At 52.5% G+C, this 69,116-nt stretch overlaps 3 protein-coding genes across 3 annotated transcripts in view; 1 reads left to right on the plus strand and 2 right to left on the minus strand.

Annotated features, from left to right (window-relative positions):
• The window catches only part of LOC147598266 (uncharacterized), a 10,120-nt gene extending 5,427 nt beyond the window's left edge, over nt 1–4,693 (minus strand). The window contains exons 1-3 of the mRNA XM_086763928.1: nt 4,542–4,693; nt 2,175–2,297; nt 501–627 (exon numbers count right to left, since the gene is read on the minus strand). Coding sequence (XP_086620054.1) covers nt 501–627; nt 2,175–2,297; nt 4,542–4,596 — 305 coding nt within the window. The 5' untranslated portion in view covers nt 4,597–4,693. The remainder of the gene's footprint in view (nt 1–500; nt 628–2,174; nt 2,298–4,541) is intronic.
• Nucleotides 4,694–13,288: 8,595 nt separating this feature from the next.
• On the minus strand, nt 13,289–24,669 carry LOC147598267 (negative elongation factor B). Its single transcript, XM_086764137.1, has 13 exons — nt 24,567–24,669; nt 24,159–24,322; nt 23,867–23,966; nt 22,888–23,118; nt 21,773–21,958; nt 20,265–20,377; nt 19,492–19,594; nt 18,431–18,526; nt 16,943–17,085; nt 15,955–16,061; nt 14,848–14,989; nt 13,933–14,041; nt 13,289–13,678 (listed from the first exon to the last, which is right to left on the minus strand). Exons 1-13 carry the CDS (start codon nt 24,666–24,668, stop codon nt 13,541–13,543), a joined length of 1,734 nt encoding a protein of 577 aa, XP_086620263.1. The 5' UTR covers nt 24,669; the 3' UTR covers nt 13,289–13,540.
• Nucleotides 24,670–27,508: 2,839 nt separating this feature from the next.
• Nucleotides 27,509–40,230, plus strand: LOC147598268 (ectonucleoside triphosphate diphosphohydrolase 2-like). Its single transcript, XM_086764004.1, is given in 10 exon segments — nt 27,509–27,568; nt 27,570–27,623; nt 29,737–29,854; nt 31,525–31,675; nt 32,393–32,552; nt 33,985–34,209; nt 35,254–35,526; nt 36,371–36,466; nt 37,462–37,596; nt 38,634–40,230. Coding segments are annotated over 10 exon segments (1,503 nt in total). The 3' UTR covers nt 38,865–40,230.
• Nucleotides 40,231–69,116: the final 28,886 nt, after the last annotated feature.

Genomic DNA, 69,116 nt, shown 5'->3' on the forward strand with positions numbered 1-69,116 from the left:
TTGCTCTCCTCGTTATTACTCCTTACTTACCTCTTCAGCCGCTGTTTCCCCGGTGGTAAAGCTCTGGGGGGTACCTGCTGTGCAGGAAAACCCTGACGCCACAACTCCCAGTCTTTCCCACTCCACAGCTCCTCTCCCAGCCCCTCCACCTCTTTCTGCTTAGCAGCGTAGGGTCCTGCTCAACTGGGACCTGGTTGTGACACCAGATCCCCTCGGCCTCTCCCTTCCTTCCCCCATGGAGAGCCCCAGGACACAATGCAACTCTATCAGGATAAAAGCATAGCCTACTCTTGTTTAGACACTTGTATAAATAAAATAAAATTTAAAAAAAAAAAAGCCCTTTTTTCATCATTTAAAATCAAGATTTATCAGTATTGACCTTGTGTTTCTAAGAGCATCTTACACAAAATTCCTGTTATTCCAGCGAAGCAGTAAGCCCTTGGTAATTATTTGGCCATCAGGATTACCCAGAAAGCAAGAACGCAGATTGAACGACCGACCTTTGCCTAACGGAGCTGTGCCAATCCAGTGCAGAAGAGGAGCCCAGGTGAGGGGCAAACACAGCGATGCTCCTGATCATCACCTCCACCGCTCCTCCATAGACGCTGGGACTGCTGGGCTTGCTCTCTGTGAGGGAGCAGGGTTCAGCACACGGGTCAGGGCAATTCCTTGGGGACAGGCGTGACGGCCACGTAACACGCAATGTCCCAGCAGACCTACCGCGAGGAAGCTGCTCTCGGCTAACTCCGGTTACGTTACCTGTTGGTTGACCACCTGAGGTTAGATGTTTCTCAGGAACTTCTGCCCTTTGGTGTATAACCGCAGACAAGAGCGCAGAAGCCCAGAATTCAACAGTTTTCTATGAAGCACAAGTTTAATGCACCTTAGGGGATGCTAATTGGTCAGTGTATCTGCATATTAAATAAACTTAATGACATTATCAACGTGCACCTCAAAGTACCGTGTGGCTTTCCTTCAGCTAACGAATGTTCTTTCATTTACGAGTCCAGAAGTGCTGAGTAACTCTCTAAATTGGGAGGAGATCTCAGGGATGGGAGTGAGCAAGTGAATGAAACAAGCAAGGATGGGAGGTGTTCGAGCAGCCACGAAAATGGGAATACTTGAGGTTCTCCATGAAAGGATAGTGGAGCCGTTGCTATAGCAACAGAGACAGTTGCCAGGCTGCGGGAGATGGGTTTGATGTATGGTACAACTCACACATAGCGGGGATTTTAGTCTAAAGACAACACTGAGATTTTATACATGTGCAATTTTTAATGAGTAATGACAACGTGACTCCTTTGTTGCAGGGTAGAGGAGCTTTTTGCACAAAATTAAAGAGAGAAATTACTGGAGTAAGAGCAACAGGATAACTCATTGCAACTTACTCCCAGTTTTGCATTAGGTGCTCCATCTTAGGAATACAAAATCATTTTTTAAAATCTTGTTGGTGAACATCACAGCTCGATTGACCAGTGCCATTTGTAAAATCCCAGCAGGTTGCAAACTGCCTCTGCCCCGCGTCGGCCCTTTTCCCACCCTCAGTGCTCCAGTAAACATGGCCCAGGTCTGAAAATCCTCTTGAGTTTTAAAAAAGTTACCTGAACTTTAACACACAATATTTTTGTTAAAAATTTCACCAATTCATCCTTAACACTACCTAAGGTAGAAAAACAAACAACCTATAAGTTATGGCCAGAGCCAACAGCTCCTGACACGGCAGCTGGCTTCCAAACAGCTCAGTCACCGGTCACAAGCTGCAAGTTGTGAGAAATGATTCAAGAAAGGAACTGGCAAGGCTGATTTTAGAGTGCCGAAAGCCCAATTTGGGGCAGGGCAGGACCCCATCAGGCTGCGGTGTTTCCCCTCTGTCCCCCAGTTCCACGCTGGTGCATAAACTCAGCCCAAGGGTACAGCTTTGGGGGTGTACTGGAGGGGTTTGGTGTGAAGGGAAGAACCCGCGTGGGTCCTCCGCTTCCACTTCTGCAAATACTCTCCGTATAGAATCGAGCAGCAGTTAGCAAACTCCCTGGGGACTCCTGAGAGCTGGGAGCAAATACTCAGGAGGCTGTTGCACACTCTGATAGCCATCAGCATGAGACAGAAACGCCAATAAAACACGCGTACAAGTCTGTCGCGTAACGTAGGCACCCGAGTGCTGAACCAGACCTTACCTGCAGACCACGGCCTTGATCTCTTTCTTGAGTTGTCCGTTGTTCTGCAAATGGTTTTGATTAAGAGCCAACAATGCTCCATGCACCATCTCTCTCCCTTTCTCCTGAGGTTTTCAGACAACTCTACAAAAAATGACAATTAGGTCAAGTATGGATGAAGGCTGTGTGAAAGAAGTGGCATGGAAAAAAGTTCCCCAAGCCTGAAGTGAGAGGGGAGAAGGACCTGAGGTGACAGGAGAGAGCCTGGACCTCAGGCAGGCTCTGGAGAGCAGAAGGAAATGAAAAGCAGGCTCTGGGGTACAAAGCAGCCTGCCCCAGCTTTGGTGGGGTGGAAACCTCTGCAGAGGACAACTCCTCCAGCTCACGGTTTAAGCAGCAGCAAGGGGAGTGGAGACCTAGCACAACGCACTGACAAAATCTCATTCTGAAGCTGTGGAAGCAGCACGTGCAGGTTTGCAACTCCTCTGTGAAACCAGGGTGGAAAAGAGGCCAAGCTCCTTTGTCCAAGGCTCTGAGTCCGGCTGGTCGGGCTGGGAGGACAACCCCAAACACCTGAGCGGTCACTGAGCTCTTTGTGTCTTGCAGGTGTCACAAAGCTCCTCCACCAGCATTCCCATTCTTTTGGGCTGTGTACCATTGGAGCAAAGGCACCGAGGAACGGGCCTGTCATTCTGCTACTCAGGGCTTTGTTATGTGACAATCTGCGCCTCTTTACTGCTAAAGAGATTTTTAAAATGGAGGTGGTAGGTTCCAGTTATTATTTACATTCATCGCAGCCCCAAGGACACACTGCAACACCAAAGATCGCCTTCCTTCAGGCTTGGAAGCACCCATCTCCCCGTTCTTCCACGTGGGAGGTGGCGTAACTGACTACCAAACCAGAAAATCCACCCTTCCTGAGGCTCACCGTTGACCCAGAACCCACACCATCTCCAGCCTGCGTCTCAGAAAGGCAGCAATAATTGCTTTGTTCCAGTAAATCAAGCTTGACCCAAACCGCGTGCTTGACTTGTTGCAATCAATCATTGGCTTTTTAGAAGGAACTTCTGAGCTTCACTGAGAAGTGATCCACATTCCCCTCGTACGGGGTGCAAACCCTGCAGGGATTCTTCTCGCTAACAAGGACTGGAAGCATCAAACCTCCCCCATGCAGGCCAAACTGAAAAACCAGGCCAAGCAGCTCTTAAAACAGGCCACAGGGTCATGGTCCAACGTCCCGTGGAGTCCAGAAGATGCAGCAATCCCCACAGGTAGCAGTCAGGCCACAAGCATCTGCAAGTGGGAGGTCCTCCACGTAGACACGATAAAAGTGGACCTGAGCTCCTAGGGTCTGGCGTCTTCAGATGCCCCAAGCAGCACGTCATTAGCTCATACACGCTTGTCCTCAGCCTAAGCCCATGAACGCTGTCCTGCCAGGCCAGGCGAAGTGGAAAACAGACTCCCTTCTCTGCCCTTTGGCCGCTCTTCTGCTTGTAAAAAGCCCTCTAATTATGTGATCGTTCATTAGAGATCAAACACAGAGCGTGGTGCTCACGGGCAGTAGGTCATGGGTAGGTAACAAATCCGGCCATGACCTACTGGGCCAGATGTTTTGTTGTTGCGACCCAAGCTTCGTTCACAAGCCACTAACGACTGTGACATCTCGAATGAGGCTTCACGTGCAGTTCAGGGGAATAAACTCCTGCAGACACATCTCTCCCGCGTTCCCCTTTCACATGCAGTGTCTCCTTCCGAAGCTCAGAAGAAGTCAAACAGACCTGGAAGCAGAGGGGAAAGTGGAAATACAACCCCCAAGGGAGCCAGAAGAGAGCAGATCTGAGCCTTCCCAGCAGACAGGAAAATGGATTTTCAGAGTTAAAAAGAAAGAGAGGTACTGCAGAATCCGTCAGCACCTTCCACAGCCTCACACGAGGCAACAGTTCGTAAAAGACAATGAACAGATGCTCTCAGCCACATTTCTTCTGAGCGTTTTTAATTGCTTCTACCTACAAATGTGGTTGAAAAAGTGGTAACGTGAAAAACCTGCACTCTTAATCATCAGGTTGCTTTCTATCAGATTGCTAATGACTCACCGCGAGGATTTTATAAACATTTCACCACTCTTTAATTGTTAACCCCGACCGACCAACGCAGCTTTGGCCCAGCAAAGCGATGCTAGTCTGAGGGGAAAGATTAATGTTAAAACCCACAAATAATAATAATTGTCTGTTGAGTTCTGGACTTTCCTTCCCATGACAACGGCACAAGAGCAGCAGGGTTTTAGTCTGGCTCAAGCGGGGTGGCTGGTTACGGGAGTTGTTTTTCTCACATCCTCGCCGTAGAAGTGACACGGGCAGAGAAGGAGGAGAGGAGGACACCGGTACTCACTTTGGGCTGGCGCCTTGGACGCAGGCGGGTGCAGAAGCTGTGCTCGGACACCCATGCTTTTCCTCTCTCTGGAGCACAGGCTCTGCTGACCCGGAGCAGAGGCAACGCGGCCCCGTCTCAGCGCAGCCGTCTACAAGCCCAGGTGAGGCACCTTTGCCCCTCGTGCAGTTGTTTTGCGAGAAAAGGAAGCCGGTTTCACTGCATCCGGTTGGTCGGCTCTGTCTTTCTCAAACTCCCCTTGCAGGTCCAGCGGGCCAAAATCCACCCTCCCAGATGGTTTAGTTGCTTTCTGTGAAGTTGTCCTTCAGGCTGGACTGACCTCGGTATCTGGAGTCTGGTCGGCCTGGCTGAACGTCCCCCGCTGCCCTGGCCAAGCAAGCACGGGGCGTCAGCTTCCCGCAGGAACTCGGCTGCGGGAAAGCGTTAGGGCACCTGCCCTCACCTAGATGGGAACGATCCCTGCCATTCACAGGGCCCGGTCTGGTGGGATCAGATGGAGAGGAGACCACAGCAGAGAAGAGAACAGAGCTGAAGACGACAGCAATAAGTGCCAGGTGCCCCAGTGCAAGGAGAAGAGAAGAGAGGACCTGGGAAAGAGTGGTGAACGCAGAGGGTGGTCATGAATAGCAAAGTCTGGAGCAACCATAGCGCTGAAACCCTGTCAGCTGTGTCCTCAGCACTGAGAGTGGCCTGAGCTTGGGTGGAGCTGCCCTTAATCCATGTTTTACACCCACCCGAAGCTCCGAGAAGCTGACTTGCCCTTGTTTTTAATGCTGAGCCTGGCTGTGGTGAAGGGAGCGCTGGCAACAGCACGTCTGTGGGTTCAGAGCCATGGGGACAGGGCTTGGGCCAGTCCACCAGCCCTGCTGGGCTCAGCCCTCATTCGCATAGCAGCCTGAAGGGCAAAGAAAGGCGGGACAGCAAGGTGGAGAACGCTCTGTGGTGACAGCGGGGTCTGTCAGAGCTGCAGAGTCAACCGCACAGAAACACTCCGGAAAAGCTGCTCCATGCAGCACCTCTCCAGAGAGACACCTCTGTCAATAACGGCATTTGTACTCCAGGACAGACTTCTCACCGCCGCACAACAGCAAACAGAAAGCAGCACGTGTGTGTCATCCGCCAAAACCACGAGAAAGGCCAGAAACTCTCTACATCGCCCCGCGCTGCTCAGTCTCCTCTCTGCTCCCGGGAGAGGCTCGGGCGCCGGCTGCGGCACAGCTCCTGCCCCACGCAGCTCTGCTGCTGACCACCTCCAGCACCACCTCCCCTTGGCCGAGACAACCCCGGCGTGGAGAGATCTGAAATAGCAGGTAGGGCATCCAGCAGTGCCTTTACACAACCGACAGGCAAAACCTGCGCTCTTCTCCATCCTCAAAGGGCTGAGCCACTCTGAAAAAGGAATAAACAAGGTTTTTCATGTCACTAGACAGAAGTCTTCCAAAGTCAAAGCAAGACATCCATCTCAAGGGGAGCTGGAAGGGGATCCTTGCTTCCAGGGACAGTCACACACCAAGCCTCCCCCCACGCACAACTCATCAGAATTCACCGAAAGGCGACCGTAAAGCCTGAACCATACAGCAGCTCCACCAGAAAAACATCGTGGAGAGGGATAATTCAGTTTTCCGCTGTGCAGCATCTGCTCCAGGCTTTGTCAAACGCTCCTTTCAAACGTCCATCGTCCCTCCAGCCATCTGCCTCACAACCCATTGTTCCCCACCGCTTTTCCAACGGATCCACTGCCCGCAGCTCTAAGGAGAACAGGCTGTTCTGCCAACAAGCAGATGCTTGCGAGCATTCAGACCTTTGGAGACACATGACAATGCCTCCCAGTTGCTGGGTCCTCACGTCCCATTCTCCCTCAAGTCCCAGCCTAGCAGAGCCCATCCTTACAAGGGTCCCAGCTGCGGCTTTTGTGGGACGATTCTGGAAATAGCATCAATGGGTTGGAAACCAGAAGTTGGCAAACTGCTCTCCAGGAGGGTGATTTCATGGTCATTCTTTTCCACCAATGTAGGTTCAATCCAGAGAAGTGCAGGAGTTGCAGGCTGTTAGAATCCAGCCCTCTTTCTTTTACGGGTGGAAATCGGTGCTGTGGAGTTTCTCGCTGCACCCCTAATGATCCCGCTGAGGCCAGAGCACAACTGACGGGTTCTTCAAAAGAAAGACTTCTGAATACCCTGTCGTCACAGTAGCTATGTCCTACCTGCCAAGCTCCCCAGTTTCCTTGTTGTCCTCCCACCGCTTCAAGGCAGAGGAGGTGAGAGAGACAATATTTAAATCTCTGAGACTTCTAAGGGCACTGGGTGGAAAGACATGGTCCCTTGTCAAGAGGCCAAGGTTTAAACGCCAAAATTGAAAGGATCTCGGTGGGAAATCAGATGCCTAAGCAGTAGGGAAGTACTAGAATCCCTTTGTATTTCTAAGGTAAAATGCTCATGTTCTTCTTGAGCACATTCCAGCCAAGCAGGACCTGGGCAGGTGTCACCAAGGCACTGGAACAGCATCACAAGAACTGCACACCTCCTGACTGCACAGTTGTGGCGTGGCTCTGCAGGCAAGGAGCGTGCTGCTACCCCACTGCTCCTCTTCTCCTTCCTCCTGGAAATCCACTGAGCAACACCCCTGGAACTGCAGGAAGAGTTTTCAAGGTCAGGCACATCTCGCAGCGCGTCTGAGCTGATGCACCAGGTCAGCAAGCTAGTGCTGGTCAGTGAAAGGCGATGCATCTGCCAAATGAGAGGACACGTCCTTCCAAAAAAAGAGCAGCAAACCAAAGATGGAAGTGTCACCCCAGCCTCGGGGAGCTCCAGGAAAGCAGGAACAGACTTACTGAAGTGCAGACAAAGCCAGGATGGCCAGGACCCCCAACAGCACAGGACAACCAGGGTGATGGTCATATCATACCCTGGTTTGACCTCCCACTCACACCAGAAGAAGGTGCACATTGGGAACTGGTACCTACCATGTGGTTTTGCACTTCTCCACAGAAGTCTCACCAGGCCAAGAAGACACATCTACCTGCTTCCACCGCACCCTTCCCCTGTAGCCAGCCTCTGAAATCATCACAAGAACGATTTGGTGAGTCTCCAGGCATTCCAGTGGCAAGGAGAAAGATCAGGAAGGATGTTTGCTCTGGGACTGACCGCCTCTGTCCCTTCCCAGGGAAGCCATCAGGACCAGCAGGCATCCTTCCGTTGTTCCGTGGTGAACAGGTACAGCAGAGGAGGCAAGGGACACGTCACATGAAAATATCGTGGATGCTTCTCTGCAGTCCTGTGCTTGCTGACATTATTAAGATCCCTGCAGGAACCCACCTCTGCCACTCCAGAGTCCTGTGGGGAAGGGGAGGAGGGACGGTCACTTGTAAGCCTGATCTCCTGCTCCTTCCTTTGGCCAAAAATCAAGCTTTACTCGAGGCAGCACAGTGGGCAGGGACATGAAATTAGAAAAAGAAGAAGGGATTAATATTTGCTTGTAGCATTTCAGGTTAAAAACACGATGGGCCCTAGCGTTATAGCCAAGTTTAAGGCAGGGGAGATGGCTGTACACCATCATTTCCTCTGTGCAGCGCCATGCCAAGGCTTGCTCAGCCTTGGAAGGTGAAAGCTGGTGACAACTCTCCACCTGCAAAGAACTGGCCGCTCCACGCAGGTGAAGCCACATCGCCCCAGGAGCAGTGAGGGAACAGTGACCGGTTCCTCCATCCCAGCAGAGCAGGCTCCAGCTGGCAGACCTGTGGGCCGGAGGCAGACGCACAGGGACCACAGGTGAAGTTCAGGACAACTCAGGTTTTGCGTTCACCTCTGGAAGAGGACAGGCCAGACATGGAGACAATGCGCCTTCCCAAACCCAGCCACTTCAGCACAGGAATCAAAGGGATCCTGGCAGGACATACCCTGCACGCTTCCTTTGGATTGCAGTTAAATGCACAGAAATTGGGGGGAAAAAAAAAAAAAAATCTCCTCTGGATTTCAGCCTTTTCCTTTCTTAAAGTGCTTGCAAGAGAGTAAAGATAATAAATCCCCAGAGCTGGAATTTCAGCCCAACCCATCTCCTTCCTTCGGGAACTGGCATTCCCGCACACCAGGAAAGTCTCCAGTATCACACTCCCACTGGAGCAGACACCCCAGCCCAGCACGGGGAACTGAAACCGGACTCGTGACCCAACCACGCTCCTCCTTGCAGCAGGAAGCAGTCTAATCAGCACGGCACGTGCACGTTAACGAGTTAATTTATCTCCAAATTACACCTATGGCAGCTTTCCTTTATGCTGCTGTGTAGAGACATGGCCAGGAATCACCTGAGAACCAAGCAGTTCCCAGCACACGGAGCGGGCTCACAATAGCTGAGGGTATCCAGCGGGATTTCCTGTTCCTTCTGCCCAAGGAAGTTTGTTTGGTCTCCTTTTATCGTGGTCCACAAAGAGCTGTCCTTCATCAAATCAGCGTGTCGCGTGGAATCCGGCTGTACTTTGAAACGATGCTAGGCATGCTTTGTGTCATGTAGTTTGACAGTAGATAATAATTCTCAACAGTAATTATTGTTTCCACTAATTTTCTGTGAGACCTGGTTCAGCCAGCGCAGGCCTCGGTAACTTCATTGACTTTTGCAGCGCCAGCGCGCTATCGGCCTTCTAACGCAGCTCAATGCAAACGGTGTTTCACAGCTCACCGTGAAACCTCAGGGAACTGTGAGCCATCCAAAAAGCCCGCAGACGCCTCAGGGCTGCTGGGTTGATCTCAGGAAAAGCACGCAGAGAGGGGCCGATTGCTCAAGCCAGTAAGAACTCATTGTAAAGATTCATTCCCCAGTCAGGCACGGCAGGTTTGGAGAGAATACTCCAGTGTCACAGGTATCTCACCGCCGTTGTAAAGACCACCTGTGACAAAGGGCAAAGAGGGAGCGACTCCGGCCCCTGTGCCGCGCTGGGCCCGGGGGGATCGCCAGCAGCAGCGCGTCCGGGCGGGAGAAGCAGGGTCGGCGGGGGTGCACCACCCTCTAGCGCGCACCCACCGCGGTGCAGGGCTCCGCACCCCGCAGCGCCCGGCTGCTGCCCACACGGTAGAGGCACTACAAAAAGATTATTAAAAAAAACAAGATTTTTTTTTTTCCCACACAGTCCAGCTGTACTTAGAATCAGAGGATGGTTTGGGTGGGAAGGGACCTTTGAAACCCACCCAGCCCAACCCCCCTGCAAGGAGCAGGGACATCTCCAACCGGATCAGGTTGCTCAGAGCCCCGGCCAACCTGGCCTGGAATGTTTCCAGGGATGGGGCATCCACCGCCTCTCTGGGCAACCTGGGACAGTGCTCCACCACCCTCAGTGTGAAAAAATGCTTCCTTCTATCCAGTCCAAATCTCCGTCCCTCTGTTTTAAAACCATCACCCCTCATCCTGTCACACCAGGCCCTGCTGAAGAGTCTCTCCCCACCTTTCCTGCAGCCCCCTTTAGGCACTGGGAGCCGCTCTCAGGTCTCCCTGGAGCCTCCTCTTCTCCAGGCTGAACAGCCCCAGCTCTCTCAGCCTGGCCTCACAGCAGAGCTGCTCCAGCCCTCTCAGCATCTGCGTGGCCTCCTCTGGACCCTCTCCAGCAGCTCCACGTCCTTCTGATGCTGGGAGCTCCAGAGCTGGACGCAGTGCTGCAGGAGGGGTCTCAGCGATCCTCACAGGCACAATCCCCTCCCTCGCCCTGCTGCCCACGCTGCGGGGGATGCAGCCCAGGATGCCGTTGGTTTCTGGGCTGCAAGGGCACATTGCCGGCTCATGTTGAGCTTTTCTCTACTGCACCTGGTAGTCGTGCTGCAGGACAGCACCACCTGACACAACAGCATCTGGAAGAGCGAGCTCCTCCAAACGGGAACCCCAGAGCAGAACCCTGAGACCTGGCCCTGGACCAGGCAGAAAGCGAGCATCCTGCGCGCAGCTGCAGCCAGCTCCTGCCACAGGCTGTGCGGAGGTTACATGTACAGCAGGGGTCTGTGTAATTCCTGGAGTGAAACCATTCTCGTCACCAAGAATGGAAGCACACCAAGATGTTCACTACTAAAACAGTGTTTTCCGAAACGTGTCTCACCTCTTAGCACACCTTTTTGCAGAAGGCAGCTCAGGAGAGCACAGCCACTCCCGCTCTCAGCTGCCCAGATTTCCTCTCCTCGGCAGAAGCACAGGTAACGGCTGGTTTGTGCTCTGAGACTCAATTCCCTCGTGGATCTAAAAACTTGGAAAAAATCACCAGCACGTATCCCAGTAGGGTGGGTACAGGCTGAAACACAAGAGGTTTTTCTACCAACTGGTAAATGACAGTGAGCCTCGATTAAAAGTGAAGAAACCTTTAGTGAAAGAGAGAATCCCCAACACAAACCTAAAATAACCTTTGTGTCCCGGCAGAGCACGGGCCTGAGCAGGTTCATTGCGAAAGGTTCGCCAGCAGCGTGGGATGTTATTTGGTGCAAGTTGCCATGACAGCTTAAACAGTTTAAAAACAAAACTTTGCAAGAAAGACCCAATTGTTATACCCAGTTCCTGTTTCCAAGAAGCCCGATGCCAGAAGTGCCAAGAGGCCGCCAAAGGCGACACCAACCGCAGGCGTTAAGGGACACAGACGCACCGGACTAGAGGACAACGCTCCTGTCTCACACAAACCTAACCCACATTCCCAGTTCTCCCACAACATACACACGAGTCCCTGCATAAAATGAGAAATCAAGCACAGAGGCAGTGCCATGCAGCATCGAGAGCTCAGGAGGAAGAAAACCACACACAGAGGGAGTCAGCAGCTTTGGGGAAGGACTTCTCCCTCTACTTAGCTAGAGTCTGTTTCTCTCTCTTTTTCTTTTTTTTTTTGACACAGCTTCAGTAAATGGAAAAGTTTGATGAGCATGACTTGGCACTGGGAGTCCCAGGAAACAAGGGGTGACGGGAAAAACAAGAAAATTCATATCCAAAAACATGACAGACAAGAAAGTGACAGGGATGGGCAAACTCCCAGAGTTAACTGTGCCTGACAAACCTAATAACCTTCCGAGAAGAGGTGCCTGGCTTGGTGGGTGGGAGGAGCACAGCGCGTAGCTTACCTTGCCTGTAACCAGCTTTTGGCACAACTGCCCGAGGAACCCAGCCAGCCAAATCGTTTCGGTACGGTTCAGGAGGCTGCACGGACACCTGGCAGGACGCCAGGCTCCGAGGGCTGTGACCAACAGCACAAAGTCCAGCCAGCAGCCACCTCAGGGTCATACACGGGGCTCGCGCTGTTTAATGCCTCTACGTACAACCCGAAGACAGAACACACCCTCAGCAAGTCTGCAAACGACACCAAGCTGTGGGCACGGCTGACAGACTGGACGGGGCGCTCTTCAAGGGGACCCCCAGCAGGCTGGCGAAACGGCCTGACAGGAACCTCGGGAAACTCCACAACGTCCTGCTCTCGAGCAACCTCACCTGAGCTGGTCCTGCTCCGAGTCTGGGAGCAGACCCCAGACCCTCAGAAGTTCCTTCCTACCCGAATTATTCTGCGATGTAGGCAGCTTCCCACTTACAAGGGACCGGCAAGATTATTTTCAGGCATACTGCACCTGCTGAAATCAGTGTAAAGCTCACTGCAAACTCACACAACTCGTTCTTCTCCCATGTCCATCTTCCTGCACACTCCACCTGAGGCTCACGCTGAGGCAGCAATAACAGCAGAACAGGAATTAACTGAAGCAGTACAGACGGCAACACAAACGAGCCATGAAGAACAGGCTATTTTCTCAAAGACAGACTTTCACTCCACCTACACTCAAACCCTATTGTCACTGGAGAATATGCTAGTCTTGTTTTTTTTTCCACCGGCTCCAGGATTCATTTCAAGTTACTCCTTTGGAGAAAGGTGGGGAGAAAAGGGGAGAGAATGATTCAATTTCTGGCCTTCTTTCTAAGAGCCTCGCTGAGAAGATGCCTGTTGACTGCTTCTTCATCTAGCAACAGTGGTGGACATCTCTGACTAATGCAGCACATCTCACCACCTATCAAAAGAGCTAGAACCTCAAAAAGGAAATTGTACCAGTGGAGCTTATCTCCTCTGACACTTCCTTCTGTTGTGCGTCTTCTCCAAAGACCCAGAGGAGCAAACTAACGGCCGAAGAAAGGTATGGTTAGCCTTAAGGAGCTGGAATCATAGAACTATTTGGGTTGGAAGTGACCTCTAAAGGCCACCCAGCCCAACCCCCCCACCAGGAGCAGGGACATCTCCAACCAGATCAGGTTGCTCAGAGCCCCGGCCAACCTGGCCTGGAATGTTTCCAGGGATGGGGCATCCACCGCCTCTCTGGGCAACCTGGGACAGTGTTCTAACACCCCCAATGTAAAATATTTCTTCCTTATATCCAATCTAAATCTACTCTGTCTATTTTGAAACCATCACCCCTCGTCCTGTCACACCAGGCCCTGCTGAAGAGTCTCTCCCCACCTTCCCTGCAGCCCCCTTGAGGCACTGGGAGCCGCTCTCAGGTCTCCCCGGAGCCTCCTCTTCTCCAGGCTGAACAGCCCCAGCTCTCTCAGCCTGGCCTCACAGGAGGGGTTCACACTACCTGCTCAATCATAATGGATGATCTTTTAGGTCTCTTCCAATCTTGATAATAATTCTGTAATTCTGTGATTCTGTGAGTTAAACACTCATTGATCAGCTCTTAAAGTACAGTTTAAAAATACAAGATGCCAAGCTTAAAAATACGCATTTTCTTTCTGAAAAAAAAATGTACAGTCAGATGTTAAGTGGACCTACAAGACGACAGCTATCTTTAAGAAAAGTAAACCTTTGCAATGCACTGCATACACATTTTTCTAACCAGCAAGAGCCAGTGAGTTGGGTAAACTGCAGTGCTTCCTGAAAGAGCTTCAGTGGCTTTTTTTTTTGTTTCCACTTCATAGGCAGAGACACTGGAAAGGCAGCACAGCGCCTTCACGCTGCAGAGCACTAGGTTAGTTCTTCTCCTGTCTCACTCGTGCACTAGAGACGCCGCTCAGCGTGAGGCTGGTGTGGGCACAGTGGGCAAGGGCAGTTCCATGGAGGGAGTCTCGGTTACTTCGGCTGGACTTGGCTTGCGAAGCTCCAGTTTCTCAGTGAGTTGGTTATAAAGCTCCTTCACAGCTTCTCCACTCTGCAGAACAAGAATTAGGGAGGGGAAAAACAGAAGAGTCATACTTCATTCTCGCTGCTGCTAGCTAGAACACCAAGCATGCAATTACCCTGTGTGTTTTAACACAAACCACCGCAGAAAGAGGAAGCTACGAGGTAATTAACACACAGCTTTGCACACTTGGAAACAGAGCTCATGTTACATTAAGCAATGTCTGGAAAGGCAGCTGCTTTCATTTGCAATTAATTTTCCCTTTCTCATGCTTGTCTTCTTACCTGCTTGGTGGGTTCCAAAGCCTTCTGGAGAGACTCTAATTTGGCAGGCGCCACTTTGTGATGCAGATGAAGCAGCAGTCTTAGCACATGTCTATGTACGTTCTCCTTTCTGCAATTTTAAAGCAGAGTAACTAACAGAAACAAACACCATCTTGAGAAGAAGAAAGCTACAGCGACAGTACCCGAGTAATTCACACACCCACCGACTGGCAGCTTTGTTACAATTTTCAAAACACTTGAGAATTGTAGCCTGCGTGCTAGAAGTGCTAGCCCTGCCTTACACTTTCAGGCAATCCATGTAATTATTCAACAGGAGTGGACTCACTGCAGCAACCGTGAGGAAGGAGGGGGAGATGCTACGCACAGACCGTAGCGCTCAGCAGCAGCTATGGCTGGACAGGCCATGTGCACAGGCAGGAGGATGTCTGTCCCTCCACGTGCCAGGAGGAAGTGGTAGCAGTGGCAGCACGCGCTGCTGTGCCTCAACAGCAGTTCTAAGTCACTTTTGGGGAAGCCTCCCGGAGGTTAGACTGGTCTGCAGGCCACCACTTGAACCACACTGACTTAGCAGAATTAACAGATACAAACGGATTTTCTGCGTGCAGCTGGTATTGCAGAGAGCTGAAGTTAACTCTTCACATTCACAGCTACTGCAAAGCCTGAAGGCTATTGCCTTTTGCAACTCCAATTTACAAGTAACGAATCACAGTTTAGGTAATAATTTACAATCATCACTTAACAATTTTGCTGATAAAAACTTGATCACAAAATACAAGCCTCTCCTTAAAGGAAAACAGCACCAGGCTAATATTTCCACTATATGTGAAGAGTCTGCTGAACTATTAAACTGTAGTTCGAAGCACTATAACCTCTCTTAGCAATCCCGTAAACTCCCCTAAAGAAAATCAGATTTACCTTGAGCAGGCAGTGAGAAAGAAGCCATCAAAGAGACTGGTGCAGAACTCCTCAAGCGAAAATTCGTCACCCAGCAGCGTGAGGTTACCAGTAAGCAGATGCAGAAAAATATCACTGAAAGCCAAGTCACTGAATGTCTCAACTGTACAACATGAAAAGGAAAGAGACCGAGCCTGATGAGGATGTGACAAAACCTGACTACACAGCAGATGTTCCTGCTGAAAATTTTTCAGTGAGATTTCCCTAGTGGCTTTTAAAACAGGTAGCTCAGGCAGGTGGCTTTGATCTTCCAGACATAAAAGATTAGGAGCAGAGGGGTGAGAAGAATATGTAGAAAGCCCATGTCTCCACCAAGGCTGAGGTCGCATAGCAGCTTGCTCCTGCCAAAATCACAACGTCCTCCCCTGCTATCCTTCACCACCCTCTATTCATGGCCACATCCATGTCCTTGCACTTCTCAGATCCCATAGTGAGCGGATCCAAATCACTTACCAGTGGAAAACTCACCCATGTATGTGAGCTGACAGTCCAGCAAAGGGTTCAAAGAACAGAGCTGGGGTGAGGGAGTGGGAAGTGAAGCCCCCCCACCACTACTGGGACCTGCAGTTCCTAAGAGCTCTCTGCAGTTCTCTGCAGTTCTTCAGAGCTCTCATGCAACTTACCCCAGATAAGTCAGTGAAGAAGGGAACCCCAGGAAGAATTTAAGGCTGTGCTCAGTCCTGTTTTGTTACAGGTTTCTTCACCACGGAAAGCCAAGTCCCAGGGATTTCTGGCCATATGCAATTAGTATGAGCAGCAGCAGAATTAAGCCACCTGCCTTTTATCTTTCAGATTCATTCCAAACGGTTCTCAGCTAATCCCATTGTTAATACAGCCTTTGATCTAATGAACCCCTGACCTTCAGCCACTATCTCTCAACTCTTGGATCATCAGAAAAGTATCCAAACTGCAGACAAAACCAAACGCTTCTGCAGGGTCTTACAACTAAGTCACCAGAAGAGCCAAAGTCTTTGACTCCGAAATCACTTTCACTCCAGATCTACTTGCACCCTGGGTGTCCAGTACAAGGCAAACAGGTACAGAACAGAAGATGAGACAAAAAGTTACCTAGTGCCGGGAGGAGCCGAAGGAAAGCGTTCTTGTTCCTCTGTTTCGTGATGTGAAGGATGTAATACAGCCCAATCTCACAAGCTATTCTGTTGTCCTGCAAGAATCTGTTACAGCAAAAGTAAAGTTTCTTAATTGATAAAGCTAAAACAGGTTTTGTGTTTTATTTTCTTTTAAAGAGGGTTTAAATTACCGTTGGAGAGCAATCAAGCAGTTACAGCAGTGGCTAACCTCAAACCCACTGAAGAGCAGCTACTCAGTGACGGAACAGATGATCACCACTGTGTTTACGGTAGTAAACACGGTCCAGAAAAGCTCACCATTCAGCAAACAGCACGCTGTCTCACAATCAGTTGGATTTGATTGTGAACATTTAGAACAGTATTAACGGTAAAGTGCTGTTCAAAACGGGTTTGAGAAGCCCAAATACTCAGGATACAGTACTCCAGATTCTGGCAAACTGGTAGGAATTGTGCTGGAAATTACCGCAAGATCTGAGTACAACAGAGCACACAGAGTCTTTATTTTTTTTACATCCCTGGAGTGATAGGTTATCAACAGAGAATAAGTGTCTGTGTAACAAAAATACAAGCTTTGCAATTTACAACAGCACTACAGAGCCAAGCATGGGTGCTCATCCAGCCGCACCCAAATATCACTGAAACACTCGTCCTTCGCTGCTCGGGAAGCCACACAAGCAACACGTTTGAAAGCAGTAATACCAAATACTTTCATATCCAATCTGCCAAAAGAATGGCCATTATAAGAAATATTGCTTTTTGTAGACAAATTTTATTCAAGGAATCATGGTGGAAACCTGTTCTGCTAAAGGAAAAGTTCAGGCTTGACTAAGTGGGACTAAATCTTACCCCAGAAAGTCCTCACTTTACACATACAGTATTTTTTCCTGTCAGCGCTGGCTGGCTCCTCGATGTTTTGCTTTGGTAACACAACTGTTCGTACAAAGGCGAGAAGGCAGATTACGTACTTGGTGAAAGCTTCAGGAATGGCGCTGGGGTAGGGAATTGGCCCCTTCTCCTCCGAGGGCAGCTTCTGATCCACATTGAACGTGTGGTCATCCACCACAAAGGACATCAGCATAGGCAAGAACTTTGTGATCAGCTCAGCTTCCTTAGAGGGATGGAGAACAGAGGGGAAAGAACAATGCTTCCGTCAATCAGTTCACGCCACATCACGGTCCTTGAGTACCGGAACAAACAGTGAGGCAATATTATGAGGCCCATCCTATACTTAGGAAAACAAGCTTTCAGACATCCAGTTCCAGTTAAAATTCTTGAATAATTCACTTCCACATGTTCCACTGGTAATTAGGAAAATTGTACTTCACCTCATCTACAGAAATATTCCTGCTCAAACTCTTTCTTTTGAGAACTACGTAGCATTTCTTCTGAGAGACCTTTTCCAACACTGCTGCAAGCACTGCGTGTTAAGGATGGTACTACACTGCTTTTATCAACGCTTACACATAATTCTGCTCATTCCCTAAACTGACAGGGATCAACGCATAGCTAGAATAGCAACAACAAAAAGCACCTCCTTGCACAGGCAGACCAACCTCTGCTGTATCAGATTCACAGGGGGGAGGTCACAGCTCGCGGCAATCACAAATAGAACAGATTTTAAACACAGATTTGGAGATCCCCTTTAGGAAGGAAAAACGTTCACAGTTTCTCTCTAAGGGATTCATGAGAGCACCTCTGCAAGTTAAATCACAGCGCTACTCTTGCAGTTTCTGCCACCCTCACTGTTACAATACCCTTCCTGTGGTACATTTAAACGTGCAGACAGTAACAAGTATTTTGGAGACTTCGAATCTCCCCCTAGGCAGACGTTTGCTACTTTCAGAACAGAAACAGTAAATTTCTTCTGAGAAACAGTCCCGCTGTGCAACACCATGCTTAGCCTTCCTGCCATCAGCTGAACATACCTGCTCCCCAACTACACTAGGGCTGCCTCTAACACAGGACAGAGTATTTTCAAAGCACGGAAAGACTGTAGCTGAGTGTGGCGCTACACAAAATGCTACAACAGATATCTGGAAGGGAAAAACATTTTTCATGTCAATGAAAACTTGCTCAGCTGCTAACAGAGTTTCAGACCAGCCTCTGAAATCCTGCTCTCCTCAAAAAAAAAAAAGTAAATATTTGTAACAAACTTGTCAACTGTTTAGAAGCTCCCAGGAACAAAGAGCAACCAGTGCAGAATTTAATACAGGTACAGCTTTACTATAAAACAGTAAGGGCCAGGCATTCACGTAAATAAAAAAAACAGATAAACTATGCTTACAACATGTCCACCTGAGCTGCTGCTCTGTGACCACTTACATGTTTTTTCTAAAAAAGCTATCATGAGAGGTATGCAGAATGAATGTTAGATCAGGGAGGCAATACAATAATAAATAAGTCTAAATGTGTTTAATTATATGTGTTACACTCTAAACATCAAAATGGCTCACCATTTTTGGTTCCTTGAAGACTTGACTGTCAATCATGTCCCAGGCACCCTGTCCCAAAGACAGCATCCTGAGGAGCAGCAGCAGATCCGGGCTTTCCTCGAATTTTAAGGGGAGGAGAAAAACAGCTATTTTGATCTTCCACAAGTTACACACAGAGATATTGATTTGGAGGTAGTAGTTTACATTCAAAGCCCTCTGGGATTAGCAGCTTTATCAAAGACTGCTAGAAGCATTCAGTTCTGTGATTTAACCGACAACCGATTCCTCAAATGGTAATCCAGTAACAGACACACAAGGGTTTGTGGTTTTTTGTAACATTTTATAATGTGCCAAGAAGTATGCAGCCAATCTGATCACGACATTGCTTTTAAACATGTCGAGCCAAATTAGTACACCAAAACACCATGTGACAGGACAAATCAAGTCATCTCAGCAGAAGTAAGAAAGAGAAAATGTGTTTAAGAATGACAATGTGTTTTTTGTTTATATTGTGCCCTGAAACCAAAACAATTTTCAGTCTTAAACTGCCCTGAGGAAGTCATTCAATCCAACAATAAGATTTAACAAGTCAGGAATAAAACGAGCAAATGCCTCGCACTGTGCAGACACCTGCAAGGCTGCCCTCCTTTAAGCACCTCCCGCAGACAGCACTTGCAGGAACTGTATCACATTGCAGCCAACAGATCGGAACAGCGTAAACTAATCCATCGCACTGACTGCGGCAGGGAAAACAGTCTGCTGCTGTTAGACAAAGCGGTGGCAGGACAAAGCAGGGAGGCACATATTTTATACATGATTCTACATACGCAGAGCTGCTGGGATAGAATGAGCCATGCAAAGAATTCATTGTCACTTTGTAGAGCCCGTCTCCAAACAGTGCTCCTGCAGAGCTCTACGGCATGTGCTGCAAACGGACAGGTAGTATCACGTTTCCCTTATTTCAATTTACACACGCATTTGAGAACTCAATTGTACTTCTTCTACAGTGCCAGTCCTTTGTTGGCGAGCGCTGTTCAATTAGGACTACGGTTCAGATTAGGCATACAAGCTGCAACACTCACCCTGGGTAAGGTGTCCTGCCCAACCAAGTCCTGCAGGTGCCTTATAGTACTCAAGGCCAAGGTGTTAATGGCAAAGGGATCGCATAAGATCATTGATAAGTCCCTGAGAAGAAGTACAAATTAAATACATGTCGTATATAACAAACCAACCTACTGCACAGCTCCATACCCAGCCGTAGGACACCAGTGTTTCACTGCAGTAAGATGTTTGAGCCTATTCTTGGTTGTAATCCTGTCAGCTCCCAGCTGTAACACCGAAGTGCTGTGTGCGTGTACGCTGTATTTTCATAAGCACACACACTCTGCTGCGTTTAACAAGAGAGGCAGACACAGGGCAAGTACTGTGACAATACCGTACTGTGACCATGGAAAACCTGGATTTCTGCCTTTTGTTTCCTACAGGTGTCCAACCTTCTCCTGCCTTGTAGAAACACCATGAATGTTATTTCTTTGACTGGAAACAGCATGTTATCTGAAAACAAGTACTAAAGCTCTTCTGCACGGAAGCCAAGCAGGAGATCTCCCCCAGTCAGTTACCAGGCCACAGGGGAGATCGAGAGTGGTAGCTTAAACAGTACAAGCTACGTCACCAGAACGAGCTTGGCTATGCCCCAGTGCATGAGTGCTCACGAACACACTGGATTTGACCGCACAGAAGGGCTTCTGGCTGTTAGCTGGCTCTAGGGGAGAATTAACACCTACAGCACCTGTCAGATGTTGTGACTGCCAGCAACCCATTTTCAGTTTCTCTATAAACAGCCCAAGTGCCTTACCCCAACACTTGCTCTTGTCCTTTCTTCACTCCATCCAGAAAGCCTTGCAGCTCCCGAGCTCTCTTGTTATCCACAAACTTCTCCCGAATGCAAGCATCAAGGCACCAGGTGAACTGTTACAAAAAGAAAAAAAAAAAAAAAAAGAGGAGAAAGCTTTATGAACCACAGCAACTCGTTAAACCAGCACTAAAATATACATTGTCAGAGAAAACAGGCTCAGAATGACTTCCAAGTATCTGGAATTAAAACACTTTATTAATACACGTAGGTATGGTACCAAGTTGGTCACAAGTACAGAGGAGATCAGAAATACAAACATCCCAGAAGGAGGTCAGAGATACCACTGTATCTTAAGCTGGTGTCACTTTCTCCCCTCCCAAGAAAGGCATTCCTTGAAAAATAAGGAGCAGCAATTAATATACGGCTGCCCAGCACAGCTGATCAATGTGGATTTACACAAGCAGGAGGCTAAGAAAGAAGCAGCATCACTCAGCAAAACCAACACGGGATATTTTAGCCGTCGCAATGCCTCTCCCGCCTTCTAAGCAGGGACATTAACAGTGGAGGTGTTTCTGCTTTACAGCTCTATTACCAAAATGGAAGACGACAGCTACGTGAAACATTTTATTTGACCCAAATCAAAGGCTTTTCTCCCCTTTCAGAAAACAGTATGTATTTTCCCCCAACATTTCAGCTATCAAAAAAGAACAACTTCCTGAGTTTTCTGAAATGCTTTCCTCGTGCCTTACTGTCCTTGCAGCAGTCACAGCTTTTTGCAGGGGCAAAATCAGGCTGGTGAAAATGATCTGTAACTTGAACAAGAACTGCTGTCAGTATACTGATTTTGGAACTCTCGATCAGAAGACACCAAAAAGCGCGCAGTAACATTTACCATCACCCTAGCACATCATCTATCCAAGCAGAATGCACATAAAACTTAGCAACACTACTTCAGAGAAACAGCCTTGTTCTAGATCAGAGCGATGCTAACCATGGGCGAAGGACCAGCAACAAGATCCTGGTGTGACATCCACAACACATCTGTCACCTCCCAATATTTTAATAGCTTAATGTTTTCTTACAACTCAAGATCCAAAGTATTTAATGTTGCGCATGCAGTTTCCCGACAGATGGAGTATATCACAGCAGGCACAACTGGGAGGGACACAAGCTTTGGTTAAGAACCCAGACCTAGCTCATGTTTTTGATCATTTTTTTGCAGCATCTACATAAATCAGATCAGATGTTTTTAACACTGCACAAGTACCATAAATTTGAATGATTTATGGGTTACGAAATGAAAGCAAGCTGCTGGTTAACCAGGATTAAGTTTTCACCTGAAGTTCCAAGGAATATAAGATGACTTTTGGATTCAAGGTCCGAACTCTCTTCACAGAGAGGAGTCATCTTCTCTGGGCTGAAGTCCTGCAGGGCAGCGGGTATGCACAGGAGTGGGCGAAACAGAAAATTCTCCAGTAATACTCCTATCTGTCCCACATGTTTAATACCTTATGACAGGGGTCAACGGTGCAGATTTCACTGATTTCCAGGTCATGCAGCGACATGAGGAGCTCTGCCCGTAGTGTGCAGTAATGAACGTTCCTTGTCCGGAGGAATAAGGTTCTCAGGAACTGCAACACCATATCGTAGAGCTTCACGTTCTTCCCGATCATCTGGGTCAGCTTCTGAACCACCTAAACTCAAAGTGGAAAAGCGTGCACTCGGTACCAGGAGATGTAGATTGTGTATACGGAGACTCACTCCTCCTATGCCACTATTCCCTCCCACATCACGCCTGCCTGTGGGCCCCAGCCCATCTCCTTGGCGTGGCTGTGATGCCAGCTGATCTCTCCTTTGAGCAAATCCAACTCACTGTCTTGGAAAATTACTTACTGGTTTTATTTGCTAGGGTTTCTGTAGCAATCACTGAGCAGAATCAGCTCAGAGAAGGGTCTGACAATCACGACAGCTACAGGTTGGGGAGGGGAGGAGCAGCACCTGCCCTTTGTGTGGCCGAGTGTTGGATCAGCTCAGCCACCTCATGTAATTCCACTCAAAGAGCAACTTCTCTGAATGCCAGCTTAGCTACAACTTCCAATGTCCCTTTCCATTTTTACAAAAAACAAAAACAAAACAAAATAAAACCAAGAAAAGGTTTTACTGGGCTACGTCCTTGTTAAAAAAAAAAAACAAGAAATTTAAGAAATTCAAACTGATTTGATAGAGATGCTTGGCCTTCAGAACAGCTGAGGTGTATTAAAGCCAGACTGAGCAATAAAAGAAAACAATTTTGCCTTGCTGTTGTTTTTTTTTAAAAGCTCACAAACAGCTTAGAACATTAACCACTTAATCTACTAACCACAGCATTGATTAAATAATTAATAAGTATTTAATTATTAGTTACTAACTAATAATTTAATAACTATTACAATAATTCCTGCTGCTTTCATCAAGTTACACAGGAGAAAACGACCCGGTATTTCTTACAAACACTTTGTCTAGCCAAACAACTTCAGCAGCGAAGCTGGGCGGGCGACAGGGACACGCTGTTATTTGATGAGGTCGACTAAAAGCTGACGAACTCCATCCACAAGCATGTTGTAAGCAGTTTCCTTGTCCTTACCTCTCCCTGACGTCTTGTTTTGGGAGATGGACTGAAGAAATTGTGTAAGACAGAAATGTCATTGCTGAACAGGATATTTTCTTTCTCCAGGATGTATTGCTTCAGCAGGGGAGACACCTCATCGCCAAACAGAGCCTGGTTATCCTGCCAGATCTGGCGCTTCACCTCCACTGCACACGCTTTATACAAATCCTTATCGGCCATTACTAACTTCAGCTTCTTCTCGGGGACCTAGGATCAACCGAGCAGTTAGCGAAGCGCAGAGCAGCTTACCTGCTTAGTAATGAGTAACTGACTACAGCAGACACCCAAACCATAATCTCAGGCAGTCTGGTAATTTACACAACAATGCAACTAAACAACGGGAAATGTCACAGACATCTTTCCCCTTCCCTGCTCCTGTAACAGTAAGCTGGTCCGAAGACATTTAACTTCTTCAGCAACCAAATTATGCACCAAGCTTCTCCTTAATTTTTTCAAAGAGGATAAGACTTCCTTTAAACCTCTGATGCTAAGACTTAGGGTGATGTTTCAAAACTCAGCAACTTACAAAAGCTCTAGTAGCAGTTTTGAATCCATTACTTTAAGTACAACATGATTCTTTGAATAAGCGTACTCCCAGAGATTTTTGTTTCACAGATCTGAATCTCACTCCTGACTACTTCCAGTTGCATTCTTCAAATCTTAGTTTTCACTGATCACAGATTTGTAAATCAGCTGTGGAAAAATTCACCTATCAGGGAATAAAATAGGGAAATAGTCTAATTTGATTATGAAAACATAAAATGCTTTTCTGAAATAGCGTACTAAGCTGTTACCAGATACAAGAACGCAGTAAATCTTCAGTCATTTCCCAACACTGAAAAACAAACTTGCGGAAGGGCTGCAGACGGAGCACGCAGCCCAGCCGACAGCGCGGCTAACAGAAGCCGTAGAGGGGAGCCGTAAGAGCACAGACCAACCAGCAGAGCAGTTTTACCTTGGGCAAGTGCTTCATGACACACATTACCACGGGCTGGATGGAAGGCATCTTGACCAGGGAAAAGCTCTTCTCCAGGAGATCCTCCAGCTTCTTGTATCTGAAAACATGTAAGAGCAAGAGACTAAGTACCAAGTTACAGCAAAGGACCACAGGGGCTCACCTCAAAGCCTCTGCAACTTTATCCCCCAGGAACCAAAATCTCCTTTGCAGGACTCACGCGTTCACTATTAACTAATTTTCACACAAATCCCCAGCTCACTCTGAATAAGCAACAAGACTGCCGACAAACCTCTCCTCAACCTTCCCCTCCAAAGCGATGGCTGAGACCCTCTCCAGCAGCTTCTCCCTCAGCTCGTCGAAAACCGACTGGTGGAACTCCAGCCGCGGGGTGCCGTGCAGGTCCAGGAAGGGCAGGGCCGACTGCAGCGAGGGCAGGAGCACTCCATTTTCCGTCTGCTAACACAAACACGGGACAGGGGCGGAGGCGGGGGTCAGCCGGCTCTGGTAGCCAGCAAACGACAGCAGGGACTGCTAAAGACATGCCATTAAAAAGTAAAGAGGAGGGAAAAAGACCACAAGAGAGACCCCACTTCGGGCCTTCTCGTGCTCCCCACGCCAGCCCCGGCCTCTCATGGGCGGCCCCTGCCAGGGGCCCCGGTGCCCCCCGCCCGGGCATCTCCATGGCGACCCACCCCACCTGGAACTGCTCGATGGCCTTCAGCGGCTCCGTGCAGTTGGTCAGCGTCTCCTTCAGGTCCTCGCCGTTGGCCACCCCCAGCTCCTGCAGCCCCGCGTACATGGCGGCCGGGCCCACTCCCGCCACAGCTTCTCCCGCGGCCCGCCCCGCTCTCCGGTCCCCCGGCGCAGCGCGGTCCGGCGCTCTTCCCCGCCCCGCGGAACCCGCTCCGCCGCACAAAGGTTCCGCCGGCTCTGCCGCGGGGAACCCGGTCTCACAGAACGATTAATGTCGGACAAGACCTCCTGGACCAAGTCCAACCATCAACCCAACACCACCATGTCCGCTAAACCATGTCCCGAAGTGCCACATCTACACGTTCTTTGAACACCTCCAGGGATGGTGACTCCACCACTGCCCTGGGCAGCCTGTCCCAGTGCCTGACCACTCCTTCCATAGAGAAATTTTTCCTGATATCCAACTTAAACCTCCCCTGACACAACTCGAGGGCATTTCCTCTCGTCCTATCACAGTCACTTGGGAGGAGAAACCAACACCCACCTCCCTGCACCCTCCTTTCAGGCTCATGTAGAGAGCAATGAGGTCTCCCCTCAGCCTCCTCCTCTCCAGACAGAACAACCCCAGTTCCCTCAGCCGCTCCTCATCAGACTGGTGCTCCAGACCCCTCACCAGCCTCGCTGCCCCTCCCCAGATGCGCTCCAGCAACTCAACATCCTTCTTGTACTGAGGGGCCCAAAACTGCACCCAGTATTTGAGGTGCGGCCTCACCAGCGGCAGTCTCCCCATGTTCCCCGCCAACACCCGCCGTGCCGGGGAGCTCGCTGAGGCTGCCTGCCGCACGCCAGGGAAGGCGGCCAGGTGCCAGGGCCCTGGCACACTGCTTTGGCTAACACCACTATGGAGCGTGGTAGCAAATGTCGGGGTTCCTGCGGGTGCGTGAGGTGTCCCTCTTTGGTGAGGCGGCCACGAATTTTGGCTGATCCCTGTCAGACAGCGATGAAAATAGGAAACGCAACCAAAACGAGCCTCACAAAGGAGAAGTGGCCTTTCCTCGTTCATGATTTGACTTTTGCAGCCCTGTACTTTCAGGATAGCGGCTACAGAGTGGGGAGGTGGAAAAATCCTAATGTGTCCTTTGCAAGATCTGCAGCCAGGCACCAGGGCTGTACAGAGCTGCGTCAGTCCAGCCCATCACAGAAACCCCTTCGGCGTCTGCTCACCAGTTAGTATAAATATTGAGGCAAAACCTCTGCAATTTAGAGCCCCCGAATCCACTTGGGTCTGTTGACAGACCCCCATGAACCCTGACAGCTAGGTGGGTGACAGAATGGAAATGCTCTGCCATTCCCAGCCATGAGCTGCTGCGATGCCCTTAGATCCCCCATTTCCCCTCTCCATCTCCCCGCTGCCAAAGCAACCCCTGTGCCGTTTGAGGCGCACGCTGCTCTGCCGGCGGGTGGGCTCTGCGGGAGCAAAGCAGGACTGGCCTGGCCACGGCAGGACCTGGCAGCTCCTCGGCAGCTGTTGGACACCCTGAGGTGCTGATGGTCTATCGCAATATTTGTATAAACTACCACGACTAGCCCAGGGGCATGAGCAATCGGCCAACCTGGCCTTGAATACTTCCAATGATGGGCCCATCCACAGCTTCTCTGGGCAACCTGTGCCAGTGCCTCACCACCCTCACGGTACAATATTTCTTTCTTATGTCCAATCTAAACCTACCCTCTTTCAGTTTAAAACCATCACCCCTTGTCCTGTCACAGGACATTTGCAGATGCATTCCAGTTGCTGACCAGCAAAATCTGAACTGGAATCTAAAGTCTGCAGGAAGATGAGGCAATTCTGGCACTTTGCTTAAACAACTCTAATACAGAGATGTGCCTCCAAATACCCTTGCAAAACCAAGAAGGTGTCATTCCTTTAGTTCTGCAGACAGAGGCCTGGCTGGTGAAGTCCTCTGGTGGGGACAAGATGACTTTGCCAATTAATGGTCCAGCTCACACAAAAACACTTTGTTAAAGGAATTGCATTTTTATTCCTAGAACCAGTCACTGTGGAACCGTTAGGGACAGCCTGAAAGAAGCACCTCTCCTGAGACTAACACATTTTTCTTCAGAAATTCTCGTTTTGGGGACATCTCTTTGTGGACTCGGGAAGGCAGAAGCAGGCACGTGTTTTGTAAAGTCTGGGGGTTGGTTTTGTTTGAGGGGCAGGCTGTCAGAAAGGGGCGTACAGTCACCTTTGCTGAAGGTGAGCAGCCCCTGCCATCTCCCCACCACAGCAAAGACCAAACCAGCCAGAGTCTCCTGCGGGTGGAAACCCAAACGGGCAGATGTTTTCCTGTCCCGAGTGCCGCCCGAGAGCGAATGAGGAGGCAGGAGCAGTCTGAAGGAACCGGGCAGAGTGTCTGTGCTCTGCCCCAACCTGAGGGACACGTACGTTCAGAGAAGCACCTCAGATCCACCCTGGAGCCCTCAGATATAAAGCAAACCCAGTGACAAGGAGTTTCCCTACTTTCTGTACTTAGCTGCCTAATTTTGGCAGCTAGCCCTGCCAGGCACAGAATACCAAACGGATGAGGTTTGCCTGCTTTCTGCTTGTGACACAGCTGAGTTAACCCCACATTTCTGTTTACCTCAACCCCGTCGCCTGGGGCAGTTTCGAGGTTGCACCGCTGCCTTTGCAAAGCTCGCACTGGAACAGGCACAGAGCCGTTGTTTCATTCATCGTGCGGAGCGATGGAATGGGGAACTGCCTGCCGCGTCACAGCTTGGTCCACGCACTGCTCGTGGTCCCTGTGGCTTGGGGCTGCGCCGAAGTCAGAGTCTGGCCCCAGCCCTGCCTTTCTCCTCTTTTTAAAGGCTGTAAAAATCAACTGCTGTTAGTTTGCTGCTCCTCTGCTTCCTCTTTTGCCTCTTTGCAAAAGGAGAAAGCGCCTCATGTCTTGGCGTGAACTCCTTCCCCCCTGGCTGGTGATCGTAGGGGGTCTGACGGGCATTCATGCTCCTTTGCATCTCCACTAAGGACGTGCCCATCGCCCCTCTCAGGACTAAGGTAAGGGCATCTGCTCGTCCGAGGGGCGGCCAAGCCGGGGGTCAAGGGGGGCAATAAGCAGAGAACCTTCTCCTTGTCTGTGGGGCTGCTTCTTAAGGAGAACCTGCCTGTTCCTTTGTGCAAGCCGGGCGTTTAAACTAAAACCCGGTGTGTTTTGTTGCTTTTTACATTCATTGCACTACTGACTGAGTCAGTAGCCCGAAACAACAAACTGAGGAGGGGACTAGAACAATACTGCGAGGATGGGCTTGAATCCTTCAATATGTGGTAGCTTTTCAAACCAGAAACAAGCCAACCCCTTTGGCTGCTCAGGGAAAAGGAGGCTGGATATCATCCAGCAGAGATGCTCAGTGCAGGCTCCCCAGGAGCTCCCCAGAGCGGCAAGGCACCAGTGGTGTCAGTGGAGAGAAAGAACTGGGTCCCTCTTGGAAGTTGGTAGCAATTTGGCCCTGAACTGCTGCTTCTGTCTTTAAAAAAAAAAGAATTACCTTCCATGCCTGTACCTCTTCTGTCCTCTCTTGATTTTAACCAAAGAGCCAATCTGCTCTACGGAGCAAGGTCAGACCTGCCCAGCGACCGGGGGGTTAATGCCCATCTGCTCTGCCTCTTGATGCTCGAGGCTGAGGTGAGATCAGGGGCACGCTAAGGTTCACTGGAACAAAAGTGGGTTAACCTGCATGTTTAGAGATACTACCGCTCCTCCACACTCCTCTCAGAAACAAAATTTGATTTTACAAGAACCCCTATTGCTCCACGCTCTGCCCTTCCCTGGTGTTGAGCGGTGGCAGAAACGTGTTGACCCCTTCTCCTCCCTTGTGCTCCCAGCAGCACCCTCTCATTTTGTGAAGGAGGAAAAAAAAAAATCCAGGTTTCCCCACCAACACCATTCATTTCTTCCTCAGCCAACATGTCCCTGCGAGAAATATGAGCTGTCACTGGTGTGGGAGGATGCCAGCAGGCTCAGGCAGGCAGCTCCATCCTCCTTCCGCATTTCTGCTCTAGCTCCCGTCCCACCAGCTCCTGGCCCGTCTGGTGCAGCTGGGGAGCTCCCAGCAAGGCAGCAGGCAGCCAGCTTCACTCAGAGGCTGCAGCCAGGCTCTGTCTTGTGCTGAAACCCTTCTGACAGCGTTAACATCACCTCTCAGGAGGTTTCTCCTCCCACTCAGTCACAGCTGCAACTATTTCTGTGCAGGATACAGCTTAGACCATGCACTACCACCTACCTCCCAGCTCTCATGAGGTTCTTTCCCATCTGCGTAGGACACGTCCCACTTTGGGGTCATGTAATATGGGGGAGAGGAGGAGACCTTAGGCTAGCACCAGGGCTATTTTGAGTGTGGGGACATCCAAAAGAGGCGCAGGCTCAGACAGCAGCAAACAGACCATAGTCTGGGCTGCAAAGAGACTGAGAACGCCCTCGGCCTCACAACTAGGCAACAGGAGAACCATCAGTGGACAAGGCATTGAGAAATCTTGCGTTCTCTGCTGCTGTTTCTGCCAAGACATCATCCCAGTCTCCTCAGGGCTGCCGCGTTGGACAGTGTATGGGCCGGTTGGCGCCAGCACTGCAGCTCCCACAGGTCTGGCGTGCAACAAGGCAAACCCAGCCCGCGTCACACCATTTCTGCAGTGGGACATCAAACAGATGCAGTGGTCTCAGGTTCCTCAGAAGCAGGAACAAGCCAGAACTCTCCGATTCTCGCACAAAACCCTTATCTCTTTTAGCAAACCAATCCAGCAGCAGCTTGAGTCCCCGAATCAGCTGAGAGCCTGTATAGTGCCGTCTCCTGCTGCTTTAGAACCTGTTTCTCCTGAGCGCCAGAGGCTTCAGCTCTCAGTGGAAGCCCTCTTCCTGATTTCAGGACCAGCTACAGAGCACGCCACTGTAGGTCTGATATTTCTAGGTGTTTCTCCACTGCTGCTGCTCCTCATGTATATTCAGAAATGCAGATGGTTCCCTGCAAATCTACATCATCCTCTGGCTTGAATGTAAAATCTAACTCCAAAACTGCAGGAGCCACCCAGAATACCTACATAATGCTCGGTAACCGTACGATAACAAAGCAGCACATGCTCAGTGGTGTTTATCTAGAATGTTTCTGGGGTTTTCCAGTATGGCATTGTTCTGGATGCTGGCCCATCCCACACCATCCTCTTCATCTACCAGTGGACTACCACCAATGCAAGCAAGACCGGGGTGATCAGGGAGTGCAGGTCCTGTCCCGAGCAAGGTAAGGTGCCTGGTTCGTGCTCGGTGGTCTGTGGGACTGGTATGGGATGGATGGAAACCTAGAGATCTGTGCATGGACAATGGCTGCAGTTTCCTCAGCGCCTGTATCATCTAGCTGCACACTGAAACAGTGGTGAGCACGAAGCACAGGCTGCTTATTTTCAGCAGGGGTCTCCTCAGCACAGGCAGATTTAGCCTTCAGAGATGGAAGGCAGAGCACTTGGCAGTAGCAGGTGACAGGTTTTTTAGTCCTGCTTTGGGCAGGGAAGCACAGAGGGGCTGGAGCTGGTCCTAACATCCACATGGATCAGTGGCAGAGCCAAGGTTGCTGAGCTTCTCACCCAGGTGAGACAGGGAACAGCAACGGAGACAAATCTGGCTGCAGGGTGGCTCCTGGTATCTTCTGCCCCCTCCACGTACTCTGCTCAGTGAGTCCTGTAGCTCCAGGACAGAGGTGCAAAGATTCCAACTCCCTGTCCAGGGTTTGACAGCACAAGCATGTTTGTCACAGCACAAGCACTTTGGTTTCAGGTGTCACGTTTTGGAGAATATTGGGGTCTTTCTCACTAGTTTGAATCCATCTGGCCCCATCGAAGCCAGCTGAAAGGGTTTCATGCATTAACGCTTGGGGTTTTCCTTCCCTATCTCTCAATCTTGCTCTGATGTTGAAGCCCAGTTATAGCAGGATGCTGGGAAACCCTGAACTCTCAGTAGCAGGGTGCTGTGGGAGGGCAGCTGCACAACAAGCAGGGTTTGTGCCTTTGCATCCCATAAGCAATACAAACCACATAAGAAGATGCAATAAGGGCCCCCTGAAACCTCGTATGCATCCCTTGGCTGCTGCCATGCTCACTGGCTGGGGTAAAAGCAGATGGTAGCTCAGCGCAGCAGCTTCTCAGCAGCAGCAGCAAGAGGTCCAGGCAAGTCTCTCTCCCACACGCGAGCAGTCGTCCTCTGTCTGCACGGCAGCGTGGTCACAGCCTTTGGCCGCAGGGAAGCGGCAGCTCGGCCCTGTACAGGGCCCAGGGGGGCAAAGCACGTGGTGAGAGTGTCACGCAGCCAGGAAGACCAGTGGCCCAGAGGATGAGGAACTGAGGCTTTCTGGGTCGTAGTTCAAAACCAGCATGTGAGACCCCATTGAATCTTGCTGGAAAGATGTGTCAAGGCTTGCAGACAGCTTCCTCCCACACCGCACCAGCTTCCTCTACAGCAGAGGTGTCTTGCTTGCAGGCATGGGGCTCGGAAGCCACCTCCACCAACACAAGAGGAAGTGGCTGGAGAAGAGAGGTGACACATCAGCCTCAGCTCTATCGGCATGCCAGTATGTCCTTCTGCTTACCTTTTACGGCGGCGAAAGTCACATTTCTTCCTCTGTGGGCTGAGACAGCCTCAGCTGTTGCAGCAGTCTTGTGGCTGATAGATGGTCATTTACAAGACGCTTCAGAAGCGGGGCTTGGGTTCTCTTTGCGTGATCTGGGGTTTACAGGCTCGTGCTGTTTTTCTCCCTGTACCATATTTCAGCAGGACGGCTACCTGGAGGGACTTCGTCATTCTGCCCACAACAGGTCCTGTCTTTAACCATGCCCTAGGACAGCAACCTCCTGGGTAACAGCTCTCACACTTCCTCCACATCTTTCCATAGAAAATTTAATTCTTTCCCCTGGTCCTCAGGTCCGGGAGTCTCCAACTATGCATATTCTCCTCAGAAAGTAGGGAAGAGCTTGGAGCTATGTTTGAACTGGGCCTGGAAAGAGATCCCAGCAGAGCAGCACAGCCAAACCCCGATCTACTTGGGAGCAACTGCCAGCATGAGGCAGCTGAAGTGAGTGAACGTTGCAAATCCACCCCCAGAAATCAGCACACGTCACGTGGATCATTCTGTAAACACATCTCACCTTGTCTGCTCTGCAGTGTTTCCTCCCTAATCTGCTAGTCAGGTAAACCTTCTTCAGGCCCTGACATACCCGAGGGGAGCACAGCACGGCTGTCCCCCAAGCAGCCATCGGGATGACAGTCATTTGACTGCTCCCCCTCTGTGTAAACTCTGCTTCACAATTAGCGCATGGGAAAACATCTGTTGGTCTGGAAGCTGAAGTGTTTTCAATTTATGGGTGTGCAGGGACGGGTCTTGTCAGCAGGCTGGGAGCAGTGGTGGGAAGATCCACCTTATCCTACAGTTGTGTGGACCCTGTTCTCAGTCAGCTCTTTACTGGGACCTTTAACTCCTTTTAGTCACTGGGGAAAAGTGAAGTCTGGAGGGGGCCAGGTCAGCGGGGCAAGGCCACAGGATCTTTTAGTGGCAGAGGGTGCTAAACTCCTGAATTTGGGAATGGTGGCACAACTGCTCAAATCATGCCTCTGCTGCTCTTACCCTCAGTGTTGTGTGAGAGGAGAGGGAAGTAGCAGCAGGAGTGGGATTGTCATTGCGTCTTTGTGCTACTACCTAAAGTGGGGAGCACAGCAGCTGTGTCCCCACTGCAGGCTGCTCCTGGTAGGGCCCTGTAACAACAAATGTGCTTTCTTTTTCTTTTCTGTTTAGCCTCACCCATCCCACCCTCTCTGACGGTCTCCTTGCAGCCCTGACTGTGGCCCTGAAGTCATCCCCCTTTGACTTTCAGGGGGCACAAATCCTGTCCAGTCCAGATGAGGAAGCATTCAACTGGGTTGCAGTTAACTATGTCCTGGAGAACTTCTTCAAGGTAAAGGATAATCCTGCCTGAGAACTGAGCTGAGCAACTCCCATTAACAAACAGCCACAGAAACACGCGGAGGGATCATTAAAGCCCTGCACTTTAAACAATGCTTAAGCACAACTTCCACTGCCTTTCAGAGGAGATGGCTTATATCCAACACCAGCTGGCTGAGGGACATAATATGAGATGGTTAAAACTGCACTGAAGGACTAATACAGCCTTTCATGGGCACATTCATGCAGTTGCCCTAAGAGATGTGAGGCTTTCTGGACAGCACATCCAGGATGGCCACGCAGATAGGTAGCCTGGCCCTGGGGTGTCCACAAGAAGTCCGCTGCCCCGAGTTGCTGCAGCTATCGCTCAGCACCACTGTCAAACAGGCATTGCTGCTATGTCTGTGGGGTGCTGTGGAATTGCCACTGGAGTCCAGCTGTCCCACAGGACATCCTGTGGAGGGTGGACAGAGAAGCAGAGTCGTCTGCTGCCAAAGCAAAAGCCCAAGAAGTTGAGATGCTAGTGAGAGTACAGCTGGGGGTCCCCAGCGTAGGCGCCTGGTCTGCATTCAGAAGGCGCTCACTTAACAAAGAGAATACATTTAAGTTTCCTTTCTCAACCCATGGCTTCTCAAGCCAAAGGGTCTCAAGAACTTAAAAAGCAAAAGAAGGGTGGATTAGACTGAGTTATTGCCCATCAGGGAAGTGAAAGGCAGTTCTGATAACCAGCAGCAAGCATGCTCTGCTTAGGGAATTGCTAGCCCTGCTGCCAGCAACGCAGTTTTCCCCAGCCAGGGACAGATGCTTACATCACAAACCTTCCAGCCTGTACTGCAAACTTCAGCACTGCCAAAATCAGTTCTGAAAGACTGCAGGAGATGAAACCACAGAGTCCTTCTGACAGGAGGATCACTTTAGCATCAAGGCAGCACCTGAAGCCCATATCTGCCCACCTGGAACCCTCCTTCCCATTCCCACCCCCACCACCATCCCCTCCTCTCTCCCCTGCTCCTGCCTGCCAAGACCATTGCCTTGAACAGCCACACATGCTGGTGAGCCCTCTTTGCTCTTGCTGGCTGTGGGGAGCTCCCTGCGCAGATAGCAGTGCTTGTACAACAGCTCCTCTGTTCCCTCCAAAGCCACTGGTTCAGCATCCTGTGCTGTGAGAAGGAGGGAGGAAAAAAAAAAAAAAAAGTTGGCTGCACTGTAGCAGACAGTTGCTTTCTCTCTCTGTGCACTCATGCTTGCATCTGACCATGACCCAGATGCAGAAGTCTTAAGAATCATAGAATCACAGAATGGTTTGGGTTCGAAGGGACCTTGAAAGGTCATCCAGTCCAACCCCCCTGCCAGGAGCAGGGACATCCCCAACCAGATCAGGTTGCTCAGAGCCCTGGCCAACCTGGCCTTGAATGAACTGACCTCTCTGATTCTTTTTGGGTCAGTATGACTGGCGAGGACAGTTGGTCCCCTGCAGGAAGGGGATGGCAGGAGTCCTGTCCGTGGGAGAAACCTCAACCCAGCTCACTTCCAAGGTGGAAGAGAACCAGGCACCAAGAGAGGGAGTGAGGCTGCAGCTGTACGGGCAGACGCACAACGTCTACACTCACCGCTGCCCCTGCCACGGCACGGCCCAGCTCCGCAGCAGGCTGCTCTCCAGGCTCATCCAAGTGAGTATCTGCCAGCAGACTCCTGGATACAATCCCTCTGAATGACAGCGGCACAAGGTGTGGCTGCTAATGGGCAAAATGACACTGTCTTTAACAGAGGGCATCTGCATACACCTAAGAAAGCCCAGTCCATTTGTAAGACATACTCTATGCCCAAATCAATGCTCTCCAAGCAGACGCCCACTCAAGAGTTTTACTTGCAGGCTCTATTTGGCTCCTCACTTAATAGATACGAGGACAAAATTGCTCTCCAGAGGTGCTAAGATCACCTTCAGGGTGGAGGGAAGCAGACTTCCCTTGTCTTCTCTGAACTCCACAGAAGGGGAACCTAAACAGCAGCACCCAGGAACCAACTGGGACCATCCATTGGGGTATTTGTGTCCTTTGCGGGCTTTAACCCTGAAGCAGTCTTTAAAAGAGCAGTATTTCATGTTGAAAACATGCAGGTGTTTTGGTTCTTCCAAACTTTGTTTCACCTGAAGGGGAGGTGGCAGGATCTGATGCAAACTCCAGAATTATTTTAGTCTCTGACAAAACTGAATTTTCCAGAAATAAACTACTCCCTGCCCATCGACTTGCCTCCCTATGAACCAAACCCCTCTTATTTGAAACCTGAATGTCCCACATGGAGACCCACTTCACCAAGCTATACGGGGGAACTCCTAGAGATAAGAAACACGGATTCTTGAGGGGCTGAGCCATGCAGAAGGCAGACCAGAGCAGCCTCTTCTTGCAACTAGAAAGAGTACAAGATTCACTGGGATTGTATTACTGGTGCAAGGGAGAACAGGGGGGCTGGGACTCCTCAGCCTCCTGCAGCAGGTCCAGGCCTCACAGCTTGCCCTGAACTCTGCAGGAGCTGCAGCCTCACAGTTGATGACCTGAGATAAGGTTCAGCAAACCTTTTGCTGCCTGCATGCTCAATTACAACATCGTGGTGCCAGAGAAGAACTGTTCCTCACTGTGTTCCATTTTGTCTTCTTTTGTGAAGCCCTAGGATGCCAACTTCCTCTCTTCTGCCTCTGTTTTATTCCACCTCTCCAGGACCAGAGAAGTGCTAAAACCGTCTCTAATCCCTGCTGGCCCCTCGCCTACTCCCGGGAAATGCAGTGGCAGTCAGTGCGTGCTGGGCCCTGTGCTGTCAGCGATGACACATTGGACACCCCTGGCCCTGAGGAGGTCTTCAACATCACCGGCTCCAGCAATGCCAGCGCCTGTGTGACACTTGTGCAAAGCCTGCTCAACTCTTCCTCTTCCTGCAGCTTCTTCCAGCATTCCCTTGGCAGCGTTTTCAAGCCCCTCCAGACCAGGTTTCTGGTGGGTTCTCATTTACACTGGGGTAGGCAACTGGTATGAAGAACCCATGAAATGGGACCAGTTTGGTCATTAATAGAGTGGGAACAGCCATGCTGTGCCCTCTGCTAGCCAAGAGAGCCAGTGCTCTGGCTAATGCTGTGCACATGCCCTCCTGCCCTCTCCCCCTCACTGACACAAAGCTGTTCAGGCATGGACCACAGCTTTCCACCAAGGACTGCAGTAGGGCTTTCTTCATCTATGTCTCAGCAACATCTGCTTGTGAGACAAACTTTGGGCTCCACAGAGCCATAAAGGAGCTCACATGAGCCAGCAAGGATGGGGCAATCAGGAGTCGTGTTTTGAGCAGATCTTCCCAAACAAAGTCTGTAGTGAAGCTGAAGATCCTCTGCCACTCCCTTAGCAAATCCCTGGGCCTGCTCCACAAGCATGCTTATATCTGAGACTCTGAATCTAGCATTCAAAGTCATTGGTTGCTAAGCCAAGACCAACTCAAAATCCTAGGACAAACATTTTAGAGGTAGGAATTACAGAAATTTCCTCAGCTCCCTGCTCCTGAGAGCCTCCCATGGACATGGTGCTGAGGAAGATAAGGCCCTGCCTACTTATCCAGGCAGGGCCAGGAAGGCTGCTGCACGCAAGCGAGCAGTCCCGTTTCCATCTCCAGACAGCGACAGACATGCTTGTTCTCCCTGCACCCCTCAGAGGCCCCGTAACCACCAACACAGGCGCACGGAAAGGGCATCCCAGCAACGCACCCCACAGCTACTGCCACCTTCCTGGAGGCACCGTGTGCACAGATGCCGAGCACAGTCCAACCTGACGATTATTTCTGCGGCTTTTGTAGGTGATTTCTGATGCCATGGACTTCATGAGAGAAACTGCATCCTCTCCTGACTTGAGCGAGGCAGTCACCAGGCTCTGTGAAATGTCCATCAAAGAGGTAAGCGTGGAATAACTCAGTGTGCAGGGGCAGTGGCAGCAAGGAACAGCCTGTTGTAAAAGCCCACGGGGCTCAGATTGCCAGGGCCATAACCTACTGGCTCCCCCAGGGAAAAACTTGGATTTGCCTGGTTTTTGGTTTTGGTGTGGTTGAGGTTATTTTTTGTTTTGGTTTGTTTTTTTGTGTGTGTGTGTTTTTTTTGTTTTTTGTTTGTTTTGGAGTTTTGTTTTGTTTCTTTGGAGTTTTTTTTTACTTTGAGGAAACAGACTCCACTTGTTTTCCTTCTTCTGAAATCCCAGCTGGTAACACCTGGACTTAATTAAATGAAAAGCCACAAGTACCTTTTACTGCATATTAAGGAGTAAACAAGGAGGCTGTCTACTCCTGTACATCACCTTGGTCTTCCTGTTACCCTCCTCTCCTTAAGAACACATCCGCTCAGACTCCACGGGCTTTCCCACTTCACCTGGGCCCACGGAGACCGAGCCATGAGGGAACCAAGTTCTCTTCCTCAGTTGTTGGCTTATTCGCACCTACACTGACCAGGCATCCACAGTAACATTCAAATTAGCCAATTCCTACAGGGTTTGCTAATGAGGTAGCAAAGCCCATAAGCAGTTCCCTAAAGCTTTCTTTTCTAGATAGAGGAGAGATCTTGTTAGTGCTCCTACGGAGAGAAAGGCTGCAGCAGTAGCTCAGCCTAATTACAGAGCAGAGAATCACACCAAGCAGTTCACAGACCTGGCTGCCAGTCCTGCTGCTCTTGGAACCGCCTGGTCCTTAATAAGATGGGAACAAAGGCACTAAGAGGTGACACTGGTTCCCAGACCACAGCCCAGAGAGTGCAGGAAATACAGCTTCAGCCTGCAGAGGACACAAACCCCTCCTCCAGCCCCACAGCAGGAGAGGAGAGGTTACAGCAGCCCTGAAATTCAGCTACTGACTGTTTACTACTTTTATCTTTTGTCTCCATCTTCTTTTGGAAATGACACCAGCTGGTGAAAAAGTCCCCCAAAAGCCTGGATACGCTTGCTGATTACTGTCTTACGTCTGCCTTCATTTTTCATCTCAGTACTAAGGGATACAGCTTTGACTTTGACGGGTCTCTTTGGACTGCATTCCAGAAGCAGGTCAGTGACCTACAGCGTGGCATTTCCAGTTACAAGGGAGAGCTGGTTTCAGTAAAGCCAGCCTGTCTCCATTCCTGCAAGCCCTAACCAGCTAGGTGTCTCCAGCAAGATGATTTTGCAAAATAAATTCACAATTTCAATAAGCAAGAAAACCAGTGTCAGAAAGCTAGAGATTACCCTGGTCCCCACTGAAATGCAGATGTCAAAACCTCCGCTGAAGCAGTACCGTCTTTAAGAGCCCATGCCCAGTCAGAAAGGAGGTACGGCCCATCACCACTTAATGCTAAGGACAAACCACTGATAATATTTCCCAAAAGATGCTGCCCTACCTCTTTGCAATCACCTCACTAGTGAGGGCTTTTATCTGGCTTATAAGGTCTGAAACTGGTTCAGGGTCTGGAGCCCCTAAGGAAAGGGGGAATTGATTCAATTCCTCCTCTTCACAAAAGAAAAGAAAGCCTGTTCTCAGACCCCTTCTCAACTCACCAGCGAAGGCACGATCCCACTGAGCAGGGCCACATCAGCATTCAGTCAGGCGGATGGCGATCATCAGACCAAGGCAACGTAACAAGGCAGGTCCAAGGTGCTTCCAGGGAGCCCACTCTGGAAAGCCAGAGACAAGCTGCCCACAACATAGGTCTGAGGTTCAACCAGGCAACAGGGCCAGAGACAGAACGACCCCCACTCAACAAAGACCCAAGGTCCATCTGGGAAAACCAGTCAGTGAGCAGCAGACAGAGCAGCACACACCTACAGCACAGCTCAGGAAAGGGGCAGCTGCCCAAGCCAGAGCTTTAATGGAGCTCCCAGGCCCATGGGCAGCGGGGTGGGTGGAAGCCCCAGGTGAGGTTAGTCAGGGAAATTAAGGCCTTGGAGTGCACTGGGGGAACTGAGGGTGGGAGACCTCCTCATTTCAAGCCTAATCCTTGGATCAGTCTCAGATAAAGTATACAAGGCCTTGGTCTGTGCACAGAAACACAGCTGGGGTCCACGCTGTCTGTCTCTCTTCTGACCTCTCCTCCTTTTTATTTCAATAGATAGGTGATGCATCGTCTGCCTGGACGCTTGGGTACCTGCTGAGTCTGACCAACACCATCCCCCAGGACAGCCCGAGCTTCCTCAAGGGGATTGAACCAGGGGTCTGGTCCTTGCTCCTCATCCTCTTTGTCGTGCTGCTCACTGGCTCCTTCATGCGCATCACGTACCGAGTGATGGTCAAGGAAAGCAGCTTCAGTAACAGGAACAGCAGTGTTTTTGATGACAACTGACAGCTATTCCGGGACTCAATACTCCTGCCAGGGGACAGTCACAGCGTACATACAGCAGTCACACAGGTGTAAGTCACTGGACGACGCGAGTGATTTTCCTGCAGGACTCCCAGAGCCTCAGTGCCTTATTTCAACTTGCCAGCACTTGCACTACTGTGCACTGAGATGAGGAATCCTGCTCCGCAGGAAGCCCGTGATTCCTGGTGGATGGCAAGCCATGCGTTCTCCAGATGAGAGCAGCCTGCACAGACCTTGCTTGGGCTGCAGCTGAGATTACTCACGCCAGCCTAATGAAACCATGCCTCCGAGCAGGCGGGCCCTGAGCTACTGTAAAGGTAATGTTCAATAACCCTGTCTGATCAGGAGAGGCGCTATCTGAAAAAAAGCGCTCTGTCCTGTTCTGTGCCCACAAGAGAGACGATACCTGCAGTGTCGCCACTAGTGAAGACCGGAACAGCGTTAAAACCGAATCAGAATGTAGCAACCACCTTGCTGGCATGTTCTAGGGAAGAGTGCAGGTATGTTCTGCCTGCTACTGCTGATCTGCCTGCTCTTCCACCTCAGTGACAGTGTCCACGCAGCCCTTCCAGCAGATGCTCCTGCTGCCGAGAATCCTTCAAAACCAATGGGTTTTGGTCTTGGTCTCTACAAAATGTGCAGGGCACCAAAGGAGAAACAAAAGGCACAGACGTGCAGCTGAGTTCCTGCCTCTCAGCTGAGTCATGGCAACGCAGGGTTAAAACTGCCAATTTAAACTCTTTAACCAGGACCTAAATGAACACGTTGCATTTCACATCTACCAAAACCAGGTGCACGCTGTGCTGCAGTTCACCAGCGCATTCCTTTGCACGGAATTGCTCGTCTTGCTGACTGTGATAGTGAAGTATCTCCTCTAACATTGTCCTTCAGAGAACACCGGCCCCGGGAACAGCAGCTTTCCTAATGCCAGCCCAATGGCTTTCACACTAGACTGTGACCAGAGTTACTGTATAATCCAATACTCGGGATTCCTCTGGGACTTGGCAGTCATTCCAGCTCCTCTGGTCTAGTCTGGTCTGCTCGTTTGAAAGATGAGGTGCTGTCCAAATTCCTTGTGTTATTGTGAAGAAAAGGGATGGACTCTGACTAAAGCACTGAGAGTTCACTTCGTGGATTGCTTTAGAGACTTGAACACACAGGCGGTTAAAAGCCTGAGGGACAAATGTCTCTTACTCATTTCAGACCACTTTAAACAGAAATTCAAATGCTCACAGATGCAGTGATGTGCCTTGCAGGATTTTTAAAGCTACCATGGCACTCAAATCCTTTCAAATCTGATTATTAATCCCTTGTGCTCCCAACTCATATATAGGACACCTCACACACCCCCTCCCCCCCCATAACATTGGATTATTCATAAATTTTCAGGCCAATTAATGAAGGTTTGGAACCTGTCAGTCAAGTTCGGAGGGGTGTGGAAACAGATTTAAACAAGCTTCATATTCATTTCTTTGAGTTGCACGTTAGATATTTTTAATTGTATCATGTTATTAAAGATGTTTTAATAGACTGTCTGTGTTATTCCTGGCAAGAGATCAAAGCGGGGGCTTTATGGTGAACACAGAGTGTTTCAGTGAGGAGGATGGGGGATGCTGATTTTGCCTCTGTTTACTCAAGAGCTGTTAGGCTGCGTACTTTCGGGGTACACAATGAGAACCCCTGAAGGCACTTTCTTCCCAGTGGCAGGACGGCAGAAAATGACTGCAGATAACTTGGCTGCTGGTATTTAGTTGATGAGAGACATGTCTACATCTTTGATGTGTTCTCTGCTCAAACCATCTGAAGAAGGTGGGAGGGATTCAGACAAGCCTGCATAGAAAGAAAAAAAAAAAAAAAAGAGGTTATGAGGGAGTCAGCGATATTGGGGAAATTCCTGAGACTTCATTCCTCCCACATCTGGAAATGCAATCATTAAGCACAGCCCTGGCTCTGTCAGCACACAGGAGAACTGTTGGGTTCCTGGCGGAGATTCGCAGCCTGCCCAAGAAGAATCCTACCACTGAGGAAATGGAAACGAGCCAGTGAGATGCCAGGAACGCCAGGACTCCAGGTGTTCTGGCCTGCTCAGTCATTACATCTTGATTTTGAGAACTCGATCACAGAGTCCAAGAGAAAGGACATTGACTGGAACTTCTCCAAGCTCTTCTTTAGAAGCTTGGGGATTTCTATGCAGAAAATAAATTAACAATTAGACAAGAAGCTCAGCATGTCCTCCTGGCACTTTACTTTTGCCTCACACATGCCACTGAGCTGTACTGAGTGATGGCACCTACAGATGGCCTAACCTGCCCCGTATTAAATCCATGGCACCTGAGCCACCATTTGACATCAAATCACCACTCTGCGACGTGAAGAAAATCTGTGATGCAAAGACAACCCACAACCACTTGATTTAGAGCAGATCCTAAACTCTTGAGCTAAAAGCTGTTGTTCTTATCGTTTTGATGGCTAAAGTTCTTCCCTTGGTGGTCCACACACTGCAGGCAGCAGCTCTGCTCCCTCCTTTCCCACCACTCCTTCCAAATACCACCACCGCTGTGTTCTCCTGCAGGCAGGACACGGGGGCAGGCATATTTGTTCTCGTACAACGCCTGTGCTGCCCATCGCAAGCTGCAGCCCCCAGCACCTCGGGTTACCAGGTGAACTGGGCTGGGGATGGGCAGCATTGACTGTGAGCATCACTTACATTCTATCTGGCAGAAAAAAAAAAAAAAAACCACATTTCTAGATGTATTTACTAGACAATGAGTTAGACTGGTCTTTTAAAAGCCCTGAAGTGTGGGTTTAGTCATAAAAAAGGCAAAAATAACAACATTTGGAACCTATGAGAAGAATAGAATATAACAAAAGTAACATGTTCTTTTTTCCCAGTTCTCTATAGAAGCAGCTCCTCCATGTCAGTGCTACGTAAGTTTGCAGAACTGATCCCCAGATTACCTGGGCAGCAGAAATCTGCTTAAAAGGAGATTCTAGATTAACTCACTCACTCTGAAATGAAGATGCTTGCAGCCCTTTGGTTACAATGCAATTAATAATGAGGATTTTCTAACTGTCCCTAAGTTCTTTATGTTTACGCATAGCTCCCTCACTTCTCGCTCAGGCTGAACCCCGGGAGAGCTCTTCTGGCAGATAACGTCTGCTCACGTGCAACTGCAGTTCGGCCGCTGTCAGCAAGCGTCAATAAGAAGGAAATCAAAAGTATTAGATACAAAAATTGACAGCAGAAAGCACTTTCTCTGTTTTAGCTCCAGAAACACAACAGATTAGCTGACCTGCTGCTGGCTAGAGTGGCCTAAATTTCATTTCAGCATGTTTGTAGGAGTTTATTAGCTCCTGTCATCTTCCAGTTTCTACCATTTCCAAAGCATCATGAATTCCCAACCAGTACATCCCATCTGGATTGTACCAAGTAATTCCCACAAAAATTGAGAGAAATGCCTGCAGTCCAGTTCTGCTGTTACAAAGTCCACCACCACAGGACCAGAGCTGCTGCCTTCTTCCCATCCTCACACACGCAGGCTCCCTGCAGCTGTAGGAGAGAGACCTAAGCTGAGCCCCAGCACCGCTCTGGGTACCTGGCTGTACGCGAGGCAGGGCTGTAGGTAAGCGCTGCTTTGTGAGACACAGGTATTTCACAGGACGCTTACGGATGAATTACTTCACCGGGACGTCACAGGCTTCCTAGCTGATCTTGGCAAGTTGTGAGGAGGTCATGCAAGCTTCAAAGACTTTGCAAAACTTGTCACATGGCGGAGCTCCATCTTGCCATTAGTAATGCAGTGATTGTAACTCCTTCTCTCAATGAGATACTGTCCTGGCAGGGGTTAAGGGAAGGCCTCTGGAATAGCAAGTGTAGGAACAATGCACAGCACCAGGCACTGCAGTACTTGCGCTCATTTCAGTTGTTTGGGGCTGTTATAATAAACAATAACGAAATAACTTGAAATCCACAACCACTGGTGGAGCAAATCCAGCAGAAGATGAGAGGAATGCCTTTTAGGATGGCTGCATTTAGAGATCAGGACACGTTTATTTTGTTCTTACAGCACGCCTATGATCCTGTATCTGAATATTTTCCAGGGAAACAGGAAGCCATATGATGTTTACATCCTACCTAATGCCCTGTCACTCCTACACTGAAGTAGATGGAAATGCTAGTAGAAGAATAAGTGCAAATGAATACTGTGATCAGTAAAACCCTATTTTTTGCCACAGCTCTCTTAATATAAACCGGCAAATGTCTAGCTAATCTCCCACGTGAAAAGGGTCAGCAAGGAAAGCTCTTGCTGCTCTTCACTCGCTCTTCCTAACAGCCGGTTGGAGGGCGACTGCCTTCTGCGCGGCTGCTTCCAAGCTGACGGTAACTGCCAGCGTGCTAGCTGTGTAGGACAGTGAAGAGGCTGACGTGTGTGTGTCCGTAGAGCTGCTAGAAAGCGTACGTGACGAGCAGGAAGGGCTTTCAGAGCAGCCGGTTCTCGTCTTGGGCAGTCGCCACACATCCGCACTTTTAGTGCCTCAGAACCCCGGACAGCTTGCAAAACACGGCTGTAACTGTCCCAGCGCAAGCTGTTCAGGAAAGCACAGAAACGCGATGTTCGCGTGCTTTTCGCGCTGCTCGCAAGAAGCCTCCGGAGCAGGCACTTCTCGTGCGGCAACAACCGTGCCTGCTACGATCTTTCCTAGCCTCTTTTCCTCCGGGCAGCCGGCTTGAGCTGATGTGAAGTGTTGGTGGGCAAATCATCCAGAGAAGCGTCGCAATGCTTCTGGGCTGTTAGCAAGAGCGAGTGAAGAGCAGCAAGAGCTTTCCTTGCTGACCCTTTTCACGTGGGAGATTAGCTAGACATTTGCCGCTTTAGTGCCTTGTTTCTTCTGCGCAGCTTGCACAAAGCTCATTGCGGCTTTCGCGGTTCGAGTTGTGCATCGCCGGAGCTCTGCGGGAAAGAGCGAGAGAAGAGCCGCGAAAGCTCCGGGTGCGGCCAGCTCGCGTGTAGCCGCGATGATGCGCTGTTCGCCGGTTGCAGGGCGACTGCCTTCTGCGCGGCTGCTTCCAAGCTGACGGTAACTGCCAGCGTGCTAGCTGTGTAGGACAGTGAAGAGGCTGACGTGTGTGTGTCCGTAGAGCTGCTAGAAAGCGTACGTGAAGAGCAGGAAGGGCTTTCAGAGCAGCCGGTTCTCGTCTTGGGCAGTCGCCACACATCCGCACTTTTAGTGCCTCAGAACCCCGGACAGCTTGCAAAACACGGCTGTAACTGTCCCAGCGCAAGCTGTTCAGGAAAGCACAGAAACGCGATGTTCGCGTGCTTTTCGCGCTGCTCGCAAGAAGCCTCCGGAGCAGGCACTTCTCGTACGGCAACAACCGTGCCTGCTACGATCTTTCCTAGCCTCTTTTCCTCCGGGCAGCCGGCTTTAGCTGATGTGAAGTGTTGGTGGGCAAATCATCCAGAGAAGCGTCGCAATGCTTCTGGGCTGTTAGCAAGAGCGAGTGAAGAGCAGCAAGAGCTTTCCTTGCTGACCCTTTTCATGTGGGAGATTAGCTGGACATTTGCCGGTTTAGTGCCTTGTTTCTTCTGCGCGGCTTGCACAAAGCTCATTGCGGCTTTCGCGGTTCGAGTTGTGCATCGCCGGAGCTCTGCGGGAAAGAGCGAGAGAAGAGCCGCGAAAGCTCCGGGTGCGGCCAGCTCGCGTGTAGCCGCGATGATGCGCTGTTCGCCGGTTGCAGGGCGAGTGCCTTCTGCGCGGCTGCTTCCAAGCTGACGGTAACTGCCAGCGTGCTAGCTGTGTAGGACAGTGAAGAGGCTGACGTGTGTGTGTCCGTAGAGCTGCTAGAAAGCGTACGTGAAGAGCAGGAAGGGCTTTCAGAGCAGCCGGTTCTCGTCTTGCACAGTCGCCACACATCCGCACTTTTAGTGCCTCAGAACCCCGGACAGCTTGCAAAACACGGCTGTAACTGTCCCAGCGCAAGCTGTTCAGGAAAGCACAGAAACGCGATGTTCGCGTGCTTTTAGCGCTGCTCGCAAGAAGCCTCCGGAGCAGGCACTTCTCGTGCGGCAACAACCGTGCCTGCTACGATCTTTCCTAGCCTCTTTTCCTCCGGGCAGCCGGCTTTAGCTGATGTGAAGTGTTGGTGGGCAAATCATCCAGAGAAGCGTCGCAATGCTTCTGGCTGTTAGCAAGAGCGAGTGAAGAGCAGCAAGAGCTTTCCTTGCTGAGCCTTTTCACGTTGGAGATTAGCTGGACATTTGCCGGTTTAGCGCCTTGTTTCTTCTGCGCAGCTTGCACAAAGCTCATTGCGGCTTTCGCGGTTCGAGTTGTGCATCGCCGGAGCTCTGCGGGAAAGAGCGAGAGAAGAGCCGCGAAAGCTCCGGGTGCGGCCAGCTCGCGTGTAGCCGCGATGATGCGCTGTTCGCCGGTTGCAGGGCGACTGCCTTCTGCGCGGCTGCTTCCAAGCTGACGGTAACTGCCAGCGTGCCAGCTGTGTAGGACAGTGAAGAGGCTGACGTGTGTGTGTCCGTAGAGCTGCTAGAAAGCGTACGTGAAGAGCAGGAAGGGCTTTCAGAGCAGCCGGTTCTCGTCTTGGACAGTCGCCACACATCTGCACTTTTAGTGCCTCAGAACCCCGGACAGCTTGCAAAACACGGCTGTAACTGTCCCAGCGCAAGCTGTTCAGGAAAGCACAGAAACGCGATGTTCGCGTGCTTTTCGCGCTGCTCGCAAGAAGCCTCCGGAGCAGGCACTTCTCGTGCGGCAACAACCGTGCCTTCTACGATCTTTCCTAGCCTCTTTTCCTCCGGGCAGCCGGCTTTAGCTGATGTGAAGTGTTGGTGGGCAAATCATCCAGAGAAGCGTCGCAATGCTTCTGGGCTGTTAGCAAGAGCGAGTGAAGAGCAGCAAGAGCTTTCCTTGCTGACCCTTTTCACGTTGGAGATTAGCTGGACATTTGCCGGTTTAGTGACTTGTTTCTTCTGCGCGGCTTGCACAAAGCTCATTGCGGCTTTCGCGGTTCGAGTTGTGCATCGCCGGAGCTCTGCGGGAAAGAGCGAGAGAAGAGCCGCGAAAGCTCCGGGTGCGGCCAGCTCGCGTGTAGCCGCGATGATGCGCTGTTCGCCGGTTGCAGGGCGACTGCCTTCTGCGCGGCTGCTTCCAAGTTGACGGTAACTGCCAGCGTGCTAGCTGTGTAGGACAGTGAAGAGGCTGACGTGTGTGTGTCCGTAGAGCTGCTAGAAAGCGTACGTGAAGAGCAGGAAGGGCTTTCAGAGCAGCCGGTTCTCGTCTTGCACAGTCGCCACACATCCGCACTTTTAGTGCCTCAGAACCCCGGACAGCTTGCAAAACACGGCTGTAACTGTCCCAGCGCAAGCTGTTCAGGAAAGCACAGAAACGCGATGTTCGCGTGGTTTTCGCGCTGCTCGCAAGAAGCCTCCGGAGCAGGCACTTCTCGTGCGGCAACAACCGTGCCTGCTACGATCTTTCCTAGCCTCTTTTCCTCCGGGCAGCCGGCTTTAGCTGATGTGAAGTGTTGGTGGGCAAATCATCCAGAGAAGAGTCGCAATGCTTCTGGGCTGTTAGCAAGAGCTTTCCTTGCTGACCCTTTTCACGTTGGAGATTAGCTGGACATTTGCCGGTTTAGTGCCTTGTTTCTTCTGCGCAGCTTGCACAAAGCTCATTGCGGCTTTCGCGGTTCGAGTTGTGCATCGCCGGAGCTCTGCGGGAAAGAGCGAGAGAAGAGCCGCGAAAGCTCCGGGTGCGGCCAGCTCGCGTGTAGCCGCGATGATGCGCTGTTCGCCGGTTGCAGGGCGAGTGCCTTCTGCGCGGCTGCTTCCAAGTTGACGGTAACTGCCAGCGTGCTAGCTGTGTAGGACAGTGAAGAGGCTGACGCGTGTGTGTCCGTAGAGCTGCTAAAAAGCGTACGTGAAGAGCAGGAAGGGCTTTCAGAGCAGCCGGTTCTCGTCTTGCACAGTCGCCACACATCTGCACTTTTAGTGCCTCAGAACCCCGGACAGCTTGCAAAACACGGCTGTAACTGTCCCAGCGCAAGCTGTTCAGGAAAGCACAGAAACGCGATGTTCGCGTGCTTTTCGCGCTGCTCGCAAGAAGCCTCCGGAGCAGGCACTTCTCGTGCAGCAACAACCGTGCCTGCTACGATCTTTCCTAGCCTCTTTTCCTCCGGGCAGCCGGCTTGAGCTGATGTGAAGTGTTGGTGGGCAAATCATCCAGAGAAGCGTCGCAATGCTTCTGGGCTGTTAGCAAGAGCGAGTGAAGAGCAGCAAGAGCTTTCCTTGCTGACCCTTTTCATGTGGGAGATTAGCTGGACATTTGCCGGTTTAGTGACTTGTTTCTTCTGCGCGGCTTGCACAAAGCTCATTGCGGCTTTCGCGGTTCGAGTTGTGCATCGCCGGAGCTCTGCGGGAAAGAGCGAGAGAAGAGCCGCGAAAGCTCCGGGTGCGGCCAGCTCGCGTGTAGCCGCGATGATGCGCTGTTCGCCGGTTGCAGGGCGAGTGCCTTCTGCGCGGCTGCTTCCAAGTTGACGGTAACTGCCAGCGTGCTAGCTGTGTAGGACAGTGAAGAGGCTGACGTGTGTGTGTCCGTAGAGCTGCTAGAAAGCGTACGTGAAGAGCAGGAAGGGCTTTCAGAGCAGCCGGTTCTCGTCTTGCACAGTCGCCACACATCCGCACTTTTAGTGCCTCAGAACCCCGGACAGCTTGCAAAACACGGCTGTAACTGTCCCAGCGCAAGCTGTTCAGGAAAGCACAGAAACGCGATGTTCGCGTGCTTTTAGCGCTGCTCGCAAGAAGCCTCCGGAGCAGGCACTTCTCGTGCAGCAACAACCGTGCCTGCTACGATCTTTCCTAGCCTCTTTTCCTCCGGGCAGCCGGCTTGAGCTGATGTGAAGTGTTGGTGGGCAAATCATCCAGAGAAGCGTCGCAATGCTTCTGGGCTGTTAGCAAGAGCTTTCCTTGCTGAGCCTTTTCACGTTGGAGATTAGCTGGACATTTGCCGGTTTAGTGCCTTGTTTCTTCTGCGCAGCTTGCACAAAGCTCATTGCGGCTTTCGCGGTTCGAGTTGTGCATCGCCGGAGCTCTGCGGGAAAGAGCGAGAGAAGAGCCGCGAAAGCTCCGAGTGCGGCCAGCTCGCGTGTAGCCGCGAATGTGCGCTGTTCGCCGGTTGCAGGGCGACTGCCTTCTGCGCGGCTGCTTCCAAGTTGACGGTAAGTGCCAGCGTGCTAGCTGTGTAGGACAGTGAAGAGGCTGACGCGTGTGTGTCCGTAGAGCTGCTAGAAAGCGTACGTGACGAGCAGGAAGGGCTTTCAGAGCAGCCGGTTCTCGTCTTGCACAGTCGCCACACATCCGCACTTTTAGTGCCTCAGAACCCCGGACAGCTTGCAAAACACGGCTGTAACTGTCCCAGCGCAAGCTGTTCAGGAAAGCACAGAAACGCGATGTTCGCGTGCTTTTAGCGCTGCTCGCAAGAAGCCTCCGGAGCAGGCACTTCTCGTGCAGCAACAACCGTGCCTGCTACGATCTTTCCTAGCCTCTTTTCCTCCGGGCAGCCGGCTTGAGCTGATGTGAAGTGTTGGTGGGCAAATCATCCAGAGAAGCGTCGCAATGCTTCTGGGCTGTTAGCAAGAGCTTTCCTTGCTGACCCTTTTCACGTTGGAGATTAGCTGGACATTTGCCGGTTTAGTGCCTTGTTTCTTCTGCGCAGCTTGCACAAAGCTCATTGCGGCTTTCGCGGTTCGAGTTGTGCATCGCCGGAGCTCTGCGGGAAAGAGCGAGAGAAGAGCCGCGAAAGCTCCGAGTGCGGCCAGCTCGCGTGTAGCCGCGAATGTGCGCTGTTCGCCGGTTGCAGGGCGAGTGCCTTCTGCGCGGCTGCTTCCAAGTTGACGGTAACTGCCAGCGTGCTAGCTGTGTAGGACAGTGAAGAGGCTGACGCGTGTGTGTCCGTAGAGCTGCTAGAAAGCGTACGTGACGAGCAGGAAGGGCTTTCAGAGCAGCCGGTTCTCGTCTTGCACAGTCGCCACACATCCGCACTTTTAGTGCCTCAGAACCCCGGACAGCTTGCAAAACACGGCTGTAACTGTCCCAGCGCAAGCTGTTCAGGAAAGCACAGAAACGCGATGTTCGCGTGCTTTTAGCGCTGCTCGCAAGAAGCCTCCGGAGCAGGCACTTCTCGTGCAGCAACAACCGTGCCTGCTACGATCTTTCCTAGCCTCTTTTCCTCCGGGCAGCCGGCTTGAGCTGATGTGAAGTGTTGGTGGGCAAATCATCCAGAGAAGCGTCGCAATGCTTCTGGGCTGTTAGCAAGAGCTTTCCTTGCTGAGCCTTTTCACGTTGGAGATTAGCTGGACATTTGCCGGTTTAGTGCCTTGTTTCTTCTGCGCAGCTTGCACAAAGCTCATTGCGGCTTTCGCGGTTCGAGTTGTGCATCGCCGGAGCTCTGCGGGAAAGAGCGAGAGAAGAGCCGCGAAAGCTCCGAGTGCGGCCAGCTCGCGTGTAGCCGCGAATGTGCGCTGTTCGCCGGTTGCAGGGCGACTGCCTTCTGCGCGGCTGCTTCCAAGTTGACGGTAACTGCCAGCGTGCTAGCTGTGTAGGACAGTGAAGAGGCTGACGCGTGTGTGTCCGTAGAGCTGCTAGAAAGCGTACGTGACGAGCAGGAAGGGCTTTCAGAGCAGCCGGTTCTCGTCTTGGACAGTCGCCACACATCCGCACTTTTAGTGCCTCAGAACCCCGGACAGCTTGCAAAACACGGCTGTAACTGTCCCAGCGCAAGCTGTTCAGGAAAGCACAGAAACGCGATGTTCGCGTGCTTTTAGCGCTGCTCGCAAGAAGCCTCCGGAGCAGGCACTTCTCGTGCAGCAACAACCGTGCCTGCTACGATCTTTCCTAGCCTCTTTTCCTCCGGGCAGCCGGCTTGAGCTGATGTGAAGTGTTGGTGGGCAAATCATCCAGAGAAGCGTCGCAATGCTTCTGGGCTGTTAGCAAGAGCTTTCCTTGCTGACCCTTTTCACGTTGGAGATTAGCTGGACATTTGCCGGTTTAGTGCCTTGTTTCTTCTGCGCAGCTTGCACAAAGCTCATTGCGGCTTTCGCGGTTCGAGTTGTGCATCGCCGGAGCTCTGCGGGAAAGAGCGAGAGAAGAGCCGCGAAAGCTCCGAGTGCGGCCAGCTCGCGTGTAGCCGCGAATGTGCGCTGTTCGCCGGTTGCAGGGCGACTGCCTTCTGCGCGGCTGCTTCCAAGTTGACGGTAACTGCCAGCGTGCTAGCTGTGTAGGACAGTGAAGAGGCTGACGCGTGTGTGTCCGTAGAGCTGCTAGAAAGCGTACGTGACGAGCAGGAAGGGCTTTCAGAGCAGCCGGTTCTCGTCTTGCACAGTCGCCACACATCCGCACTTTTAGTGCCTCAGAACCCCGGACAGCTTGCAAAACACGGCTGTAACTGTCCCAGCGCAAGCTGTTCAGGAAAGCACAGAAACGCGATGTTCGCGTGCTTTTAGCGCTGCTCGCAAGAAGCCTCCGGAGCAGGCACTTCTCGTGCAGCAACAACCGTGCCTGCTACGATCTTTCCTAGCCTCTTTTCCTCCGGGCAGCCGGCTTGAGCTGATGTGAAGTGTTGGTGGGCAAATCATCCAGAGAAGCGTCGCAATGCTTCTGGGCTGTTAGCAAGAGCTTTCCTTGCTGAGCCTTTTCACGTTGGAGATTAGCTGGACATTTGCCGGTTTAGTGCCTTGTTTCTTCTGCGCAGCTTGCACAAAGCTCATTGCGGCTTTCGCGGTTCGAGTTGTGCATCGCCGGAGCTCTGCGGGAAAGAGCGAGAGAAGAGCCGCGAAAGCTCCGAGTGCGGCCAGCTCGCGTGTAGCCGCGAATGTGCGCTGTTCGCCGGTTGCAGGGCGACTGCCTTCTGCGCGGCTGCTTCCAAGTTGACGGTAACTGCCAGCGTGCTAGCTGTGTAGGACAGTGAAGAGGCTGACGCGTGTGTGTCCGTAGAGCTGCTAGAAAGCGTACGTGACGAGCAGGAAGGGCTTTCAGAGCAGCCGGTTCTCGTCTTGCACAGTCGCCACACATCCGCACTTTTAGTGCCTCAGAACCCCGGACAGCTTGCAAAACACGGCTGTAACTGTCCCAGCGCAAGCTGTTCAGGAAAGCACAGAAACGCGATGTTCGCGTGCTTTTAGCGCTGCTCGCAAGAAGCCTCCGGAGCAGGCACTTCTCGTGCAGCAACAACCGTGCCTGCTACGATCTTTCCTAGCCTCTTTTCCTCCGGGCAGCCGGCTTGAGCTGATGTGAAGTGTTGGTGGGCAAATCATCCAGAGAAGCGTCGCAATGCTTCTGGGCTGTTAGCAAGAGCTTTCCTTGCTGACCCTTTTCACGTTGGAGATTAGCTGGACATTTGCCGGTTTAGTGCCTTGTTTCTTCTGCGCAGCTTGCACAAAGCTCATTGCGGCTTTCGCGGTTCGAGTTGTGCATCGCCGGAGCTCTGCGGGAAAGAGCGAGAGAAGAGCCGCGAAAGCTCCGAGTGCGGCCAGCTCGCGTGTAGCCGCGAATGTGCGCTGTTCGCCGGTTGCAGGGCGACTGCCTTCTGCGCGGCTGCTTCCAAGTTGACGGTAAGTGCCAGCGTGCTAGCTGTGTAGGACAGTGAAGAGGCTGACGCGTGTGTGTCCGTAGAGCTGCTAGAAAGCGTACGTGACGAGCAGGAAGGGCTTTCAGAGCAGCCGGTTCTCGTCTTGCACAGTCGCCACACATCCGCACTTTTAGTGCCTCAGAACCCCGGACAGCTTGCAAAACACGGCTGTAACTGTCCCAGCGCAAGCTGTTCAGGAAAGCACAGAAACGCGATGTTCGCGTGCTTTTAGCGCTGCTCGCAAGAAGCCTCCGGAGCAGGCACTTCTCGTGCAGCAACAACCGTGCCTGCTACGATCTTTCCTAGCCTCTTTTCCTCCGGGCAGCCGGCTTGAGCTGATGTGAAGTGTTGGTGGGCAAATCATCCAGAGAAGCGTCGCAATGCTTCTGGGCTGTTAGCAAGAGCTTTCCTTGCTGACCCTTTTCACGTTGGAGATTAGCTGGACATTTGCCGGTTTAGTGCCTTGTTTCTTCTGCGCAGCTTGCACAAAGCTCATTGCGGCTTTCGCGGTTCGAGTTGTGCATCGCCGGAGCTCTGCGGGAAAGAGCGAGAGAAGAGCCGCGAAAGCTCCGAGTGCGGCCAGCTCGCGTGTAGCCGCGAATGTGCGCTGTTCGCCGGTTGCAGGGCGAGTGCCTTCTGCGCGGCTGCTTCCAAGTTGACGGTAACTGCCAGCGTGCTAGCTGTGTAGGACAGTGAAGAGGCTGACGCGTGTGTGTCCGTAGAGCTGCTAGAAAGCGTACGTGACGAGCAGGAAGGGCTTTCAGAGCAGCCGGTTCTCGTCTTGGACAGTCGCCACACATCCGCACTTTTAGTGCCTCAGAACCCCGGACAGCTTGCAAAACACGGCTGTAACTGTCCCAGCGCAAGCTGTTCAGGAAAGCACAGAAACGCGATGTTCGCGTGCTTTTAGCGCTGCTCGCAAGAAGCCTCCGGAGCAGGCACTTCTCGTGCAGCAACAACCGTGCCTGCTACGATCTTTCCTAGCCTCTTTTCCTCCGGGCAGCCGGCTTGAGCTGATGTGAAGTGTTGGTGGGCAAATCATCCAGAGAAGCGTCGCAATGCTTCTGGGCTGTTAGCAAGAGCTTTCCTTGCTGACCCTTTTCACGTTGGAGATTAGCTGGACATTTGCCGGTTTAGTGCCTTGTTTCTTCTGCGCAGCTTGCACAAAGCTCATTGCGGCTTTCGCGGTTCGAGTTGTGCATCGCCGGAGCTCTGCGGGAAAGAGCGAGAGAAGAGCCGCGAAAGCTCCGAGTGCGGCCAGCTCGCGTGTAGCCGCGAATGTGCGCTGTTCGCCGGTTGCAGGGCGACTGCCTTCTGCGCGGCTGCTTCCAAGTTGACGGTAACTGCCAGCGTGCTAGCTGTGTAGGACAGTGAAGAGGCTGACGCGTGTGTGTCCGTAGAGCTGCTAGAAAGCGTACGTGACGAGCAGGAAGGGCTTTCAGAGCAGCCGGTTCTCGTCTTGCACAGTCGCCACACATCCGCACTTTTAGTGCCTCAGAACCCCGGACAGCTTGCAAAACACGGCTGTAACTGTCCCAGCGCAAGCTGTTCAGGAAAGCACAGAAACGCGATGTTCGCGTGCTTTTAGCGCTGCTCGCAAGAAGCCTCCGGAGCAGGCACTTCTCGTGCAGCAACAACCGTGCCTGCTACGATCTTTCCTAGCCTCTTTTCCTCCGGGCAGCCGGCTTGAGCTGATGTGAAGTGTTGGTGGGCAAATCATCCAGAGAAGCGTCGCAATGCTTCTGGGCTGTTAGCAAGAGCTTTCCTTGCTGACCCTTTTCACGTTGGAGATTAGCTGGACATTTGCCGGTTTAGTGCCTTGTTTCTTCTGCGCAGCTTGCACAAAGCTCATTGCGGCTTTCGCGGTTCGAGTTGTGCATCGCCGGAGCTCTGCGGGAAAGAGCGAGAGAAGAGCCGCGAAAGCTCCGAGTGCGGCCAGCTCGCGTGTAGCCGCGAATGTGCGCTGTTCGCCGGTTGCAGGGCGAGTGCCTTCTGCGCGGCTGCTTCCAAGTTGACGGTAACTGCCAGCGTGCTAGCTGTGTAGGACAGTGAAGAGGCTGACGCGTGTGTGTCCGTAGAGCTGCTAGAAAGCGTACGTGACGAGCAGGAAGGGCTTTCAGAGCAGCCGGTTCTCGTCTTGCACAGTCGCCACACATCCGCACTTTTAGTGCCTCAGAACCCCGGACAGCTTGCAAAACACGGCTGTAACTGTCCCAGCGCAAGCTGTTCAGGAAAGCACAGAAACGCGATGTTCGCGTGCTTTTAGCGCTGCTCGCAAGAAGCCTCCGGAGCAGGCACTTCTCGTGCAGCAACAACCGTGCCTGCTACGATCTTTCCTAGCCTCTTTTCCTCCGGGCAGCCGGCTTGAGCTGATGTGAAGTGTTGGTGGGCAAATCATCCAGAGAAGCGTCGCAATGCTTCTGGGCTGTTAGCAAGAGCTTTCCTTGCTGACCCTTTTCACGTTGGAGATTAGCTGGACATTTGCCGGTTTAGTGCCTTGTTTCTTCTGCGCAGCTTGCACAAAGCTCATTGCGGCTTTCGCGGTTCGAGTTGTGCATCGCCGGAGCTCTGCGGGAAAGAGCGAGAGAAGAGCCGCGAAAGCTCCGAGTGCGGCCAGCTCGCGTGTAGCCGCGAATGTGCGCTGTTCGCCGGTTGCAGGGCGAGTGCCTTCTGCGCGGCTGCTTCCAAGTTGACGGTAACTGCCAGCGTGCTAGCTGTGTAGGACAGTGAAGAGGCTGACGCGTGTGTGTCCGTAGAGCTGCTAGAAAGCGTACGTGACGAGCAGGAAGGGCTTTCAGAGCAGCCGGTTCTCGTCTTGCACAGTCGCCACACATCCGCACTTTTAGTGCCTCAGAACCCCGGACAGCTTGCAAAACACGGCTGTAACTGTCCCAGCGCAAGCTGTTCAGGAAAGCACAGAAACGCGATGTTCGCGTGCTTTTAGCGCTGCTCGCAAGAAGCCTCCGGAGCAGGCACTTCTCGTGCAGCAACAACCGTGCCTGCTACGATCTTTCCTAGCCTCTTTTCCTCCGGGCAGCCGGCTTGAGCTGATGTGAAGTGTTGGTGGGCAAATCATCCAGAGAAGCGTCGCAATGCTTCTGGGCTGTTAGCAAGAGCTTTCCTTGCTGACCCTTTTCACGTTGGAGATTAGCTGGACATTTGCCGGTTTAGTGCCTTGTTTCTTCTGCGCAGCTTGCACAAAGCTCATTGCGGCTTTCGCGGTTCGAGTTGTGCATCGCCGGAGCTCTGCGGGAAAGAGCGAGAGAAGAGCCGCGAAAGCTCCGAGTGCGGCCAGCTCGCGTGTAGCCGCGAATGTGCGCTGTTCGCCGGTTGCAGGGCGACTGCCTTCTGCGCGGCTGCTTCCAAGTTGACGGTAACTGCCAGCGTGCTAGCTGTGTAGGACAGTGAAGAGGCTGACGCGTGTGTGTCCGTAGAGCTGCTAGAAAGCGTACGTGACGAGCAGGAAGGGCTTTCAGAGCAGCCGGTTCTCGTCTTGCACAGTCGCCACACATCCGCACTTTTAGTGCCTCAGAACCCCGGACAGCTTGCAAAACACGGCTGTAACTGTCCCAGCGCAAGCTGTTCAGGAAAGCACAGAAACGCGATGTTCGCGTGCTTTTAGCGCTGCTCGCAAGAAGCCTCCGGAGCAGGCACTTCTCGTGCAGCAACAACCGTGCCTGCTACGATCTTTCCTAGCCTCTTTTCCTCCGGGCAGCCGGCTTGAGCTGATGTGAAGTGTTGGTGGGCAAATCATCCAGAGAAGCGTCGCAATGCTTCTGGGCTGTTAGCAAGAGCTTTCCTTGCTGAGCCTTTTCACGTTGGAGATTAGCTGGACATTTGCCGGTTTAGTGCCTTGTTTCTTCTGCGCAGCTTGCACAAAGCTCATTGCGGCTTTCGCGGTTCGAGTTGTGCATCGCCGGAGCTCTGCGGGAAAGAGCGAGAGAAGAGCCGCGAAAGCTCCGAGTGCGGCCAGCTCGCGTGTAGCCGCGAATGTGCGCTGTTCGCCGGTTGCAGGGCGAGTGCCTTCTGCGCGGCTGCTTCCAAGTTGACGGTAACTGCCAGCGTGCTAGCTGTGTAGGACAGTGAAGAGGCTGACGCGTGTGTGTCCGTAGAGCTGCTAGAAAGCGTACGTGACGAGCAGGAAGGGCTTTCAGAGCAGCCGGTTCTCGTCTTGCACAGTCGCCACACATCCGCACTTTTAGTGCCTCAGAACCCCGGACAGCTTGCAAAACACGGCTGTAACTGTCCCAGCGCAAGCTGTTCAGGAAAGCACAGAAACGCGATGTTCGCGTGCTTTTAGCGCTGCTCGCAAGAAGCCTCCGGAGCAGGCACTTCTCGTGCAGCAACAACCGTGCCTGCTACGATCTTTCCTAGCCTCTTTTCCTCCGGGCAGCCGGCTTGAGCTGATGTGAAGTGTTGGTGGGCAAATCATCCAGAGAAGCGTCGCAATGCTTCTGGGCTGTTAGCAAGAGCTTTCCTTGCTGAGCCTTTTCACGTTGGAGATTAGCTGGACATTTGCCGGTTTAGTGCCTTGTTTCTTCTGCGCAGCTTGCACAAAGCTCATTGCGGCTTTCGCGGTTCGAGTTGTGCATCGCCGGAGCTCTGCGGGAAAGAGCGAGAGAAGAGCCGCGAAAGCTCCGAGTGCGGCCAGCTCGCGTGTAGCCGCGAATGTGCGCTGTTCGCCGGTTGCAGGGCGAGTGCCTTCTGCGCGGCTGCTTCCAAGTTGACGGTAACTGCCAGCGTGCTAGCTGTGTAGGACAGTGAAGAGGCTGACGCGTGTGTGTCCGTAGAGCTGCTAGAAAGCGTACGTGACGAGCAGGAAGGGCTTTCAGAGCAGCCGGTTCTCGTCTTGCACAGTCGCCACACATCCGCACTTTTAGTGCCTCAGAACCCCGGACAGCTTGCAAAACACGGCTGTAACTGTCCCAGCGCAAGCTGTTCAGGAAAGCACAGAAACGCGATGTTCGCGTGCTTTTAGCGCTGCTCGCAAGAAGCCTCCGGAGCAGGCACTTCTCGTGCAGCAACAACCGTGCCTGCTACGATCTTTCCTAGCCTCTTTTCCTCCGGGCAGCCGGCTTGAGCTGATGTGAAGTGTTGGTGGGCAAATCATCCAGAGAAGCGTCGCAATGCTTCTGGGCTGTTAGCAAGAGCTTTCCTTGCTGACCCTTTTCACGTTGGAGATTAGCTGGACATTTGCCGGTTTAGTGCCTTGTTTCTTCTGCGCAGCTTGCACAAAGCTCATTGCGGCTTTCGCGGTTCGAGTTGTGCATCGCCGGAGCTCTGCGGGAAAGAGCGAGAGAAGAGCCGCGAAAGCTCCGAGTGCGGCCAGCTCGCGTGTAGCCGCGAATGTGCGCTGTTCGCCGGTTGCAGGGCGACTGCCTTCTGCGCGGCTGCTTCCAAGTTGACGGTAACTGCCAGCGTGCTAGCTGTGTAGGACAGTGAAGAGGCTGACGCGTGTGTGTCCGTAGAGCTGCTAGAAAGCGTACGTGACGAGCAGGAAGGGCTTTCAGAGCAGCCGGTTCTCGTCTTGCACAGTCGCCACACATCCGCACTTTTAGTGCCTCAGAACCCCGGACAGCTTGCAAAACACGGCTGTAACTGTCCCAGCGCAAGCTGTTCAGGAAAGCACAGAAACGCGATGTTCGCGTGCTTTTAGCGCTGCTCGCAAGAAGCCTCCGGAGCAGGCACTTCTCGTGCAGCAACAACCGTGCCTGCTACGATCTTTCCTAGCCTCTTTTCCTCCGGGCAGCCGGCTTGAGCTGATGTGAAGTGTTGGTGGGCAAATCATCCAGAGAAGCGTCGCAATGCTTCTGGGCTGTTAGCAAGAGCTTTCCTTGCTGAGCCTTTTCACGTTGGAGATTAGCTGGACATTTGCCGGTTTAGTGCCTTGTTTCTTCTGCGCAGCTTGCACAAAGCTCATTGCGGCTTTCGCGGTTCGAGTTGTGCATCGCCGGAGCTCTGCGGGAAAGAGCGAGAGAAGAGCCGCGAAAGCTCCGAGTGCGGCCAGCTCGCGTGTAGCCGCGAATGTGCGCTGTTCGCCGGTTGCAGGGCGAGTGCCTTCTGCGCGGCTGCTTCCAAGTTGACGGTAACTGCCAGCGTGCTAGCTGTGTAGGACAGTGAAGAGGCTGACGCGTGTGTGTCCGTAGAGCTGCTAGAAAGCGTACGTGACGAGCAGGAAGGGCTTTCAGAGCAGCCGGTTCTCGTCTTGCACAGTCGCCACACATCCGCACTTTTAGTGCCTCAGAACCCCGGACAGCTTGCAAAACACGGCTGTAACTGTCCCAGCGCAAGCTGTTCAGGAAAGCACAGAAACGCGATGTTCGCGTGCTTTTAGCGCTGCTCGCAAGAAGCCTCCGGAGCAGGCACTTCTCGTGCAGCAACAACCGTGCCTGCTACGATCTTTCCTAGCCTCTTTTCCTCCGGGCAGCCGGCTTGAGCTGATGTGAAGTGTTGGTGGGCAAATCATCCAGAGAAGCGTCGCAATGCTTCTGGGCTGTTAGCAAGAGCTTTCCTTGCTGACCCTTTTCACGTTGGAGATTAGCTGGACATTTGCCGGTTTAGTGCCTTGTTTCTTCTGCGCAGCTTGCACAAAGCTCATTGCGGCTTTCGCGGTTCGAGTTGTGCATCGCCGGAGCTCTGCGGGAAAGAGCGAGAGAAGAGCCGCGAAAGCTCCGAGTGCGGCCAGCTCGCGTGTAGCCGCGAATGTGCGCTGTTCGCCGGTTGCAGGGCGAGTGCCTTCTGCGCGGCTGCTTCCAAGTTGACGGTAAGTGCCAGCGTGCTAGCTGTGTAGGACAGTGAAGAGGCTGACGCGTGTGTGTCCGTAGAGCTGCTAGAAAGCGTACGTGACGAGCAGGAAGGGCTTTCAGAGCAGCCGGTTCTCGTCTTGCACAGTCGCCACACATCCGCACTTTTAGTGCCTCAGAACCCCGGACAGCTTGCAAAACACGGCTGTAACTGTCCCAGCGCAAGCTGTTCAGGAAAGCACAGAAACGCGATGTTCGCGTGCTTTTAGCGCTGCTCGCAAGAAGCCTCCGGAGCAGGCACTTCTCGTGCAGCAACAACCGTGCCTGCTACGATCTTTCCTAGCCTCTTTTCCTCCGGGCAGCCGGCTTGAGCTGATGTGAAGTGTTGGTGGGCAAATCATCCAGAGAAGCGTCGCAATGCTTCTGGGCTGTTAGCAAGAGCTTTCCTTGCTGACCCTTTTCACGTTGGAGATTAGCTGGACATTTGCCGGTTTAGTGCCTTGTTTCTTCTGCGCAGCTTGCACAAAGCTCATTGCGGCTTTCGCGGTTCGAGTTGTGCATCGCCGGAGCTCTGCGGGAAAGAGCGAGAGAAGAGCCGCGAAAGCTCCGAGTGCGGCCAGCTCGCGTGTAGCCGCGAATGTGCGCTGTTCGCCGGTTGCAGGGCGAGTGCCTTCTGCGCGGCTGCTTCCAAGTTGACGGTAACTGCCAGCGTGCTAGCTGTGTAGGACAGTGAAGAGGCTGACGCGTGTGTGTCCGTAGAGCTGCTAGAAAGCGTACGTGACGAGCAGGAAGGGCTTTCAGAGCAGCCGGTTCTCGTCTTGCACAGTCGCCACACATCCGCACTTTTAGTGCCTCAGAACCCCGGACAGCTTGCAAAACACGGCTGTAACTGTCCCAGCGCAAGCTGTTCAGGAAAGCACAGAAACGCGATGTTCGCGTGCTTTTAGCGCTGCTCGCAAGAAGCCTCCGGAGCAGGCACTTCTCGTGCAGCAACAACCGTGCCTGCTACGATCTTTCCTAGCCTCTTTTCCTCCGGGCAGCCGGCTTGAGCTGATGTGAAGTGTTGGTGGGCAAATCATCCAGAGAAGCGTCGCAATGCTTCTGGGCTGTTAGCAAGAGCTTTCCTTGCTGAGCCTTTTCACGTTGGAGATTAGCTGGACATTTGCCGGTTTAGTGCCTTGTTTCTTCTGCGCAGCTTGCACAAAGCTCATTGCGGCTTTCGCGGTTCGAGTTGTGCATCGCCGGAGCTCTGCGGGAAAGAGCGAGAGAAGAGCCGCGAAAGCTCCGAGTGCGGCCAGCTCGCGTGTAGCCGCGAATGTGCGCTGTTCGCCGGTTGCAGGGCGAGTGCCTTCTGCGCGGCTGCTTCCAAGTTGACGGTAACTGCCAGCGTGCTAGCTGTGTAGGACAGTGAAGAGGCTGACGCGTGTGTGTCCGTAGAGCTGCTAGAAAGCGTACGTGACGAGCAGGAAGGGCTTTCAGAGCAGCCGGTTCTCGTCTTGCACAGTCGCCACACATCCGCACTTTTAGTGCCTCAGAACCCCGGACAGCTTGCAAAACACGGCTGTAACTGTCCCAGCGCAAGCTGTTCAGGAAAGCACAGAAACGCGATGTTCGCGTGCTTTTAGCGCTGCTCGCAAGAAGCCTCCGGAGCAGGCACTTCTCGTGCAGCAACAACCGTGCCTGCTACGATCTTTCCTAGCCTCTTTTCCTCCGGGCAGCCGGCTTGAGCTGATGTGAAGTGTTGGTGGGCAAATCATCCAGAGAAGCGTCGCAATGCTTCTGGGCTGTTAGCAAGAGCTTTCCTTGCTGAGCCTTTTCACGTTGGAGATTAGCTGGACATTTGCCGGTTTAGTGCCTTGTTTCTTCTGCGCAGCTTGCACAAAGCTCATTGCGGCTTTCGCGGTTCGAGTTGTGCATCGCCGGAGCTCTGCGGGAAAGAGCGAGAGAAGAGCCGCGAAAGCTCCGAGTGCGGCCAGCTCGCGTGTAGCCGCGAATGTGCGCTGTTCGCCGGTTGCAGGGCGAGTGCCTTCTGCGCGGCTGCTTCCAAGTTGACGGTAACTGCCAGCGTGCTAGCTGTGTAGGACAGTGAAGAGGCTGACGCGTGTGTGTCCGTAGAGCTGCTAGAAAGCGTACGTGAAGAGCAGGAAGGGCTTTCAGAGCAGCCGGTTCTCGTCTTGCACAGTCGCCACACATCCGCACTTTTAGTGCCTCAGAACCCCGGACAGCTTGCAAAACACGGCTGTAACTGTCCCAGCGCAAGCTGTTCAGGAAAGCACAGAAACGCGATGTTCGCGTGCTTTTAGCGCTGCTCGCAAGAAGCCTCCGGAGCAGGCACTTCTCGTGCAGCAACAACCGTGCCTGCTACGATCTTTCCTAGCCTCTTTTCCTCCGGGCAGCCGGCTTGAGCTGATGTGAAGTGTTGGTGGGCAAATCATCCAGAGAAGCGTCGCAATGCTTCTGGGCTGTTAGCAAGAGCTTTCCTTGCTGAGCCTTTTCACGTTGGAGATTAGCTGGACATTTGCCGGTTTAGTGCCTTGTTTCTTCTGCGCAGCTTGCACAAAGCTCATTGCGGCTTTCGCGGTTCGAGTTGTGCATCGCCGGAGCTCTGCGGGAAAGAGCGAGAGAAGAGCCGCGAAAGCTCCGAGTGCGGCCAGCTCGCGTGTAGCCGCGAATGTGCGCTGTTCGCCGGTTGCAGGGCGAGTGCCTTCTGCGCGGCTGCTTCCAAGTTGACGGTAACTGCCAGCGTGCTAGCTGTGTAGGACAGTGAAGAGGCTGACGCGTGTGTGTCCGTAGAGCTGCTAGAAAGCGTACGTGAAGAGCAGGAAGGGCTTTCAGAGCAGCCGGTTCTCGTCTTGCACAGTCGCCACACATCCGCACTTTTAGTGCCTCAGAACCCCGGACAGCTTGCAAAACACGGCTGTAACTGTCCCAGCGCAAGCTGTTCAGGAAAGCACAGAAACGCGATGTTCGCGTGCTTTTAGCGCTGCTCGCAAGAAGCCTCCGGAGCAGGCACTTCTCGTGCAGCAACAACCGTGCCTGCTACGATCTTTCCTAGCCTCTTTTCCTCCGGGCAGCCGGCTTGAGCTGATGTGAAGTGTTAGTGGGCAAATCATCCAGAGAAGCGTCGCAATGCTTCTGGGCTGTTAGCAAGAGCTTTCCTTGCTGAGCCTTTTCACGTTGGAGATTAGCTGGACATTTGCCGGTTTAGTGCCTTGTTTCTTCTGCGCAGCTTGCACAAAGCTCATTGCGGCTTTCGCGGTTCGAGTTGTGCATCGCCGGAGCTCTGCGGGAAAGAGCGAGAGAAGAGCCGCGAAAGCTCCGAGTGCGGCCAGCTCGCGTGTAGCCGCGAATGTGCGCTGTTCGCCGGTTGCAGGGCGAGTGCCTTCTGCGCGGCTGCTTCCAAGTTGACGGTAACTGCCAGCGTGCTAGCTGTGTAGGACAGTGAAGAGGCTGACGCGTGTGTGTCCGTAGAGCTGCTAGAAAGCGTACGTGACGAGCAGGAAGGGCTTTCAGAGCAGCCGGTTCTCGTCTTGCACAGTCGCCACACATCCGCACTTTTAGTGCCTCAGAACCCCGGACAGCTTGCAAAACACGGCTGTAACTGTCCCAGCGCAAGCTGTTCAGGAAAGCACAGAAACGCGATGTTCGCGTGCTTTTAGCGCTGCTCGCAAGAAGCCTCCGGAGCAGGCACTTCTCGTGCAGCAACAACCGTGCCTGCTACGATCTTTCCTAGCCTCTTTTCCTCCGGGCAGCCGGCTTGAGCTGATGTGAAGTGTTGGTGGGCAAATCATCCAGAGAAGCGTCGCAATGCTTCTGGGCTGTTAGCAAGAGCTTTCCTTGCTGACCCTTTTCACGTTGGAGATTAGCTGGACATTTGCCGGTTTAGTGCCTTGTTTCTTCTGCGCAGCTTGCACAAAGCTCATTGCGGCTTTCGCGGTTCGAGTTGTGCATCGCCGGAGCTCTGCGGGAAAGAGCGAGAGAAGAGCCGCGAAAGCTCCGAGTGCGGCCAGCTCGCGTGTAGCCGCGAATGTGCGCTGTTCGCCGGTTGCAGGGCGACTGCCTTCTGCGCGGCTGCTTCCAAGTTGACGGTAACTGCCAGCGTGCTAGCTGTGTAGGACAGTGAAGAGGCTGACGCGTGTGTGTCCGTAGAGCTGCTAGAAAGCGTACGTGACGAGCAGGAAGGGCTTTCAGAGCAGCCGGTTCTCGTCTTGCACAGTCGCCACACATCCGCACTTTTAGTGCCTCAGAACCCCGGACAGCTTGCAAAACACGGCTGTAACTGTCCCAGCGCAAGCTGTTCAGGAAAGCACAGAAACGCGATGTTCGCGTGCTTTTAGCGCTGCTCGCAAGAAGCCTCCGGAGCAGGCACTTCTCGTGCAGCAACAACCGTGCCTGCTACGATCTTTCCTAGCCTCTTTTCCTCCGGGCAGCCGGCTTGAGCTGATGTGAAGTGTTGGTGGGCAAATCATCCAGAGAAGCGTCGCAATGCTTCTGGGCTGTTAGCAAGAGCTTTCCTTGCTGAGCCTTTTCACGTTGGAGATTAGCTGGACATTTGCCGGTTTAGTGCCTTGTTTCTTCTGCGCAGCTTGCACAAAGCTCATTGCGGCTTTCGCGGTTCGAGTTGTGCATCGCCGGAGCTCTGCGGGAAAGAGCGAGAGAAGAGCCGCGAAAGCTCCGAGTGCGGCCAGCTCGCGTGTAGCCGCGAATGTGCGCTGTTCGCCGGTTGCAGGGCGAGTGCCTTCTGCGCGGCTGCTTCCAAGTTGACGGTAACTGCCAGCGTGCTAGCTGTGTAGGACAGTGAAGAGGCTGACGCGTGTGTGTCCGTAGAGCTGCTAGAAAGCGTACGTGACGAGCAGGAAGGGCTTTCAGAGCAGCCGGTTCTCGTCTTGCACAGTCGCCACACATCCGCACTTTTAGTGCCTCAGAACCCCGGACAGCTTGCAAAACACGGCTGTAACTGTCCCAGCGCAAGCTGTTCAGGAAAGCACAGAAACGCGATGTTCGCGTGCTTTTAGCGCTGCTCGCAAGAAGCCTCCGGAGCAGGCACTTCTCGTGCAGCAACAACCGTGCCTGCTACGATCTTTCCTAGCCTCTTTTCCTCCGGGCAGCCGGCTTGAGCTGATGTGAAGTGTTGGTGGGCAAATCATCCAGAGAAGCGTCGCAATGCTTCTGGGCTGTTAGCAAGAGCTTTCCTTGCTGAGCCTTTTCACGTTGGAGATTAGCTGGACATTTGCCGGTTTAGTGCCTTGTTTCTTCTGCGCAGCTTGCACAAAGCTCATTGCGGCTTTCGCGGTTCGAGTTGTGCATCGCCGGAGCTCTGCGGGAAAGAGCGAGAGAAGAGCCGCGAAAGCTCCGAGTGCGGCCAGCTCGCGTGTAGCCGCGAATGTGCGCTGTTCGCCGGTTGCAGGGCGACTGCCTTCTGCGCGGCTGCTTCCAAGTTGACGGTAACTGCCAGCGTGCTAGCTGTGTAGGACAGTGAAGAGGCTGACGCGTGTGTGTCCGTAGAGCTGCTAGAAAGCGTACGTGACGAGCAGGAAGGGCTTTCAGAGCAGCCGGTTCTCGTCTTGCACAGTCGCCACACATCCGCACTTTTAGTGCCTCAGAACCCCGGACAGCTTGCAAAACACGGCTGTAACTGTCCCAGCGCAAGCTGTTCAGGAAAGCACAGAAACGCGATGTTCGCGTGCTTTTAGCGCTGCTCGCAAGAAGCCTCCGGAGCAGGCACTTCTCGTGCAGCAACAACCGTGCCTGCTACGATCTTTCCTAGCCTCTTTTCCTCCGGGCAGCCGGCTTGAGCTGATGTGAAGTGTTGGTGGGCAAATCATCCAGAGAAGCGTCGCAATGCTTCTGGGCTGTTAGCAAGAGCTTTCCTTGCTGACCCTTTTCACGTTGGAGATTAGCTGGACATTTGCCGGTTTAGTGCCTTGTTTCTTCTGCGCAGCTTGCACAAAGCTCATTGCGGCTTTCGCGGTTCGAGTTGTGCATCGCCGGAGCTCTGCGGGAAAGAGCGAGAGAAGAGCCGCGAAAGCTCCGAGTGCGGCCAGCTCGCGTGTAGCCGCGAATGTGCGCTGTTCGCCGGTTGCAGGGCGACTGCCTTCTGCGCGGCTGCTTCCAAGTTGACGGTAACTGCCAGCGTGCTAGCTGTGTAGGACAGTGAAGAGGCTGACGCGTGTGTGTCCGTAGAGCTGCTAGAAAGCGTACGTGACGAGCAGGAAGGGCTTTCAGAGCAGCCGGTTCTCGTCTTGCACAGTCGCCACACATCCGCACTTTTAGTGCCTCAGAACCCCGGACAGCTTGCAAAACACGGCTGTAACTGTCCCAGCGCAAGCTGTTCAGGAAAGCACAGAAACGCGATGTTCGCGTGCTTTTAGCGCTGCTCGCAAGAAGCCTCCGGAGCAGGCACTTCTCGTGCAGCAACAACCGTGCCTGCTACGATCTTTCCTAGCCTCTTTTCCTCCGGGCAGCCGGCTTGAGCTGATGTGAAGTGTTGGTGGGCAAATCATCCAGAGAAGCGTCGCAATGCTTCTGGGCTGTTAGCAAGAGCTTTCCTTGCTGAGCCTTTTCACGTTGGAGATTAGCTGGACATTTGCCGGTTTAGTGCCTTGTTTCTTCTGCGCAGCTTGCACAAAGCTCATTGCGGCTTTCGCGGTTCGAGTTGTGCATCGCCGGAGCTCTGCGGGAAAGAGCGAGAGAAGAGCCGCGAAAGCTCCGAGTGCGGCCAGCTCGCGTGTAGCCGCGAATGTGCGCTGTTCGCCGGTTGCAGGGCGACTGCCTTCTGCGCGGCTGCTTCCAAGTTGACGGTAACTGCCAGCGTGCTAGCTGTGTAGGACAGTGAAGAGGCTGACGCGTGTGTGTCCGTAGAGCTGCTAGAAAGCGTACGTGACGAGCAGGAAGGGCTTTCAGAGCAGCCGGTTCTCGTCTTGCACAGTCGCCACACATCCGCACTTTTAGTGCCTCAGAACCCCGGACAGCTTGCAAAACACGGCTGTAACTGTCCCAGCGCAAGCTGTTCAGGAAAGCACAGAAACGCGATGTTCGCGTGCTTTTAGCGCTGCTCGCAAGAAGCCTCCGGAGCAGGCACTTCTCGTGCAGCAACAACCGTGCCTGCTACGATCTTTCCTAGCCTCTTTTCCTCCGGGCAGCCGGCTTGAGCTGATGTGAAGTGTTGGTGGGCAAATCATCCAGAGAAGCGTCGCAATGCTTCTGGGCTGTTAGCAAGAGCTTTCCTTGCTGAGCCTTTTCACGTTGGAGATTAGCTGGACATTTGCCGGTTTAGTGCCTTGTTTCTTCTGCGCAGCTTGCACAAAGCTCATTGCGGCTTTCGCGGTTCGAGTTGTGCATCGCCGGAGCTCTGCGGGAAAGAGCGAGAGAAGAGCCGCGAAAGCTCCGAGTGCGGCCAGCTCGCGTGTAGCCGCGAATGTGCGCTGTTCGCCGGTTGCAGGGCGACTGCCTTCTGCGCGGCTGCTTCCAAGTTGACGGTAACTGCCAGCGTGCTAGCTGTGTAGGACAGTGAAGAGGCTGACGCGTGTGTGTCCGTAGAGCTGCTAGAAAGCGTACGTGACGAGCAGGAAGGGCTTTCAGAGCAGCCGGTTCTCGTCTTGCACAGTCGCCACACATCCGCACTTTTAGTGCCTCAGAACCCCGGACAGCTTGCAAAACACGGCTGTAACTGTCCCAGCGCAAGCTGTTCAGGAAAGCACAGAAACGCGATGTTCGCGTGCTTTTAGCGCTGCTCGCAAGAAGCCTCCGGAGCAGGCACTTCTCGTGCAGCAACAACCGTGCCTGCTACGATCTTTCCTAGCCTCTTTTCCTCCGGGCAGCCGGCTTGAGCTGATGTGAAGTGTTGGTGGGCAAATCATCCAGAGAAGCGTCGCAATGCTTCTGGGCTGTTAGCAAGAGCTTTCCTTGCTGAGCCTTTTCACGTTGGAGATTAGCTGGACATTTGCCGGTTTAGTGCCTTGTTTCTTCTGCGCAGCTTGCACAAAGCTCATTGCGGCTTTCGCGGTTCGAGTTGTGCATCGCCGGAGCTCTGCGGGAAAGAGCGAGAGAAGAGCCGCGAAAGCTCCGAGTGCGGCCAGCTCGCGTGTAGCCGCGAATGTGCGCTGTTCGCCGGTTGCAGGGCGAGTGCCTTCTGCGCGGCTGCTTCCAAGTTGACGGTAACTGCCAGCGTGCTAGCTGTGTAGGACAGTGAAGAGGCTGACGCGTGTGTGTCCGTAGAGCTGCTAGAAAGCGTACGTGAAGAGCAGGAAGGGCTTTCAGAGCAGCCGGTTCTCGTCTTGCACAGTCGCCACACATCCGCACTTTTAGTGCCTCAGAACCCCGGACAGCTTGCAAAACACGGCTGTAACTGTCCCAGCGCAAGCTGTTCAGGAAAGCACAGAAACGCGATGTTCGCGTGCTTTTAGCGCTGCTCGCAAGAAGCCTCCGGAGCAGGCACTTCTCGTGCAGCAACAACCGTGCCTGCTACGATCTTTCCTAGCCTCTTTTCCTCCGGGCAGCCGGCTTGAGCTGATGTGAAGTGTTAGTGGGCAAATCATCCAGAGAAGCGTCGCAATGCTTCTGGGCTGTTAGCAAGAGCTTTCCTTGCTGAGCCTTTTCACGTTGGAGATTAGCTGGACATTTGCCGGTTTAGTGCCTTGTTTCTTCTGCGCAGCTTGCACAAAGCTCATTGCGGCTTTCGCGGTTCGAGTTGTGCATCGCCGGAGCTCTGCGGGAAAGAGCGAGAGAAGAGCCGCGAAAGCTCCGAGTGCGGCCAGCTCGCGTGTAGCCGCGAATGTGCGCTGTTCGCCGGTTGCAGGGCGAGTGCCTTCTGCGCGGCTGCTTCCAAGTTGACGGTAACTGCCAGCGTGCTAGCTGTGTAGGACAGTGAAGAGGCTGACGCGTGTGTGTCCGTAGAGCTGCTAGAAAGCGTACGTGACGAGCAGGAAGGGCTTTCAGAGCAGCCGGTTCTCGTCTTGCACAGTCGCCACACATCCGCACTTTTAGTGCCTCAGAACCCCGGACAGCTTGCAAAACACGGCTGTAACTGTCCCAGCGCAAGCTGTTCAGGAAAGCACAGAAACGCGATGTTCGCGTGCTTTTAGCGCTGCTCGCAAGAAGCCTCCGGAGCAGGCACTTCTCGTGCAGCAACAACCGTGCCTGCTACGATCTTTCCTAGCCTCTTTTCCTCCGGGCAGCCGGCTTGAGCTGATGTGAAGTGTTGGTGGGCAAATCATCCAGAGAAGCGTCGCAATGCTTCTGGGCTGTTAGCAAGAGCTTTCCTTGCTGAGCCTTTTCACGTTGGAGATTAGCTGGACATTTGCCGGTTTAGTGCCTTGTTTCTTCTGCGCAGCTTGCACAAAGCTCATTGCGGCTTTCGCGGTTCGAGTTGTGCATCGCCGGAGCTCTGCGGGAAAGAGCGAGAGAAGAGCCGCGAAAGCTCCGAGTGCGGCCAGCTCGCGTGTAGCCGCGAATGTGCGCTGTTCGCCGGTTGCAGGGCGACTGCCTTCTGCGCGGCTGCTTCCAAGTTGACGGTAACTGCCAGCGTGCTAGCTGTGTAGGACAGTGAAGAGGCTGACGCGTGTGTGTCCGTAGAGCTGCTAGAAAGCGTACGTGACGAGCAGGAAGGGCTTTCAGAGCAGCCGGTTCTCGTCTTGCACAGTCGCCACACATCCGCACTTTTAGTGCCTCAGAACCCCGGACAGCTTGCAAAACACGGCTGTAACTGTCCCAGCGCAAGCTGTTCAGGAAAGCACAGAAACGCGATGTTCGCGTGCTTTTAGCGCTGCTCGCAAGAAGCCTCCGGAGCAGGCACTTCTCGTGCAGCAACAACCGTGCCTGCTACGATCTTTCCTAGCCTCTTTTCCTCCGGGCAGCCGGCTTGAGCTGATGTGAAGTGTTGGTGGGCAAATCATCCAGAGAAGCGTCGCAATGCTTCTGGGCTGTTAGCAAGAGCTTTCCTTGCTGAGCCTTTTCACGTTGGAGATTAGCTGGACATTTGCCGGTTTAGTGCCTTGTTTCTTCTGCGCAGCTTGCACAAAGCTCATTGCGGCTTTCGCGGTTCGAGTTGTGCATCGCCGGAGCTCTGCGGGAAAGAGCGAGAGAAGAGCCGCGAAAGCTCCGAGTGCGGCCAGCTCGCGTGTAGCCGCGAATGTGCGCTGTTCGCCGGTTGCAGGGCGAGTGCCTTCTGCGCGGCTGCTTCCAAGTTGACGGTAACTGCCAGCGTGCTAGCTGTGTAGGACAGTGAAGAGGCTGACGCGTGTGTGTCCGTAGAGCTGCTAGAAAGCGTACGTGACGAGCAGGAAGGGCTTTCAGAGCAGCCGGTTCTCGTCTTGCACAGTCGCCACACATCCGCACTTTTAGTGCCTCAGAACCCCGGACAGCTTGCAAAACACGGCTGTAACTGTCCCAGCGCAAGCTGTTCAGGAAAGCACAGAAACGCGATGTTCGCGTGCTTTTAGCGCTGCTCGCAAGAAGCCTCCGGAGCAGGCACTTCTCGTGCAGCAACAACCGTGCCTGCTACGATCTTTCCTAGCCTCTTTTCCTCCGGGCAGCCGGCTTGAGCTGATGTGAAGTGTTGGTGGGCAAATCATCCAGAGAAGCGTCGCAATGCTTCTGGGCTGTTAGCAAGAGCTTTCCTTGCTGACCCTTTTCACGTTGGAGATTAGCTGGACATTTGCCGGTTTAGTGCCTTGTTTCTTCTGCGCAGCTTGCACAAAGCTCATTGCGGCTTTCGCGGTTCGAGTTGTGCATCGCCGGAGCTCTGCGGGAAAGAGCGAGAGAAGAGCCGCGAAAGCTCCGAGTGCGGCCAGCTCGCGTGTAGCCGCGAATGTGCGCTGTTCGCCGGTTGCAGGGCGACTGCCTTCTGCGCGGCTGCTTC

The sequence above is a fragment of the Chlamydotis macqueenii genome, chromosome 20 (assembly GCF_036417535.1).
Source record: "Chlamydotis macqueenii isolate bChlMac1 chromosome 20, bChlMac1.mat, whole genome shotgun sequence".
NCBI lineage: Eukaryota > Metazoa > Chordata > Aves > Otidiformes > Otididae > Chlamydotis > Chlamydotis macqueenii.

Excerpts from the sequence above, each read along its gene's own strand:
- LOC147598267 (XM_086764137.1), bottom strand. The coding sequence starts at position 24,668 with ATGTACGCGGGGCTGCAGGAGCTGGGGGTGGCCAACGGCGAGGACCTG. Across the intron at positions 17,086-18,430 it reads TCTTCAAGGAACCAAAAATG|GAAGCTGAGCTGATCACAAA; the intron begins GTGAGCCATTTT and ends CATCCCTCTAAG. Across the intron at positions 14,990-15,954 it reads TCGGCTCCTCCCGGCACTAG|TTGAGACATTCAGTGACTTG; the intron begins GTAACTTTTTGT and ends CATGTTGTACAG.